This window comes from Acipenser ruthenus, chromosome 14 (genome assembly GCF_902713425.1).
Source record: "Acipenser ruthenus chromosome 14, fAciRut3.2 maternal haplotype, whole genome shotgun sequence".
Classification (NCBI taxonomy): Eukaryota; Metazoa; Chordata; class Actinopteri; order Acipenseriformes; family Acipenseridae; genus Acipenser; species Acipenser ruthenus.
The window spans coordinates 8,539,750-8,611,838 of NC_081202.1; the positions used below are offsets into that span (position 1 = coordinate 8,539,750).

The following is a 72,089-nucleotide window of genomic DNA, read 5'->3' on the forward strand; positions in this document are numbered from 1 at the left end:
AGAGACATGCGCTTACTTTGGCTGCATTTGTGTATGTATTTGTGTATAATTACTTGTAAGTATGTAATTTGTTTTGCATGGAAAATAGGTTTGTAATCTCAATGGGATCTCCTATTTAAAAATAAACAAATAAATGCTTAAATAAATCTTGCCACGGGACCTAAGTTTAACGTTTTATCGGAAGGAGGCACAGTAAATTTCAGTCAGTAGATGGCACTGTGGTACTGTATGCTTGCTGAAACAAGGCATAGTGGATCTGTTTCGTTTGCTGTCACTATTAGTGCTTCACACAATACAAGTTTGATAATAGAAGGGGTAAATAGTTTTCTAATTTTATAATTTCTTCACAAAGAACCCTGCTATAAACTATTTCTGTTTTACAACATTTTTAAGCTACAGCTAGATAAATTAGGTTGGCATGACATCTTCTCAAAAAATGTTCAATTGTGCACTGCTGGTTCATTTAGGGTGGAGCGAGATAGAAAACCCTTTTGGAAAACGCCTCTGAAATTAAAACATGTATAATTAATTGGTGCTGTTCAGTTTGAATGGTAGGGGTGAAATATGGGTACATTGTTCTAGTAACGCGAGTATTTTTAATTATGTTATGTATGAGATTGTATTTTAATGGGGTTAAAAGAACATGGTGCAGTTTTAAATTGCATTTTGATTTTAGCGAAGGTCTTTTCGTTCCCTTCTCTTATGTAAACGAGCACGTTATGCAATGTAGCAGCTGCACAGCGAAACGCCGTCATGGAACTCATGGAGCTCCATTGAGTGTGTGGCATGTCCCAAAGGAAGCAGCTTGTTAACTGCAGGTGCTCCCTTTGGTAGTAGCTCACTAACTCGCTAAAATAACCCATGGGAATGCAAAGCTCCTGGGCCTCCTCGGGGCTCTGCCTTTACAGACTGCATGGAATTACTTTTCTTATACAAAAAGAGGGGTTACGTCTCACTGCCACACCTCCTGATCTGGGTGCAGCACTGAAATTGAAACAAACCCAAAACTCATTTTAAAAATGTATGCATACTGCAAGTAACACCCTATTTATGGAAACCGGTATGTGTTGCATATTTAACAGCTATAGTAATGGCCACCAGCTTTCTTATATGATGCTGATGTGATTGAATACATTGAGATTAAAGTTACTTGACAATATGCTTAGCAAGGACAGCCTGAAGACTGTGGTATCCCTGACCTTAGATCTCATGTGGAATCAATACTAGAATGTTCGAATTTCCACAGTAAGAAACATCACATAAAGGTGCTGTGTATTGCATTGTTATATTTCTAATGAAATTCCAGTATGAAGCTACAAGCACCCAAGATATAATCAATGGGTAAAACTAAAACCTTTTAATAAATTTGACCAAAGATTCATACATTTTTTAAAACCAGATTTCTTTCAAATTTAGAACAGCACAGCCATCCGATACTATACATAATTTAGCATTTTTAAAATGTTCAACTTATTGATGTTTTATTTGTCACAGGTTATTGCAAGTAATCAGTACATTCTTTTTTTTTCTTTTTTTAAATTCTACATTTTGAACTGTACCAATCAATGCCCTATTGCAGGAAATTGATTATATTTGGAATTTTCAATCCAAATGCCATCCAATAATAACGCATAATATATTCCTATAAATTTATCAAGATTATGGGATAGCCTCATTATCAAATGTGCTGACAAGCAATCATTAAATCAACATTAATATATTGATTTTATGTTTCTTAGCTAATCAGATACTACATGCAAAGTTAAGCCAGATAACTAAGCCAGTTGCAAAACAAGATTTAATGCGCTACTAGAACACATTCATAAACTGTAAATGTTCTACCATTCTATATTGTTGTAGGTATACCTGGGTGTTTCCAATGAAGACTGTTTTCATGAACATTAGGGAAATGTTGTTGTTGTCCAGATCAAACTGCTGGAGTGAACAGTGCCCAGTGGCATTTCATCTGGGAATATTTACAATCTCCAATGTTCCACAGAGCTCCATCTGAAGATGTACCAATAGACTCTCATATTGTGTACATGATATTTTATCTTACTGACTACAGCTTTTAAAAGAGCCCCATGTTATCAGCAGAGCACGCCACTATTTCCTGTGAAATAGCAACACTTTATCAATACAGTTCCTTTTTTAGAACTACACAGGGGTTTTGGCAAAAAGACTTTTTGGTCTGTCTGCCTATGAAATTAAAGGAAACCAAGCAGCCCACTGTATCCATTTGTAAAGTCAAGATACAGTAAGAGCGCCCTCTAGGGAATTTTCCCTGGCAGCTACCAAAGTCTGTGCTGCATTACACTGCACTTTGATAGGGCAATTAGCAGTCGTGAAATAATCTATTTTAAAAGTGTTAAATGTTACTGCAAATTATATTCACATGAAGTCATGATGAGCATTATTATAATCAAACCCTAACTTTCAAGTCAAAACTTTTCTGATGATATGATTTGGCTTTTCTGCAAGTTATCTATAAAGAAAGCTGCAGATTTATGTATTTATTTATGTATTTATTGTGAATTTTATCTGTAATAAATATGACACGTCTTTAGTACAGCGATTGAATCATGAATATGTTTACTCTTTGCACTGTGAGAAGCAATCATTTTAAGCAAATTAGGGTGCATGAATCATATGGTCTCTTTGGCACTGAGGGGCGAGTGGGTTCAAACTATAGAAGCAGCTCCCACCATGTGAGGTAAAGATCTGGCTGCTGAACCAAAAACAGACTTAACTGCCAGCATGAGTCATAGGGTGAAGGTTTCTCTGATTCAGTGGATTTTTTTAAAAAGTATATATTGCTTTAAACTTATTTTAAAGTTACAGGCCTCTATATTGTGCCATGAACACCAATAGGGTAACATACAGTACACTTTATTAGTACCAGTCTATTGGATTGGATTTGGCATAGAGATGCAAATTAGGTTGATCATGTGATCCGATTAGCACTATAAAGATGTAGTTTATTTAAGCAGTGTTGCAGTCATTTTCATACAACGATGCTCTACTTAGTTGTTAGTACATTAGTAGCAATGACTACATTCAAGATAATAATGCACCCATCCACTGTGCCAGAATTGTGCGCAAACAGTTTGAAGAGCAAGGCAGAGTTCTTCCATGACCAACACATTGGTCTCAATCCATTCAAGCACGTCTGGGATGAACTTTCAACAACACATCTCTTGAAACACCTTTCAGTAGCTTTTGGAGCCGGGTGGCGGCTGGTATTGGGGATAACGGTGGCCCACCTTATATTAAGTGCAGGGGTCCCAGTAAAGTAGCCAGACAATGTAAAATAATTGCTGCAAATTCATTTACAGTCCATTTCATTTCATGTTTATGAATGGCGTCTGAATATTTTCAAATGATTATCTAATTACCATATTCCATCGAATTTAAGCTTTTTAAACCAATTTTTTCTTCTCAAAAATGGCCTGTGTCTTAATTTCAAGTACAGTATAGTGATGCGTGTATTAAAATCACTAACAAAAGATGTGACTGTCCGAACAATGATACAGCACCGTGACTGAGTGGCAGTTGAAGGGTTCCGTAGTAGTTATCCTGTGGAGCAGATGCTCTCCTCAATGTAAACAAGCCAAGCTTTACGCTCACCGCCTGCCTGTGTAGCTATGGCCGTAGTACAGTAGCCTCAAACTGGCTCCCCGGACATGCCCCCCAGCCAATCAGGACCTCCCAATCAGCTCCGGGCAAGCCTTCCTGTTTACCACTGCAGCAGCGCAGCTGAACCAGCAACATGGGCCTCCCTGTCACAAAGCGTCATTAGCTAGTCCCTACGGAAATCCTCTCTTACAGCACTTACTACTGGATGCCATTTTTTAAAATATACATAAAACATAACAATTTTTAAAAAATAAGTTAAATACAGTTATGGCCAAAACATCACTATATTTAATCACATTAGTAATACTAACATTTGCCTAGCACTGGGATTCAAATTAGCATTGGTACATTTTACAAATGCACTGTTTTACAAATGTGTACTAGACTTGGATCATTTTTGTACAAATGTAACAGGGTATTTTTAGAAACATGTGTTGTTCACCAAAATGTTGTAATTTTAAAACGTATCCACATCAAGACAGCACATAGAAATAGTTTGGAAGCTGTGACAAGCGCTTGGAAACAGGCTGATAAACTAGCATTTTTGTTTCTTTGACCAAGACTACAATGTGAAAGTGCTACCATCACATTCCACAAAAATGTTAAGACATCCCAATTAATAGGATAATATATAATATAGTTCGCCGCCCCCTTCCTTTTTGAGCATTCATGTTACTATACCATGTAGAAAAAAGTGTATTTCCATATATAATTAGAATGACACCTTTCAGGGCCTGCAACATAGGGAGTACAAGCAAGGTCCTAATTGTTTTTCTCTGACGTTTCACATAGGAGCAACAGAACAAAGCTTCGCTTTTAACTTGCGACTAAACTTTGAAATCCTTTTGTAAAATAATAATAATAATAATAATAATAATAATAATAATAATAATAATAATAATAATAATAATAATAATAATAATCTTACCTTATTCCATTCTTCAGTAGCCATTGTTTGTCTATCCATGGTCGTTGTCACGGTCTTCTGCCATTTTAACAGAAGCTATGCCGATGAGTTATTGGAAATATTGGACTTGCATTTTACATGATTTGTGCCCTGTCTTTTGCCATTATATTCTGTGCTAATTTAGATTTGTTTCCAGAGCTCACCAATGGCCTTAGGAATCTCTCCATGGCTGAACTAAAGCTCAAACTGAAACATTCCTCACTATATTAGCGTGTATGCGCTCTAGTGACATGTACAGTGATAGTAGGGAGCAAATGTTTGCGTTTTCGTTTTTTGCCAAAAAAATTTAAATTGTGCAGGAGAGAGCAAATTCCGTGATTTTTTCTGTGATTGTGGAATCGCAGAATCCTGGAATCCTGGAATCCTGGAGGGACTAATATAGCTTCCTGAGGAATTCGAAGAGAAGCTTATACAATTTCAGTGTTTCATTATTAGACTTGGTTTTAATCAGACCCCTGTATTTTTCTACTTGCCAAGCAATACCACAGTTCACAAAAAGGGAGAAAAACATGTGCGTGTAATCACAACTGGAAATGAGAAGTAGCGCATAACCGCAGGGCTGTGTTCGAAGGTTTGAAGGTTCAAAGGTTCGTTCGCTAGCCAGGAATTCAAAGGTAGTTTTAAACCTTGGGAAGATTGTCAGGTGGCATTCACGCACTGCATGTTTTTTATTTATTTTTTTATTTGTTTTTTTTTTCTGTTAGCAGAAACCGTTTGACAATGTGTGACTACTATAAAGCACACATTAAATGTCAGTCACATGTAAAGTTCAATCTTTTGATTTGTATAATGCATATTACTTAAACAAAAGTTGTTGTATTAAAATCCACTACCAAATCATTATATGTAACAACTCTATATGGCGCCGTTGCCATGTATTGGAGCAGGGTATTATGCCAAAGCACTAGGGAGGTACCTATAGCAGTTGTAGTGCTTCAGTAAAATATGTACTGAATACCTAGTGTAAAAGATAAGTGCTATGGTAGAATATGTTTGAAACATACAAAATATATGCTAACACTAATAATTTTAATTTCGAAAACTGAGCACCGTCCGCCCCTCCCCACTCCAGCTCGTGTTATTCAGAGGCAATCCTTTATGTCGTCATTCGCCATCTCGACAGCAAAGCGTTGTATAGCGTAAGCTGTATTAAAAGAAATGTCTCGAAACCCCTCTGCTGTTTCGGATTTATTTTGTTAAATGCCCAGATGACCAAAAAAAAAGTTGAACTCAAACTGTGCAAGTGACTGTTGATGTATCATGGAGGGGCTGAGCAGTTTTATAAAGGGGACAGTTTTTAGCCACCTATTGTACTATGGGATGTTTAAAAGTAATTCTGTAAATGGTAATTGCCCGTTGTTACTGTCTTTAATTTTTTTGTACTCAGTCCAAAGTTTTTATTATTTTCTTACGGCACTGCACTGGTGTTCTGTGAAATCCATGCTCGGCAAGAACTCTGACTATTTTTTCATATACTCGGATATTTCTTAGCTGTTTTTGTATGTCGACATCACTCCATGCTGCTACTAAAACGTTCATTTCTTCGTGACCCCACACGCCATCTGACATTCTATCTTCCGACAATGCTGATGTGTGTCTCTATAAATATATATTTTTTACGGGCCTGGCCAGCTGCGGCCTCCAGTGGAAACAAGGCATTTGTGCGCTATTTTCTATTCATAATGCGACTGAATGCATATTGAAGCAAAGGTATTTGTTTACATTTTTGTTGTTGTTATTTACTAGATTTTGTACATGTTGAGTTTCCATATACAATATCATATTAATTTATGTGGCTATATTCGTGTTTGAGGTTTATATTCGTATTCATGATGATGGAATGTCATCAGCCAATCAGGCTGTGGATATGGTTCTGTTTTAATTATATACAGTAACAGCAGCTTTACTCGTAAACTTCTCTCTTGCCACTGTATTTTTATTGTGTTTAGTGCTGTTACTATGGGAGACAGACAATCACCCCAAGGGGAATACACCAATGTGATTTATATGGGCAGTGATATTAAGATCTGCCACTTTATCATTTTAAAATTAACTCTGTGTTTAACACTTGGTATTTAAAAAATCATAGATAAAGGAGGTCTGACCTTCCTTTTTCTGAAAATTGCACATTACCTACAAAACTCATCAAATTTTAGCTAAATAACCTGATCTGTTTTTGTACCATTCCTTGATTTATATGGTACTCTTAAACCTACAGTGCCAGAAAAAGGTGATCTGACTGACAGAGGTTAAGAGAGAATCTACAAAGCCTGCCAGATCTCAGTGGGAATCTGACAGGAGAGACGAATGTGTTCCTGAATACATCAGTGATTGCCCTAAGGCTGGATGAGTACTAAAGGCATAGTCTGACACACCAGTATGCATGGAGAGCATAATATAATATTTAATGAAGGTTAAATGCAAACATTTAAAAGTAAAGGCTCACCAGGAAAGGTCACATTGTTGTATTTATTTATTGTTTTGAGACACAGAAAAGCCTTTAGTGTTTTGTAAATGTTCTAATTTGCACATGTGAACTGGTGGAGTGTCCGGTCTTATTTAACTCGTAAACATCAAATTGTCCAAGCATTGCACTATAAACATGCATCTACTTCCAGCATGCCTGGCCTGTTAGTTTTTATTTGCATTTTAAGGAAACCTGTGCTCTACGGATGACTTCACGACCAAATAAAACAGAAACATGGTAATTACAAATATGACCATAATTAAATCATGCTAAAATCCTTGAACTCTGAATATTTCCATGTACCACTGCAAAATTACATTAAATATAATATGGTAAACACTAAAAGTCAGCACCTTAAAACTGTTTAAAAAGTATAAGATTTTGTCCTAATATTTAGGATCTTCATTTTAATGAAAGCGTTTGTTTTACTGATTGTATTACAGCAGAACAATGACATATCATACAGCACTTTGGCTAATCTATCTTTCATAAACTCTGATTAATCAATTCAGAATATATGTCAAGGTTATAAATATAATCCCCCTCATTGCCATAGAGACCATGATTCACCCTACTTAATTTCTATAAAAGAAAATGTGTGCAAAAGTTCAACTAAAAGTGGTGGTATTAGTCTCATGACTGAATCACTGTGCTAAATACATATGAGACTATTATGCATGATGCATTCATTAAAGATAATAATTAGCATTAAAAACTGAAAAGTAGATCACATCATCAAAAAAAACACAGAAGACATTTTTTGGCATATAATGCTTATATACTTAGATTTAATCCATATTTTTTATCAAATGGATTGCCTAGGTATCTGGACCAGCAGATATCAAATACAGTTAAATACAAAAAAAAAAAAAAAAAGTAAAACCTATTTGTATTCAATCACTGGAAACATAAGCCAAAAAAATGTCGTTATGATGCGAAATTTGTTCAGGTTTTGTTATCCCTCAGTCTTGATTACAGTATGTAGAAAAAGACACAAACAAGACATCTGCTGTAGTGACCCATTATAAAATCTCCAGCAATGGACTTATTAGAGCAGAGGCTATTATGACATTTACAGTATATAGGTCTTGAAATTATTTCTCAATATATAGTTTGTTTTTATTGCCGTAAGAACCTCAGAAGGTACCCAAGTGTTGTTGCTTAGAAACATATGCATATTTTTCTTCAGGGATGAGACTTTGGTCTTGTATGAAAGGTATAAAGGAGAATTACACAGTAAGCATACGTGTGTGCAAGTGATTCCCACATCACACTTAATTCAACAGCTAAAGGCACTCCTGACTGCGTTCACTTCAGCTTTTAATTAAGGCTAAAGTATCTCTTAAATTAGCACATATCCATTTAATTTGACAAACACAATTAAATGCTCTTTATACACTGTTAAATGGTTGACACTTTGAAGTCAGTAAAGCACATTCTGCCTGATTATACCCATTATTAGTAGAAGGGAAAATGCATATTCATAAAACTGTTCACACCCCTCTGTACCCGTGCCGGAGCAAGCAGGTAGAGCAGATGAACCAATATCAAACCAATCGCAATTATGCTGAAAAAAGACATTGCAGGCATATGTGCAAGCGAGCTAGGTAACGTAATGCGCTGTGTTTTAAACCCTACACCCTGTTCTGTAACACTTTAAGGTCACCCATGGATTCAGTGTTAAGGCTACCATTTGCAGTCCTAAAGGTATCACACAGCCTCTAACTACCAAACACCAAAGGAAAACTTGAAATCCTCATATTTCAGAGGTATTCATTCTTGTCAGGTTGGCTAAAAAAAGGGAGACTTTGCAACATTTCATCATTTATTCTGTATCATTGCACACTATGCAAATTGTCTTCTCATTATTGTGCGTAATTATATACAGCTATATTTATACCACACACAGGGCAGATTTGGTAGAATTTACTAAAACAAGTAAATCTTAAATGTGATGGATCTATTCTTTAGAACAGACTTGGTTATAGATTTCTACCCCTGACTTCATTGAAGGAATTTGAGGCAAGAGTCCTTAAGGAGTAACCCCTTATCCCATCCAGAACCATTTCAAATACCTTGCTTGCAAACATGGAGACCCTATCAGGGCTTGGAACCCTGCACCCTGCACAAGCCCTGCATCCAGTCCTGAGTTTAGAACTCCACTTGTTTAGATGTATTATTGAAATGACCAGGTGCCTGTTAAACAAACAGGCCCCTTCCCTGAACTGATTGCACTTCTCACAACATGTATAAATCACACCTACATCTGCAGATTTACTAATAGGTCTTGTTCATGCAGCTATAAGGTAGGATCACTTTGTTTCACATCAAACTCTTGACTCCTGATCATTTAAACAATACACTTAATTGAAGGTAGTTCTGAAACTCACTGGGTGCAGGGCCAGCATGAATTTCAAGCCCTGCCCTATTAATGGTATTATTGCATTTTTTTTCTTGTTGTTTTTGCCTTGGAATCCATCTACTGCTTGACGTGAATTCAGAAAGTGAGTTTGTTGTATCAGTGCAACTGTATTTCACTCTTTCAACAATATTCATTTTTTTCTAAGAGACACGGATACAAAAAAATTCATTTTCATTGGAGCCATAGGCTTCAGGGAATAATAAGTCATTTAAATGTGTTCACTTTTTGTATATAATATTTAAAAAAAATACAAAATCTCAGCAAAAAGGAAATAGTTCCATTTATATTCTGCTCTATTTTGTTCTTAAACTGTTTGGGAAACAGTACAGTTGTCACAGGATGAATACACAGCGGAGCATTTAACTTCCCGATGCTATAAAACAGGTGAACAGTTTGAGATGAGTCGTGAATCTGCATAGATAGAGGTTTGACTCCTTGGAGAGATATTATTGTGTGGGTGTGTGTATTAAACTCTAAAGTTTTCATCCAAAATAACATTTTACAGCATAGGCAAGGCATACACACTGTATTATTGTAGACTTTGATATTGATGGGATACAGCCTTATGAAATGTCTCTGTATGAGATGGAAATTGTATCGCTGTATTGTTAAATTATTCTTATTTCTTATAACAAAACAATACAGTATAGGTAATTAATGAATTGCATTGTATATTACTAAGTGTATTGCAGTACACCTGAAATATATACTTGCTTATTTAATTACACTGTACCACTCTGCCTCTTGATGTAAGTCTTTTAATAACAAAAAAGCCATGCTCATAAATACACTTCCCTCAAGCACCAATACAGCAGGGTAGTGTTTAGCATATATATTTTAAAACAGAGATTTTTTAAAAAAAGAATTTAAACCTGTTCATAATGGTGGCAGGCTTGCACAATACTCTTTCATTCTCTACAAATTATGTCTTAGTTATTGTTTTAAGTTACGTTGTACAATAGTGACCTACATTTTGCAAAAAATTCCTTAGTAACCACTTCAACTCCAGATGTAAAAATGAAACCCCTTCCCAGGTACCAGATTTTGAAAATAATAATAATAATGTTTTCAAACCTGTAATTGCTATAAAATGTTAACATATGACGAATAAAACACAAATAAATGACCTAAACTGTGTTTTTCATTAACCCTTTATGCTCATGTGTACTACATACCCATGTTCAATATAGAGATAAAAAACACGTACGACATGGTACTGTAAGTGCATACGTTATGGTGTTGAAGTGGTTAATTTATATTTAACATGCCTTTTGTCATTTCACCCATTCACTTAGGCATTAATGAATGCTAACAAGTGAAACAAAAAAATTGCCACAGATAGTTAGCACAATAAGAATAATTTCCATTATGTTGGCTAATGACCCCAAGTTCATGACCCATTAAAATATAGCCTGAAACTTTGCCAAAGGATATTTCCATCAACAGTGTTATGCTGGGAAAAAAAAAAAAGAAACCTGCAAGGTACAGCTAAAACATTATAAACATGAAGCACACAGCAAACCAGATCCTTTCTGATGCCATACCTTGAGATGTAATGTGGGACCCCAAGCAACTGATATTTGACCATAAACATTTGCACAAGATAACCTGACAGGCCTTATACACCGTCTGGCCACTTTATTTGGACCTACACCTAATATCGGATTAGCCACTGTTTGCCCTGATCACAGTCTTGGCATGATATGGTATAAACTCCACAAGCTGCAGATATTGATCCGTACAGTCATTAATATTTCAGGCAATTGGTGCAAAATGGTTAATGGAGGATCGTGATGATGAATGCATTTTTCAAGTTAATACCGTACATGCTCAATTGGATTGTGATCGAGGGATTGTGGTGGCCATAGAAGATGCCTGAAGTCTCCTTAAACCAGTCAAGCACAATAGTTAGGTACACTATCGTCTTAAATGTAGCCAATGCCACAAGGGCCCAAGTGCTGTTAGGTGGACTTGATCTGCAACAATGCTTAAGTAAACTACAACATTAGTTCTGCCTTCCAGTTCATAGAGAGGGGGACCTGGCACGATGCCAATTCCAGTCAGGTAGACAGGTCCTAATAAAGTGGGCAGATCGTCTATGATATGTGACACGTACAGTACACTAATGTGTGTCTTGACACTTAACCTTTTCAGCTCCTTTGGCGAGAGGTTCGCTGTCTCACCTAACGTACCAATGATGAGATGTCTTCACATAAATAAAGATCATACAGCAGCATAAGCACCATCAAGAATAAAAAAGGTGTGTGGAGTGTGTGTGTGTGTGTGGGGGGGGGGGGGGGTTGCGACAGGGCATACTACAGTACTATATATATGTGTATATTTGATTTTGTTATGATTCATGTCTCACACAAGAATATTGCCTGGCTTGGCTTATTTTAACAGGTTTTATATGAGCTATTTATTATTCAGTGCAATAAGGTCCTTTGCCCAACAAAAGATCTCTGGAAATTGAAATTGAAATTGTATTATATTGTTTGCCTTCCGTTTCCTCTTTTTTCAGGTACAGAAATGTCATGGATAGAAAGATACATTTCTGGCAGTTAAAGTATAAGGTTTGTTTTTTTATTTCACAAAAGAAGGAAAAAGGTCATTGGTTAAACGAATCTTGTGCTTAAAAATGTAATGTATGTATTTCAAATTTGACAAAGATGGGCTTCATTAAAGTTGTAACAGTTCAAACATAATTCAATATGTACGCGGTTTATTATACATTATACATAGTACTGATAATATGTACTTGTAGTGTTTCTGTTTAATTATTTCACACTACAGTAATCTGTTTTGTGTGATTACCAGGTGTGGAAACTAATCAGCAGGTAGGTGTGTTCCAGCGGGGCGTCAGGTATAAAAAGGTTCCATTTATTCACCTCAAGGCTGCTGCAAAACCAAAGCCAACTGGGCTAAAGAAATTTGCAGATGTGTGTCTGTGTGTGTGTGTGTGTGTCTGTCTGTGCGAGAGTGAGAACCAGAACCAGTGTTGGTTACCGAAGAGTAAGCAAGTCAATACAGCCGCCAGCTGGGCGAGTAGGCGGAGTTCGTTTATTATTGAACAGAGAAGATTAGTTCACAGCTTGTAGATCCCACCAAAGTTTTCATACACTGTGTTGTATGTACTCCATGCGCTACCATTGCTGGTAGTGTCACGTGAGCTGTTCATTGTTTTGATATGTAAATAAATCCTGTTTGCCTGCGGGGCATATCAACTTCAACCTCAGTTTCAATCTGCACAGACCCACACGGCAATGGAAGCTCCCTAATAAAAGAATAATTGTGTGAATATAGTCATCGTTACAGCTGTGTATAATGATATTTAAAACAGGATTCATTTATCTGACTTTGTATTTGGACGATGGACTATTGTAATTTAAAGGCTTCCATACAGCTATGCAGGAATATATTGTGTCCTGTGGCTATAGATTTATTTAGCATTAATAGGGAGGTATGGCATGAATGACCTTTACCACCCACTTAGAAATATTAAAGGATCAGATTGCCAATTAAAAAATGTAACACGAAATGACTGGGTCCAACATATGATACCAAAAGGGCAAATTGCATAATGACAAATTGCAGAATTAATTTGTGATGTGTTTTAAAACTAACAAATGCCATGGAATCCATGTATTTAAAAAAAATAATAATAACAAATAGGGCTGAAGTGAATTAGATTAATTCACCTGAACCCTGAGATGCAATTATAACCTAATGTGATTCACTTCAGCCTATTTGTTATTTTTTGTATAAATAATATATAGACTCCATGACATTTGTTAAAATGAATAGGTTTTTAAATTTTAAAGCACAGTAAAACATCACAAATGAATCGCTGTCAGTCAGTATCTATTTTAACTCTTGCCGTGGTATGTTTCCAACAGGTTTATATCGAAGGCAGTTTGCTTTGTTGTGCTTTTGTTTTCTTGGTCTCCGATGAATAATTCACTGGCTTTTAGTGTGGGAATTTCAAAACAGGCCAACATGTTCAGTGCTTGGATTATTTTTAATAAAAATGACATTCAGCAGTTTAAAAGACAGAGAATTCCAAGGAAAAAAAAATGTCTGGGAATGTGACAAAAAGGCAATGTGTCATTGAATTATGACTTTTTGACGTAACCACTTATTTATGACTTTTTTTTGTATACGAGGAGATGCAATTATTGTACTTATACATATAGTGGGTGCATTAAGTAACTGAAGGCCACTCAGCGCAGTCCAGTGAAAGCACCCACTTGACGGCATGCTGCGTTCCGCTCCGTCTGAGCAGCTCAGAGCACTGCAGAGCACATTTCATTGGTGATCCCAGTCAGCAGGAAGATTTATGGTACGAGCTGCTCAGTTACTTAACGCATCCATTATTTACTAAGTTCTTGTTTGCTAAATATTTTGGTATCCCAAAATAGATAATCTTCAAATATGTACAAATTATGAGAAAGCCATGTGGTCCCTTTATTATGTTTTACCACTTATTTTCACTATGATTTTTCTATGTTTTGCTACACTTTACTTTTACATTGGTAATCCACAGACATCAAACTTTTAGAAGGGATACCCCAAAACGTATCAATTTTCTCCCCTGTATTTTTCGGCATGTTAAGCAATATCAGTGTTGTGGTTGCTGGGTTACATGTTGCCTGATGCCGTGGAGTGTTGTGTCCTGCTTGCTGTTGCCAGGATGTGTGATGCCGTAAGTGAGTGGTGGTGTGTGTACGACAGAGACGCTATCTTAAGTATTATACAGTGTGCAGCACGATAAACAAGCTCTGTGGTTAATCTACAACAACGTTGATTCGTGTCAGTTTTGTATCTTTGTAGATTCGTATTTATTTGATGTTTTATTTTTTCCTAAAATTAAGGGTGGTAAATTCTGCGTCTTAAATTCGAGGAATACAGTAAACTATATACTACTAGATATTAGTAGGAAGGTACAGAGAAAGCACAAATTTGGTAGTTACTGGAGAGTTGACTGGTCATTGCCACAGCACTATTTCTCAAAGTGGATGTGTGAACATTCCTTCTACAAGATTCCAGTTATTTTAACAGAAAAACAAAACAAAACACAAGATAAATAAAAGAGAAAATAATTGTGTGTGGGTATTTTTTCTCCTTTATATGGCACGGTTTGCATTTTCTAAATGTGATTTACAAAACATATCACATTTAAAACAAAGTAACCATATATTCAACATTAGGCTACAGATTTTTATTTTTTAATTATTCTCCCCACAGGATAAATAAAGCTGGTCCCCTAATACTGCATATTACATCAAAAGAAAAAGTTTGCATCTACATTACAATAGAAAGGGGAAAAGAAAATATGGTGTTAGTTGAACACAGGTGACAATGTAACAGTTTTAAAAGAATATTTTTTGTTTTTTTGTTTTTTTAACAATTATTTTTATTCATTTTCCAATTTTCTCCCAATTTTGGAACATCCAATTATTATTCAACCTGGCTTACCGCTGCAACCCCTGAACTAACTCGGGAAAGACGAAGACGAGCACTTGCGTCCTCTGAAATGAGTGCTGTCACTCATTTGAGTGCTGGCCGCCTTGCAGCCATATCCCGAACTTACAGTGTCGGAGGACCACGTAGTTCCGAATTGCGTACAGGCCGGCCTGCAGGCGCCCGGCCAGCCACAGGGGTCGCAGGCGCGTGGTGAGCCAAGGACTCCCCAGCCGACCTAACCCCTACTCCCCACTTGCAGCGCTTGGCCAGTTGTGTGCCGCCACCTTGGAACTCCCATCTATGGTCGGCAGTGGCATAGCTTGGATTCGAACTGGCGATCTCCAAGCTATAGGTTACCTTTACCGGATGCGCCACTCGAGAAGCCCCCCCCTTACAAGAATATAGTTTTTTGTGAACAATTATTTCAATTCATTTTCCTTTCTTTTCCCCACCCTTAGGAAGAGGGAAATGGGGGAGACAATACAGATCAAAAAAATATCACAAGCGCTTGTTGTGATGGTGGTCCACTATAAAAGGCGCTATATAAAATAAAAATTGATTGATTGATTGATTGAGAAATACAACATAATATCAAGATAAAAACAAGATACAATATTAAAACTAAAATATCAGTATCAAAGAAAGAATATACCTTAATTAATTGAATGAAAGTTATCCTAGGGGGAAATGCCATAATATGCACTTGATCTTACTGCTTCTTTATCGGCAGCAGTATCTCATGCCATCTCATGCCATCGTATTAGCAGTAGCTAAGTTAGTCCATAGATACATCTGGGCTAAGGGATGTGAATCGACCTCTTCAGAAGTAGTGAATGACATGATTAATATTCAAAACAGCTGAACACACCAAGAAACTGTCCACTCCCTGGGAGCGAAGCTTCGCTCTCACTTCACCAAAGGCCCTCCTCTTCACGGTGGTGACAGCAGAGTAATCCACATAAAAAGAGAGCTTTTGCCCCTGTACGATGACTGAGTGGATTTTCGAGCAGCCTGGAGAAGTCGTTGTCGATCATTGTAACGAAGGCGCTGAAATATCACAGTGCGTGGGCCAACTGTGTATACGCGATGCGCTCTATTGAACTCCAGAAAAGGGTGGACATCAGAGGACTTCAGGATCAAATACCAATGCTGAATTTTCTGCTGAAGAAAGTGGATGAGGTCATCACCATCAGCCCCTTCAGGAAGCCTTACCAGTCTGACGTTACAGCGACGACTTCTGTCCTCAAGGACCACCATCTTATCCTGCATAGCATCAGTACAAGCGTTGCACTGATTGATTTTGTCTTTCTGTTGTCGAAGATCAGCTCTGGTGATATCCTGCCTGGCAGTTATTTGTTTCATGGAGGAAGCAATATCAAAAACCTCCTGTTTAAGAGCGTTGAGGATAGTGGCTGTTTCAGTTACATTTCGATTCACAGGCTGCAAAGCCGCATCAATTGCTTCCTGAACTGATCCATGGAAAGTGCGTGCAACCTCTGCCAAGCGTACGTCCCAATCATCGGTGCCCAGTGACCTTTTCATACACCATCCAAATATAGTAAGTAAACAATGTTTTAAAAAAATAATATAAAGAGCATAAGTTGTTCAATTATAAATGAAATAGTGAAGTAGCGACAGGAACTCTATCAGCAAGCAGCCATCCCAGCGGTAAGGTCACGTGACCCTCAAATGAATATAGTTAACAGTTTATTCCAATTAAACATAACTTACAATGATAAAAATACATATTAATATTAGCAATGATTGCTTCATGAACCTTTGCAAATAATTTGCAAGTGGAGTTGGAGATGACAGAATGATACCAATCCCATAACTTAACCATAGAAAATAAGATATTTGTACAGTAGATGGAAGCCCAGTGTTGTATTGCATTTATCAAAGTTTTTGTATATTGTTAGACACTGTTTTCTTAAAAAAAAAAAAAAAATCAATTTTATGAAGGGAATACTGTAATTGATTCTATTTACAATACTGCAAATGAGAACTGGAGTGAGCATCAACATTCATTCTGCTGCGTTGGATTGGCACAGCTGTATAGCCCTGTACTGAGAGTAGAGACCGCTATACTTTATAAACACATGCACCACTATCTAATTCAGTTCCATCATTTAAACATATCACCCAATGATATTTACGAAATAATACACCACATTGCATACATTTAGATTAAATGATATATTACTGTATATCAGTAATACAAAATACTAGGAAAAATATAAATCATAGACAATGAATTTAGTTTATATATCATTAAAAGGGGGATTTGATTCAAGATCTCCTGTTAACTAGAGTATAATAAAAAGAGTTGCATTTCAGAATTTAAGGTAATGCATCATTGGTGAAAGTTAATATTAAACAACTACTCTCAAGAAGGAACATTTCCTATGAATCTGCATATTAACTACATTGTCAACATGATTTTCTTTTTGTCACAAAGTAATACACTTTTTTTTTTTTTTTACACTGTATATGATTTTGGTCTTGGAGTTCCCAGGGGGCAGCGGACAACTGGCCGAGCGCCACCCGGAGTTGGGAGGGTTTAGGTCGGCCAGGGTGTCCTTGGCTCACTGCGCACCAGTGACCCCTGTAGACTGGCCAGGCGCCTTCAGGCCTGCCTGCAAGCGGCCTAGAGCTGCGTGGTCCTCCGACGCTGTAGCTCTGAGTCATCTGCATGGCGGGGCTGCAGAGTGAAAAGAAGCGGGCGGCTGACGGCACACGTTTCGGAGGATGCGTGTGTTCATCTTCATCTCTCCCGAGTCAGCGCAGGGGTTGCAGCGGTGAGCCACGCTTACAAATTGGGCATTTCAAATTGGGGAGAAAATGGAGTAAAATACAATTGCCAATTCCAAATAAAAAATAAATAAAAATAAAGTTACTAGAACTGCAAATAGGCTTTTTTATGACCAAACATATAACATTGGTGATATAGTACTCAGGTCTCCTTGATTTTATAAAAATGAGGTATTTGGTGGAAGATTGCACTAAATGTTAATTTGACACCAGTTTTAAGGGGATGAATGAATCCCTTTATTAACCCAGTGACCATGGTAACAGCTCCTCAGTGTTATTCAATAGGTTTATAATGTTAAATGGTTTATGCAGTGAAACAGGGATGGTTATAATTTTTCCATCGGAAGTACCAAGACCAGGACCAGGATACAATATGTGACATTCATTCAGTTTCAGTCAGTTTTGCCGTCCATGGCCGGCAGTGGAATAGCCTGGACTCTAACAGGTGACCTCCAGGCTGTAACTCCACACGGAGTGCCTTTACCGGATGCACCACTTGGGAGTCCCTGCAGTCCTAGTAACTTAACATGAATAATTCCCCTTTCTGAAAAAATAACCGTTTCTACTTATTTGTGAAATACCAATACAGTGCCAGGGACAGGGTAGCAACCATACAGATCTAAGTGTATGGCCAATATTATACACATCATACAGTAGCTGTTTATTATATGGCTTCATATAAATTAATTTGACTTGATCATTGTAGTTTTACGTAATATTAAATGAATAACAGGCAGAGCTGTTACTTTGGCAGCAACATTTAATAATGTGGAGCCAGTATGCCTCAATACTGCTCAAACCTGAACATATTAATTTAAGTTGTGTTTTTCAAATGTATAGCTGTAATTTTAAAAAGGGCCCATTTTAAATATTAGTTTCTCTTTCAGTTGAATCCTCTGATGTCTTTTCAGCATTGACTGACAGATTTTCAGGGGTGTTGTCTAAAGCTGCTTCCGCCTCTTTCTGACTAGAGCTGTTGATTGCTGCACTTTTCTTCTCTTCCTCTCGTTTGCGCTCCTTGTCAAGCAGTCTGTAGTTGATGGCATTCCCAATAAATAACCAAATACTTGCAATTATAACAATGACACCACAGCAAAAATACATGTACTTGTAGTCTTTAGTCACATCCACCATCCAACCTGGAAAGAAAAGGTAAAACAGAAGAAATATCAGAATAACAGCAGAAATCAAGCACAGTCCTTTTTGTAAAAATTGAGAAATTTTCAGGAATACAAGGTTTAGTTTTAAAGATATTTCCAAAGTGTTTCCCAATTTTCTGAAAGGAAAAATGCAACATAAATATTACACCGTGTAACAAATATTTTATTTTTTTTTGGTTCCTGGGTAGTAAGTGTTATTTCCTAATTGCTTATGCCTCAAAAGTATAGAAAATGGCTATTATTCCCCACAAACTTTGCTTTTGTGACCAGGACAGCGACATTTTGAAATGTACCTATTTTCCAGAACATTCCAGATAGATTCAGTGCTGAGTAAACTTGGAGTAACTTCTAGAACTTTCCAGTAATATAAATAGTAGTATAAATACAGGGGCCTTAAGCCCACCAGTTCAGTTTAGTTCCAGCTGCCCAAGTGGATACATATCTGGATACTACCCCAACCAAAAAGACCTCAACGACTTGATTAGAGATCTTGGTCTCACCAAGTCCAATGCCGAGCTTTTGACGTCTAGGCTCAAGCAGTGGAACTTGTTGGATGAAAGTGTGCAAGTCGCAGATCAGAGGAAGCGTCACCAACCTTTTTCCAGCTTCTTCACACGTCAAGATGGGGCTCTGCTTCTACCACAATGTGACCAGTCTGTTCGAGGCAATCGGAATCGCCTGTAACCAGAATGAGTGGCGCCTCTTCATTGACAGCTCATCCAGGAGCCTCAAAGCCGTGCTGCTCCATAATGGTAACAAGTACCCGTCTCTTCCCCTGGCTCACTCGGTGCACCTCAAAGAGGATTACAAGAGCATCAAGACCTTGCTGGACGCCTTGAAGTATGATGAGTACGACTGGGAGGTCATAGGAGATTTCAAAATGGTGGCATTCCTGATGGGTCTCCAAGGCGGTTTTACCAAGTTTCCCTGCTATATTTGCCTTTTGGACAGTAGGGACACCAAGACGCACTACCACAGGCGGGACTGGCCACAGCGGACTAAGTTCTCTGTGGGGAGGAACAACGTCAAGTGGGAGCCACTGGTGGACCCCCGGAAGGTGCTGATGCCACCACTGCACATCAAATTGGGCCTTATGAAACAATTTGTCAGAGCTCTAGATAAGGAGTCGGCAGCCTTCAAGTACCTTCAAGACTTCTTCCCTAAGCTGTCTGAAGCAAAGGTCAAAGCAGGTGTCTTCGTCGGACCACAGATAAAGAAGATCCTGGAGTGCAATGAATTCCCCAAGAAGCTCACTAGTAAGGAGAAAGCGGCTTGGAACAGCTTTGTCGCAGTGGTTCGGGGCTTCCTGGGCAATCACAAGGCCGAAAACTTTGTGGAGCTGGTTGAGACTCTGGTGAAGAACTACGGCACAATGGGCTGTAGGATGTCCCTCAAAGTCAGGCGCAAGGCGAGCGCTTCCACCAGGATATACTGGACTTTGAATGCCGCTACCAAGGACAGTATAACGAAAACATGATGGGAGACTACATTTGGGGGCTGATTCGTGAAAGTGATTTACAGTATAATCGTAAATCTCGAAAAACTACTCACTTCTAAATCTTTTGTAGTCATTTTTGTATTACTTTAGTATAAATACATGTTGATTTGGATTCATATGTTGTTTTTTTCTGACTTTATGTGAACGAAAAGACACAAATTCGCCTGTTTTCTCATTGGAAATAGGTAAATTTCAAAATATCACTGTCCTGGTCACAAAAGCAAAGTTTGTGGGGAATAATAGCCATTTTCTATACTTTTGAGGCATAAGCAATTAGGAAATAACACTTACTACCCAGGAACAAAAATTGTGTTACAGTGTTATTATTGTTATTTATTTAGCAGACGCCTTTATCCAAGGCGATTTACAGAGACTAGGGTGTGTGAACTATGCATCAGCTGCAGAGTCACTTACAATTACATCTCACCCGAAAGACGGAGCACAAGGAGGTTAAGTGACTTTCTCAGGGTCACACAATGAGGCAGTCGCTGAGGTGGGATTTGAACTGGGGACCTCCTGGTTACAAGCCCTTTTCTTTAACCACTGGACCACACAGCCTATACTTAAAAGGGTGCACAGGTGATGCCAAATTGCACATAGAGTAAAAAATCAACTAAATAATATTGTATATATGCATGGTTGTATGTATAATACAATCGCATCAATATAACTGACCACTAGATGGCATACTGAGAAACATGATACAACTAACAAGCAGTAAGACTTTAACAAAACATTGTGCATTCAATACAAAAATTGATTGATAAACTACATTGTAAATATTACCATATTTCACTAATGCCAGTTTCATCTAATAGGGTGATTCTCTATAATGTATTTGTCAAGATCATATATAGCTACAGTATATAACAGACCTTAATAGTTAACTATGTATAGCAGCAGTGTGGCGTAGTGGTTAGGGCTCTGGACTCTTGACTGGAGGGTCGTAGGTTCAAGGACACTACTGCTGTACCCTTGAGCAAGGTACTTTACCTAAATTGCTCCAGTAAAAACCCAACTGTATAAATGGGTAATTGTATGTTAAAATAATGTGTAACAATTGTAAGTCACCCTGGATAAGGGCGTCTGCTAAGAAATAAATAATAATAACTATTTTACTGTCTAGCATTTATGACGTATAAACCACTGCTTAAAAATGTATCAATAATACATAATGCGTGAATTAATTAAATTAACAATTACAGTTGGTAAATAAAATCAGATTTTATGATTTTAAATGTTCAAAAATTCGGTCATGCTATTTAAAAATTTAACGAGGCATTCTTAAGAAAACTAGTATTCTCCTGATAAATCATTCACCCACTGGGGAAAAAGCAACAAATAATGAGACAAAAGTACAATTAAAAGTTTTTTCATACCTCCTAACGGTGGTCCAATGAGCACTGGGCAGCACTCTATGATTGTAACCAGACCTACAGCGCTGGAGAACCTCTGAGCACCAACAATGTCCATCAGCGTTTCAAAGAGGACGGAGCTGACCATTCCAAAAGCAAAGCCAAAGAAGACTGCATAGATTACCAGGCCTGTATAAGTCTCTGCCAATGGGCATAGCACATGGCAGATACCATTGTACAATACTGCAAAGCTGAAAAAGTATTGGATCTTTGGCCTTATCCATTTAGAGTTTGCCAACAGCCCCATGGAAGGCCTGGCGAACATGTCTACAAAAGCAAGGATGGAAAGCAGAAAGGCTGCTGAGTATTCGTCAATGCCCTTGTGTTTGGCGTAGGGAGCCAGAAACACAATGGGAGCAAAGAAGCCTAAAAACATGATGACGTTTCCTGACAAATAAATGAGAAATCCCCTGTGTTTGAAAAGAGACAGGTCCAAGTACGTATTAAAGGTCTCCCACGCCGTTAATTTCTTTGAATCGTGCTTTTTATGCAGGAGAGGGTCTCCAGCTTCAGACTCCACATCTTTTTTGGTTTGAGGGGCAGGTTTTGGTCTTAAGGGCCTCATCAAAGACCCAGCCACACAGCAGTTCAATAGAATACCACCAAGAATGAGGAAACTTCCTCTCCAGCCAAAGCGGTTGAACAGGTACTGGTTGAGGGGGGCCAGAGTGCTCAGGAACACCGGGCTTCCAGCCATAGCCAGCCCATTGGCAATCGGACGCTTCTTGAAGAAATACTTTCCAATCATAGTGAGGGATGGCTGCAGATTGAATGCCAAACCGAAACCTGAAAAGAGAGTTAGAAGTCTTTCAAATTAATTTAAATGGCCTATAAAACAGATGCAGAACTGATGGAAGGACACGATAAAAAGCGCAGCATAACAATCTGGCTTTAAAATAAACAAAAAATTAAAAACATAAAGATACCTGTACAAATAACCTATAGCTTGACAGACACCACTAAGCAGCATTGCAATAGAAAAGTTGCACAGTATACATAACATTAAGTTCAAATTGGCACAAGACAAATACTTTTCTATTACCTACCTCCTATGACTCCGACACAAAAGTAAAGCTGCGCAACACTGTTGCAGAAGGATGCTGAAATCATTCCTATGGAACACAGGAAGCCCCCCATGATCATTATGGGTCGACTGCCATATTTGTTTACTAGGATGCTGCTTATGGGACCTGTAAGCAAATAAAAAAAAAAAATTAAAATGACATGGTATGGGGAAAAGCAGGGTTTGTTCAACTTGTGTTGAATATCTTCTTTTGGCACAACAGTGTTGGCCCAACTTGTGTTGAATATCATTTGGCATAAGAGTGTCTTTTTTTTACCGGCTCTCATTTTGGAACCTACCTTAAATTAATTTAAACAACAGATTTGAATATAAAGAAAGTAGTTAAAAAACAGAAGGCTTTCCCCTCTTCCATTGCTTATTCTCAGTACAGATCATGAAACTTGTGGACAGGACCAGATTATTACTTTTCATTATATTGCTATTTCTTACCACATATCTATGTTTGGAGGAATCCACTCTGGGTTTAAACTTCATTTCTCTATTATACCACACTGGCTTTAATACAAACATATTTATTAAAGTAGTATGAAATATGCAAAGTTATAGTCAGTGATAGACTGTCCATTTAAAAAATAGAATTGTTCAGTTCTATTATGTACACAGCCAGGATGCAATTTAACCAGTGTCATTTCCCTGCTTAAGAAATACCACTATTCAACTGGGACGTGCTTTTGGGCTGTAGTTCAGTATTTGGAGGTTTCTTGAAACAACTATAAGCATCACTGTGGTAGCAGAAATTAGTACTGTATTTAAAAGCTGCTCAGGTAAGACCTGGCCCCCCGAGAGGGCGAGGAGGTTGGGGATATTTCCCTGGGGCCAGCTGCCACGAAGGGGCCCTGCAGAAGGCAAATTTGTATTTATTGTTTAATAATTTCTGGTCAATCAATACCAAACATTTCAACATAAAAATAAAAAAGCTAACTGCACCAGCAGTGCGTATATTATTTGGAAATGATTTGGGTTGAATTGAACCTTGGACAACGGATGGTTGTTTGTGCATAATTAAAGCATTCATGAATAGGGTTAAATGCATCTGATGCTCATAGGTCTTTCACCATTGTCTTTTTTGCTTTTAAAAACGTCAAATATAGACATCTCAGCAAAGAAAATAAAACTAATGTCGACTGTGACTACTGCTACAGAACATTGAAATATGTATACATAATCCAGTCGTCATTTCATTTCAAAACAATAGGCTAGTACAGGCTGCAGCATTATAAAACACACTGCAAGACAATATGTAATTGTAAAAAAATAAATACAGTACTGTGCAAAAGTTTTAGGCAGGTGTGAAAAAATGCTGTAAAGTAGGAATGCTTTCAAAAATAGACATGTTAATAGTTTATATTTATCAATTAACAAAATGCAAAGTGAGTGAACAGAAGAAAAATCTACATCAAATCAATATTTGGTGTGACCACCCTTTGCCTTCAAAACAGCATCAATTCTTCTAGGTACACTTGCACACAGTTTTTGAAGGAACTCGGCAGGTAGGTTGGCCCAAACATCCTGGAGAACTAACCACAGTTCTTCTGTGGATTTAGGCAGCCTCAGTTGCTTCTCTCTCTTCATGTAATCCCAGACAGACTCGGTGATGTTGAGATCAGGGCTCTGTGGGGGCCATACCATCACTTCCAGGACTCCTTGTTCTTCTTTACGCTGAAGATAGTTCTTAATGACTTTCGCTGTATGTTTGGGGTCGTTGTCATGCTGCAGAATAAATTTGGGGTCAATCAGATGCCTCCCTGATGGTATTGCATGATGGACAAGTATCTGCCTGTACTTCTCAGCATTGAGGAGACCATTAATTCTGACCAAATCCCCAACTCCATTTGCAGAAATGCAGTGCCAAACTTGCAAGGAACCTCCACCATGCTTCACTGTTGCCTGCAGACACTCATTCGTGTACCGCTCTCCAGCCCTTTGGCGAACAAACTGCCTTCTGCTACAGCCAAATATTTCAAAATTTTGACTCATCAGTCCAGAGCACCTGCTGCCATTTTTCTGCACCCCCAGTTCCTGTGTTTTCGTGCATAGTTGAGTCGCTTGGCCTTGTTTCCATGTCGGAGGTATGGCTTTTTGGCCGCAAGTCTTCCATGAAGGCCACTTCTGACCAGACTTCTCCGGACAGTAGATGGGTGTACCAGGGTCCCACTGTTTTCTGCCAATTCTGAGCTGATGGCACTGCTGGACATCTTCCGATTGTGAAGGGAAGTAGGCATGATGTGTCTTTCATCTGCTGCAGTAAGTTTCCTTGGCCGACCACTGCGTCTACGGTCCTCAACGTTGCCCGTTTCTTTGTGCTTCTTCAAAAGAGCTTGGACAGCACACCTGGAAACCCCTGTCTGCCTTGAAATTTCTGCCTGGGAGAGACCTTGCTGATGCAGTATAAATACCTTGTGTCTTGTTGCTGTGCTCAGTCTTGCCATGGTGTATGACTTTTGACAGTAAACTGTCTTCAGCAACCTCACCTTGTTAGCTGAGTTTGGCTGTTCCTCACCCACTTTTATTCCTCCTACACAGCTGTTTCTGTTTCAGTTAATGATTGTGTTTCAACCTACATATTGAATTGATGATCATTAGCACCTGTTTGGTATAATTGTTTAATCATACACCTGACTATATGCCTACAAAATCCCTGACTTTGTGCAAGTGTACCTAGAAGAATTGATGCTGTTTTGAAGGCAAAGGGTGGTCACACCAAATATGGATTTGATGTAGATTTTTCTTCTGTACACTCACTTTGCATTTAGTTAATTGATAAATATAATCTATTAACATGTCTATTTTTGAAAGCATTCTTACTTTACAGCATTTTTTCACACCTGCCTAAAACTTTTGCACAGTACTGTATATATATTGCAATCTGTCGTGATTTAACTGTATGATTCTATCTGTTGTCTATCATTGAAGCTGCCATTGCATTTGATCATCAAGGGATCACAATGCATTCACGTCATAATGGGGAGAACATACCAATCCTTCCCCAGGGCCCATGAAGGCTCTCAACAGCCCAGGATAAGACACAGTAAATTGCGTTTAATTATGTGCAGTATTACATTTTGTCTAACCCAGCAGATACCTCAACTGCATACAGAAAACACCCAGTTCAAACCGATGATACCTCAGTTGGATTCAAACATCTCATGTAATTAATAAAAGACAGAGCAGGAGAATTTGAGGATTGAGAATTGTGTATGGATCGATAAGAAAGACATCAACCCGACAAGCATATTTCAAAGTGCAGTTTGACATTAAAACACATATATCTGTGTGGCCTTGTATTGCAATTTCTAAATCAGTTTACAATTATAAATTGTGTAGACTCAACTTCTGCCTTATCAGAACTGACTGGAGTGAAGCATGAAAACACATTTGTACCTTGAAAATTACTTTCAAGACACATACATATTTTAGTTCACGGTGACTTGGCTAATACAATCAGTAGAAAACCATGTTGTGCTACTGCTGTGGAAAAAAACATTCAGAACTCAAGAAGTGTTGTGCATGCCTGTAGAAACGCTCCATTCTGCTGTTACTGAAGTCCCAATCAAGATAAATAGTGGCTACAAAAGTAATTCAAGCAGTAAAACCCATAAGGGTGTGTTGTCTACAGTGCCCTCTTCAACCACTGGTAGTAGTGCTAAAAATCTTGGTGTTTCCATCTTCCAAGTTTCATTATGAACAGGTTATCATAAACTAGACTTTGAGAAGCTCAATAATTTTATTACAATTCGTTCATGATCCCATTTGAGCTACATGACCAGTATCTATGTTGAATAACAACCGGCTCCTAAGATATAGCCTTCATTAGCCCCTTTATTACCACAAGCTATGTACGTACAAGTTTTATATCTCAAGCCAAGAGAACAAATGGACGGATGAATGCTATTCCCATTGCCAAAGGTTTGCATCGTCTGTCTTTGATAAATTCAGAAATACAAACATAACCTAATCCCTAACAATCAATGTAAATCTCCTTTAATTCACATGTCAACTAATTTAACATTAAATTATTTAAATTATGATCCCAATTATATTAAATGCAATGCTAATGTTTTTCTTTAGCCTTTTAAGAAAAGGAACAGGTGACACTATCTGAATGAATAATTAAGACTACTTTTCCTTTGCTAATGTGTGAGGAAAGACATTGACCTCCTTGACAGAAGTTGATTTTAAAGTTATTTTTTCGATGTAATGTATAGAGGCATAATTCAAACTTTCATTTCTTTGTATCTTGGCTCCAAGACTAAATTATGCCTTTGAGATTCCTGTCAGGGCACCCCAAAGCTGTTAAGATCAATGGAAAATCGTCTTGAGCACCAACTGAATAAAAACAAAAACTCAGCTGTGGGAATATTTTCATTTCTTTTTATCTCAACTTTCACTGTGTTAGATCCTTTAATCATTTTCAGTAGTTTTCTTCACTACCGCTGATATGTTTAACCTCATGGCCAAGGCTGTAAATAATGTTGGTCTTTGTCTCGTATAACAAGACATCCAGATTCAGAAGAATGTTTTTTTTTGCTGTACAAAGTCATTTCAATTTTGCTGTAACAGATTGGGGCAAAATAACAGACAATGTCCATGTGTTTACTACATGTATGATAGGTGGATACACAGTATTCTGTAAAGTGTTTATTATTATTATTATTATGAAGAGTTTCATAATAATTTTACTCTCATTTTTCTCCTCAATTTAGAATGTACCTGCACTCCCCCACCACAGCAATTATCCACAATATCTGAGGAGAACTGAAGGTCAGTGGGCATCTCCTCTAATCACGTGACCAAGTCAATTGCCTCTTTACACCAAGGAGCTCTCCTGGTGCCTGGACAGCACGCTCAGCTGTAGTACAGTAATCAGGGTGCAAACCTGTGTTCACTTAAAAAAAAAAAAAAAAAAATGTATGCAATTTCTTTAAGAATTATGTGAGACTCAATTCAGGCTCCGAATTCCTACATAACAGGAAGCCTTTGAAAAGGGTCAACAACACAATTAGGTTCTCCAGTTTTCCATTTTAAAAATATCGACATAGAAATAAAAGTTTAAAAGATTACGTGTTCTTTTCAAAAGAATATTTAGTTATTGGTACCTTCCATTTGCTATAATCCATTATTTTGTTAATACATAGAACCGAAAATGGTCTCATTTGGTCTCACAAATATTACTTGCAGTATTACTTTTTTTGTTTGTTTTGTTAACTGCTTAATACGACCTGAATTGGAAACAATACTCCACGACTTTTATTTTATTAAACTTTCTTATTTGACAGTGGTTTGCAGTCATTAATGCAAGTGTACCAACATGACAGCAAAGTTGGTCCATCCTGCTTTGCACAAAGAACAATGCTGCCAAGAAATGATAGACAGTTATCACTTAATACATGATAAAAGTGCTAATATTTGTTGATCTTTCTCCAGTATTTAATAGTTTGGAAGCAATTCCACAGGCTATGAAGGATTATCATTTGATGACATTGCAGGCACTATGTGCTTTATCAGATGTTTGGAATGCTTTGTATACCCTTGGTTTTAAAACAAACAGATAAAGTATTTAATTTCAGCCACTTTGCAGTTGTTTCCCATCGGATTTCTATTCACGTAACACAAGAAAGCACCTGCACTCACAAACACACTTCATGTCAAGCAAAGCCAGAATCAAGACGTGCCAAGGATGTGAATTCTAATTGCAAAGGACCACTTCAATCTGTCACCACATCAGTAAATCAAGGGGGAAAAGGGACAGTTCATTCTTGCCTCTATTTTGTAATTAAGACATATAGAGCTTCAGGAGTTGGACAAAATATTAGAAACACCTATTTCCCTACTGCAATATCAGTTTCTATGTATAGACAGCAAATCTGACCTCAGTTGGCAGTTGCTTCTTGATTTATCAAAGAGGAACAAAAATTAATGATTCTATTGGGTAATTGTGGAGAAATGGCTTTGCTGCAGATTTTCAAATTGAGCTCCCCTGAAATTACTGTAGAGGCAGCAATGATTGAAGAATGGTCATGCATTCCTCCACAACAATTCAAAAGTTTTCCAGGCTTCTGTACCTCTGTGCCATGTCGAATCACTGCTGTCCTGGCTGCAACTGACATATTTTGGCAGGTTCTGTATATCTAAGGGATATGAAGACGTAAGGCAGATGATACTTAACATGATAAAGAAAGAGAAGGAAATATAAAGAGAAGGAAATAACCAGCCACCAAAGCTCAAATATATTTACCCTGCAGTTTGTATCCATCAAAATTTTGCTATTTTGCATCACCAGTTGGTTTTACAAAACATGTACAGTACCTCCACAGTGAAAGGCCAATTATAAGTTTGTGAACATTGTGCCCCATTAGTAATCTGCCATTGTCTAAAAATACTGCTAATGCGTGTGTATTTAAGTTTATGTTAAATATAAAACTCAGAGGAGATGCCTTTTTGAAATGTCTCGATTTAAATATCTTTGTTTACGTAAAAAAAGAAGTCTATATTTTGTATTTTGTCATTATTATCGTTTTGTAAATAGACTTGATTTTAAATGACAAGCAGCATGCTTAGCGACAATGTATTTGTGGTGCAGTATGTCAATGAAAAAAATTAAATTCATGAAAATTTGGCCACATGAGTGATATAAACATTTTTCCTAGAATTAGATTTTATATTTTATTGGAAGTGTGTCTCTGAAACTGATTTGTTAAGATAATTACTGTAAGAATGTTAATATTCATGTTTCCACAGATACAATTCAAAATCGTACTGTGTTTCAGACAAGAGGGCAGAAGGGCACAGCACAGAACATGTCAGGTGACCAGTGTGTGTGTGTGACTATGTGCTGTCAGCAAAACAAAGAATTTGATCCAAAGTGGCAGATCACTGATGGCTCGAGCAGTTGCCATGTTTGATGTCTGGTCCAGCGGTTAAAGAAAAGGGCTTGTAACCAGGTGACGAACCACTCAGAATGATTGCAAACATCACAGAAATGGGGATAGTAAAAAAAAAAAAGAAAACCAAAGCTTCTTACTTAATCTAATTCTGTGTACTGTATTACTCACCAATTGTATTCCCTCAAATAATAAAAAAGTGATCTCCCCAATAGTTATGCCATGTACAGCCTTATAATTTTGTCTGGTAATGTTTTGTTCAGCTATTTTCTGATTTGAGTACAACATGCAGTCTACAAACAGCTCCTTAATCTGACCCTGCCGTTGAAGGGTTCCTGTTGTATGCTGGTTGTTTCAAGGGCATGCTAAATGAGGTTATTAACATTCAGCACAAGATGTGCCCTTATGGAAAATGAAGTCTTGTGACAAATAGGACAAGCCCTGATCCAGCATGCTTACTCATTGCCAAGTCAATCTGTGTTAGTCAGGTGTGCCAATATCAATTTGATTTGTAACAAGGTTACTTTAGCCATTTGAAAACACTACAAAACAGCTTATCTATTACTTGCTTATACAGCAACAACAACCATAATAACGGAAGAGAGATGTAGCTGTAGCCCCTATTTTCCGTTAAATTAAATGGAAGAAATTGATAGAATATTCATAGAGGTGTTACTTTGCTAACTTTATATCATGGATAAATGGCTACTATTTCATGTCTTTAAAAATGTCACTCAAAACAAAGGCAAAATAACCGAGTAATAACTGTTAGGGATACAGTTAAACCTGTTTAGTATTGTTCCAGTCAATGTCACCCTCCTCTATTTATCACCATATTAAAATGTCCCAGACAGAATATAATAGGAGTCAATGGGGACAATAATATCAGTGTGGTTATTATGACTGACCGGTAAATATCACTCACAGTGAACAGTCGAAAAGTGATGTCCATCCCTTCAATATGACTTTGAGAAATAAAAGCATAAGAGTAAAAGGTTTCCATGTAAGTAAGCTGCTGTACAGTATTGAAATGTTCAGAATATAAAGCACAGTCGCACAATATAGCACAGAACACTGCAATGTGTATCTTTACAGTCAGTGTATTTATTACAGTATTACAGTATTGACTGTATATTTGTATGAATAAATGTAGTAAATCTTCTCCAAACTTTTATCATAGATCTACAGGCTTTCTTATTGCATTACGATAAAACATTTGAGATTTTATACAAATGTAAGCCTTTCAATTATGATGACCCTCTGTATGAGTGTGCACTGTTTATTTTTATTTTTTTATTGTTTCATGGGATCGCTCTCAACGCATGTATAGTTGTGTGAATAAATATTCTTACTCTGGGTGTGTTTTGCCCCTGGTACTGTGCATGATGCAATCACTGTACAACCCAGATGGTTAAAGATAGAATTAAGTGGGACGAGCTGTCCTTATTTCACAACTGCTGTCCTAAATCCTGCATCTTAGAGAATTAGTAAGTTATAATTCGGACAGCAGAAACTGGGTTCAACCACTAAACAAGACAAAGCTCCCCGAGCCTGTAGCCATTGCCAGGAGAATGCAGACTGTGACAGCAGCAGGTAACAGAGACAGCTCCATACATGATTTGCATTGCAGAAACCAGATTATTAGCAATAAGAGCAATCCTGGTTTTAATCAGAGGTCTGTTTCCTTGGGAAGCTGTATGATCTCAGTGTTTCACAATGCATTACCGGTGCTTTTAACACCATGTTAATGAATGTGAGTGCTGTCGCGCCCCTCTTCATATGTGAGTAATGGTGTGAGTAGCAAATGTGATCACAGTTCTAGCCTGGATAAAACACAACTGATCTTAAAGAAAGATTACATTTCGATTACATATGGTGAATCATTCTGAAGCCCCAATTTTTTGAACGCATACAATATCCATCCCCGAAAAATAATTACTTTTTACTGCAAAGTTACTACCATTATGCTACCACTGTACTACAAGAAGCCAAATAATTACTGCAGTGAAACCTGGTTAATCGAATCGCTACTTAATTGAACCCAAAAATCAAAACAATACACACACCTTACGTAAACAGTTGTAGCAACACATGGGAACATGTAACACAATAAAATAAAAAAGGTCCTTATGTACCCTTTAAGATGCTTTCACTGAGGTCCCAAGTAAGGCTGAGTAATGCCTCGTATCGTTTTCCAACTATTGATAGTCAAGCCTGTGCATCATTTTTGTGTAAAGGGTTTAAGCAATGGAAAACTTTTATTTTTTTATTAAATTTGGAATCGGCCATTATTTTTTGCATTAAGCACAGAGCTTCTCTGCTCCCCTCAGGTCTGACTCACTGAATCTGCATGCGATTGAGCTCACCTTCTCCCAGGTAACGCTTTAAAAACGAGGTGTTCCAGACAGGTCCAATAACTGTCCATTGACGGCAGCTAATTTATCAACTGCTGCCAATTGACACATAACGTTGTGTAGACATTGAGAAAGACTTATGGTCGAAACGTTTGCCATTTCATTTATTACGTTTCTTTTAGTATTTCTAAATGTAGCACTATAGAGTGTTTAAAAGTTGTGGATGACATAGCATAGACCATCTACTGAATTGGTGTAAAATGTACTTGACATAAGTATAAGAAAAAAAAAAAGCCTCCGAATTTCAGAAATGCCTGCTTACCAACCGAATTCTTGGCTGAGAGTCAACAGGGACGTGCGCGGTGCTACATGGGATACAATGACCTCAGCAGCTTTTTTTTTATTTTTTTAAAGAGGATGCAGGGAGCAGTGGAACCATTTTTACACGTTGCATTGCATAAAACTACTTTGTAATATAAACAAAATTATTGGATATGGATGAAAAGGGGAGTTGTTATTGTTTTGCGTTTTATTAAAATGTCCTACGTATATAATGCAGAATTTTGCGTAAATGCGACCTCTGGAGATGACACCCTACAAAACTTAAAACAAAATCTGCATTTATTCATTTGAACTACCCGAGTAAAAATGAAGAAAAACAACCAAGATTGTTCCAAAAGGTCAGAAGTATTAATCATCCCGACAACGTCAGTCCCTAGTGAGCAGGTATTCAGTAATGCTGGGCAGATTGTAAGCAAGTGCCAGTCATCGCTTAAATTAAAACAAAATGTGGACACTATCATGTTCCTTAACACAATTCAAATATAAGCCATGGACAACACTCTTGTTACTAAACTGCTGTGGACAGTGATATTTTTTTTTAAATATATATTTTTTTCTCTTGATTGGTTGTTACTCCACTTGTTATGGACTTAAACAACTTTTTTTTTTGGGGGGGGGGGGGGGGGGGATTTTGTTTTGACCCCCAACTGGTACAAATCAACACGAATAAGGTAAAAAAAAATTTTTTTAATATATTTAATTACTACTGCATAAACTGATGTAATCAATGCAATATGCATAGTTTTTAAAGCGTTACTTGCAATGTTACACAGTAATACACAACTCCACATGTATTACTGCGTTGTTTTTTTTTTTACCCATTCATAACGTCGATGAATCGATGCATCTGCTTTTCTGGAGAACGATATATCAATAGTGAAAAATTAGGCATCGCCCCAGCCTTAGTCCCAAGTTCATTAAGCAGTATGGTTAATTAATATACAACTTGTCCAACCATCTAACATTAAGATCTAAATAATGTATCATTTGTTTAGTAGTACATCAGTGGCCATTCTGTATTATCCCATTAATTGTACTGTACAGTCCTGTATGTACTGTAATTGGATATTGATTGCTAACACTATGGAGTACTACTTATATACTACATTTCTGAGTGGGAGTACTAGTACAAGCATGTAGTAACTGCTGTGAACAGTGATTTGATAGCACTTTACTTGTTGGTGATTTTCAGGCAAAAACAAACCGTTTTAAAAACAAACCATTACAACCTCCAGCCGCCTTCTAGCACAGCTAATCTCCAATTGTGACCTTGGTTTACATAAGTAAAGATAAATAGAGTGTAACGCCTCTCTTTTACACAGCAGTGCTGCCTTATGGTTCTACCTCAAATAGGTGTTCCAGACAGGTCCAATAACTGTCCATTGACGGCAGCTAATTTATCAACTGCTGCCAATTGACACATAACATTTGTAGACATTGAGAAAGACTTATGGTCGAAACGTTTGTCATTTAATTTATTATGTTTCTTTTAGTATTTCTAAATGTAGCACTATAGAGTGTTTAAAAGTTGTGGATGACATAGCATAGACCAAATGTACTTGACATAAGTATGAGAAAAAAAAAAGGCCTCTGAATTTCAGTAATGTATGCTTACCAACCATTGGTTGATCCTCTACTGCTCAGATGCTTGTGAATAAAATGCCAGAACAACATTGAAAATACATTTCAGCAGAGACAGTACCCTCAAGAATGCATACACTGTGAATACTAAACAGTATTCATTTGAGTATGTTAAAATACTATAGGCTACATTATACTGTAGGTCTTCCTGATCAGAATTTAACCAGAATAATATGATTGCAGGACTTGTGTGTTATACCAAACTAAACTAAGACTATGTAAATAGGAGGGGACATTATACATACATATGGTAATTTCCATATTAGCACAAGCTTCTGTAATGTGACAAAGAACAATTATTGTCATTATGTTATAGTTAAATACTTACAGAAATGTTTTTTTTTTTATATATATGTTTACAGCTTTGTAGATAAAATATAGGCCTATTTTTGCAAATATCCTCCTTGTGTAAATATTAATAGTCTCTCACAGGACTGATCACTGTAGTGGAATATATAAAAGCAGCAACTCAATGACAATGGGCAAGTCAACAGACTTGGTAGACTTTGATAAAGGGCTGATAGTAGCTGCTCAGTTTGCTGAGACTTCCATACCTAACGCAAGATTTCCATCCCCAACCAGTCTGGATGAAGGCGAGACTCTGTTGCAAGAATACATTGACCCAGAAGGTAAACGATGTGGCAGCCGCAGATTGGAGAGGCGGTTGCCCTCGTTTACAATGGGGTCATGTGTGACTGCATAAAAGGGGACGGAAAATTGTAATCTGTTCCTTTTGTTGTGGTTTTGAAACTGAACCAAAAGGACCGGTATTTCTGTGTTTAAAAAGAATGTGAGTGTTTTATTTGTTTTTGTCAGTCTGTCTATATCGTCTTGTTTGTCTTGTGTAGTATTAGACTAGATGCTTAACACGATCCGGAGCTGTCGCCCACGGCCAGCACAGAACCCGGACAACAATGCACTGACTGTTCACTAAAATAACATTGTAAATTCACTACCAGCACTACAGCACTCAATGGGAGAGGTGACCGTGTTTGTGTTTGGGTATTTGCATTGGGATTATTGTTCTTGGGGGATAATTGTTTATTGTAAACGGGACTGCAACACATCATCATTTACTCTGCAATACACATCGTTGTGTATTGCCAGCCATCATAGTTTGGCTCTGTGTGGTCATCAGACCCCTGGATTAAAATAAACAAAACCTTTTCACCCGTACTTTGTTTGTCTGTTTCTTGTTGGATTACTGCACTGCACCTGCACTTGCACGCACCACTTACCACTTTGCCACACACATGCTTACTCAGTTAAAATGAATCTTGCTGGCCACTGTTCCATGTGGTTGACACCTTACCGATTACAAACAGGATACAAAAAAGAGAACATTCAAAACCGCAGATGGTACAAAAAAAAAAAGTGTATCAAAAACTGCAATGCATGCTATTTGAGCAGTGTGGCAGTGTGACCCCGCCTTGTGCGTAGTGTTTGTTTATATGTTGCGTATAGTGTGTTAAATGTTGGTATATAGTCATTGGTGCACAAGATATAAATGAGTCTGTGTAACACAAGTGATTTCAAATGTAGACTTGTATTTAGGCACGAGGATTGCACATCACTTCATGTGCAGATAAAATGTGTATATTGTGTGTCACAGGACTGCACTTAATTAATTCATGTGCAGTTGTACCGAGATTCCAATTGAATGATTTATTAGCAATCGAGTCTCGGTACCACTGCATAAAACCAGCATGTTTTCACCCACTCGGGGTTGGGTGTACAGTGAGGAGGTACAGAGCGGGAGAAAGGAGGGAATTAAAAAGGGCAATCTATACAACAATTGCTATTCACGCTGGTGTAGACCAGTGTGGTACTTGTTCGTTTACTGTTTTGGTTGGCCCTTATGCCAGTTTGTTTTGTGTTTGTGTTTTGTTTAAACCTTTGATTTCATTATTATTTAATAAAGAAACCGAGTGCATTCGCGTCTCGGTTTTCACCTTGGGCCATACTTGTAGTATCTAATACTGTAGATTTTACAACTGATAGTTTCAAGCTGGCTAATTAAACAACAGACCGAAGGAGCACTCAGCACAGCTGCAATTTCAAGAGGAAGAAGCTATATATGTCGTTAGGCTACTGATTATCGGTACACCCCTACTGTTCAGTCTGTGTTGTACTTTTTAGATGAGATGCAGGAATAACTGTCAAAATCTGATTATTTGGATTTTTAGAGTGATGTCACCAAGGGTCAATAGACACTGCTATAAAAAAAAATGCAGTATATATACAGTATATAATCCCCACCACCCATCATAAAATCCACAAAAAATGTGAACCAGACTATTAAAAGTCACACTATCGAGATTTATAAAGTGTAAGCTTTGCTTTGATTGATAACATAATTATTCCTCTTGATCGTTAAAAAATAGGTGGCCAGTGTAATTCCAGTTGTTTTTAGTTTGGCTCCCAGATGGGATTAAACATTGATCTTATATCAGCAACAGTGCTGAAGAAACTGTTTGAACATTTGTATTTTATAATACAAATTCCCAGCACAGACCACATGCACTGCTGTTTTGTTTCTTGAGTTATACCTGTATTTGAGTGAATGCCAATATATTACACTGGGATCTATTTGAATGAGTTAAACATAACACTGCTATACCTAATTCCACTGTAAAATCACCCGAGAGGGAACACCAGCCAAGTTGGAAATTGTTCGAGCTCTTGAAAAGAACCTGAATCAGACACAAGTTGCTAAGCAATTTGGTGTTTTCCCGTTCTGGTGAGTTGCTTCACCGTTTTGTTAAATAATGTGCATGTCTTGTATATTGCTGCTGCATTTTGCAACGTGTGTAGGGGTGCTGTGTTATTTTAATTTGACAGTTTGTTTATTAACATTAAGTTAACCATGAGTAATGCCCATTATGTTTGCCTTTTCCATTGTGATAGCCAGAAACACACCCACCAGCTAATTTCATAGTACATAGCGCTTTTTTACCATGTTGCTATTTACTGATTCATATTATGTCTGGTGGCTAACTCCATCTTCGGCTATAAGAACACATCGTTATATATATATGTGTGTGTGTGTGTGTGTGTGTGTGTGTGTGTAAAGACCACCTATAAATCAGCAAGCTAAATAAAAAAAGACACAAAAATGTGTGTGTAGATAATCAAAAGGGACTAACAACAGTTGGTACTCCTGATATGATGGGTAGCTAATCAACATCCCAATGCTGTGTAACCAAATTGAAACAGTTATATTACAGTATATTCAAATATGAAAGCCCAAGCAAGGCGCCAAAAATTAAACAAACTGAAAACTAACAAACCAGTGACTTAAATTTCAGTTTTCGCTGTGGCTGACGAACCCAGTTTAACTTTAAATACTATTGTATACAGTATGTGTGCTGTATTTCCCGCATAAAACTGTGGTTCTAAATTGTACTAATATACAAAAAAAGGATAATAATAAACTGAAAAGTTATAAATGATAAAGAATGTTCTTGTAAGCGTGTTACAGTCTTACCGCCTGCATACATGACGGCTAACATGATAGAAGATATCCATGCTATCTGGCTGTACGAAGTGTGGAAGATCTCTTGTATCTCTTTGAAGAACACTGTGATGGCTTTCGGGAATGCATAGGAGAATCCAATAGAGATGAAAGCTCCAAAAACCACAGCCCAACCCCATTCCCCATCAGGTGGAGTGATAGTTGCGGGACCTCCTGCAGGTGGTGGCATCTTCGGCCCTTCTTAATAGTCTCTTAGCTGGAACAAAAACAAAACAAGACAAATCATAAGTATAATCTTAAATGCAGAACATCATCATTAAGTATGTAGATATACAGTATGTGCAGTCTACATGTGTACAGTACATGTGTATTTGTATATTAAAAAGCTTAACCTGTGGAAGGGCACAGCTGCTCAGTCAGGCTGGTAAGTGCTTGTAGTTTGTTTCCAGCTCAGTGTGGGGCAGTTTCAGTTAGTCGCTTGAGTCATAACCAATGAGCCTGACACATACAGTGCACAGAAGCACACAGGGGAGGAGTAATCCAATGAAAACAAAGCCTAGACCTGCCCAACAGCAGGTAATCAGTGCCTGGAGAATACACTGTAGTAAATGTTCTTCTGTCTGCTGGTGTATTAAAATCTCTTGTCAGCATGGCTAAGCCAAAATAATACTAAAATAGGCCTCATCACAATGAGCTATGTCCTTTACCAATCTGTCTAGTGAACTAAAATATGCAACATACTCAACAGGAAATACATTTAACAGGTACTGTAGAACAGTATAGGGATAGGTGCCAAAACTGGTGATACTGTCTAGCAGGGTGGTCGTACCTCTCCTTTAAAATTCAAATTAGCCAATTAATTTTAAAATCTGGAAAGGTATATTTAAATAGTTCTACCACTGATAGCGTGCAGCTTTCTTAAACTGGATTTAAGTTGAAGGTTATGTTGAATAGCCTGCCTTTTTAAATACATTTAAAAATACCACCACCCATAAGAGAGCAGCATCCAAGCATTATTTACAAAACATGCTTTGACTGCACATATATGTATTTACATATTTTACAAGTACACAGCACTCCAATTTTTATGTTAGCATTCTTGTGAAACTTTTGCCCTATGAATCAGGTTTAAGAGATTGTAATTCAACTATATACACGGTGCTGAGGTCAGTAGCCCACAGCAATAATATAGGAGACCTCTGGCACGAATTCCCAGCTATGCTAATTTAATACATTTTGGGCACAAATGTGATTTTTTTTTGTTGTTGTTCTTGGTAGGTACCCATGATAGATGCTACTTAAGGCTAGTGCATCATGAATTCCATCTTATCTTACTGCTAAGGGACAGAATAGTCTAAGCTTAAAGCAATCAGCTATCCAATAACCAAACATAAAAATAACCAAAGTATAAGTTTAAAAGGGCTTGTTATTTAATGATTTATTTTTGCAAAAGGCTATGTTTTTAATTTTATTTTTTACTTTTAGTAGCGTCAACTAAACTATAAAGCACTATTGTTTTATCTGCAAATGGCAATAATTTGAAATGCTGAACAAATTGTGTCACATAAAAAAATAAATACAGTTGAAGCCCCTTACTTCAAAACCCCTTTGATCCGAATTGCCTTTTTAACCGCACTGCAAGTATGACCCTGACAAATTCAAAACAGCTGACAAACAAAAAAGGACAGTACTTACTCTAGCTGAAACATTATTGAACGGTTGAAAAAGGCTGAACGCGCTGTTCAACTTACTTATGGTGTGGGAAAGCCAACAATTACTGACACAAACTGCAAAACAAAAAATTGTTGAGTACCATGGAATCAAGCCACACTACAGCACTGTGAAAAACTACGCGATTCTGTCAAGACAATGCGAGAGAAAAAGCTTGTACATGTGGTTCAAGCAAGAAAGGGAAAAGGGCACTCTGATTTCAGGAGCAGCACTTCAAGAGAAAGCATTGTTATTCCATAGTCGACTACATTCAGAGGACACATTTTAAAGCTAGTGATGGATGGCTGTACAGATTTTTAAGAAAAAGACACGGCATCGGGCAGCTTTGCTTTGCAGGGGAAAAACTCAGCGTGGATACAACAGAGTTACAATCGTTTCGTCAGAAAATGCTTCAGTGTAACACTGAAGAAACGCATGAGAAGAATGCTAATGTTTAAATAAACCTTTAGAGTACAATATATGTACATGTATTGCTGTTTTTTTTGTAAACTTGCGTTCATCCGAATGTTCATTCACAAACTGTTTTGAGCTGTTTGGGTGACCAGACTTCTACTGTAACTGAATGAAACAACCTGTAGTGTATGCTTCTTGTTTATTTTTCTCTAATTGGTCAAAGAAGCTTGTCATGGCTACTTTCACCAGATCTGTTATTAATAAATGATTGCTTGGGATGGCCTTTAGTTATAGTAGAAAGTTGTGCGAGGTTCCGTCACAAACGGGATAAAGTCACGTGAACATATGGTAGGCAGGGGTGTAGAGGCCGCCTCGGTAAAAATCAGCCAGGTACATTTTTGAAAGAAAAAAAAAAGTACCAAAATAGATCTAAAGATGTTTTGAAAAATAATGTGCCCACTTACATTAAGAGTGGCATATAAATCGACATGTTTTCATATTATTATTATTATTATTTATTTTCCATTTCTTCATAACATTATTGTGATCTTAGGCTGTATATAAATTTGACAGCCGGGGAATTTAAACTTTGCGCCAAACAGACATGTTCGCTTCTCATTGGTCAGTTTCCCTAGTTAGGCCGCATGTAGCTCCAGAATTGGATCCAACATCTGTTTATGATCTGACTCTAGTGAATTATTATTTAGTGGACGGTTCGGTACTGTACATACTCAAAGATTAAACCAATCTGTAACGGATTTCTTTCAGAAGTAGCCAACTATGGGTAAGAATGTTTAGTGACTATATTTCTTCTATTAATATTGTCCTGTGCAATGTGATGTTTAGCTGCAATACGTTTTCATAAATCAGTGGGGGGGGGGGGGGGGTTTGCGCAATGGCAACATCTCCCCCCCCCCCCCCCCGATAAAACGATTCATAGCTGTTCGTTTTTAGTACTTTTCATGTATTGTATTTGATGCCATGGCTTAGAAGAATTGGAGATAATTGTATTTATAAATTCACTGTTTGGCAACAGCATTTTTTATTTTTTATTTTAAATTTTCCTAATGTTTTCGTTAGAGAAAGAAATCCAAGGAAGTACTGTTTTAATACCAGTGATTTAAAAACAAAAATAAAATTAAAAAAACAGCTTCGCCATCTTTAAACAGCTTTGTTCAGTGGTAACAATGCACTGGATACTGAAGTAAACTACAGCTACGTTACAGCACGAATGTGACAGCGTGGCGCCTCGTTCAACCTTGACCCCTGTACACCAGAAGCAGTTTAAAGTATATTTACCTACATTTAAAGCAACATTGTCTGTGTTGATGATTGTATATGATAAGTGTATTGGTTTGGTTATCAAACAAACAAAAAAAGTCTTGCATGTTTTTTGCCCCGCCCCAAGTGTAAAACTAAAAATTCTCTAACAGCATACAGACAATCCATGTTTTCCTCAGCAAAATTCCTCAGGATTCCTAGGGGCCCTGTTCATGAGGAGAAAGAGTTTAACTGAGTGCATCCTTTCGATATGTTTGATTGCTCTCGCAGCAGTATGGGTGTAAATAGATGAATGGCCTTGCCCTGCTATATGTCCACAGAGACATGTCCTGGGAGAAAGTGTAACAGCGTTTCGATAGATCAGGCCATAGGAGGATTGGCAAACTCTATTTAAAGTAAAGCCTTCTAAATCTTTTTAATCGTGGCATCATACAGTCTCAACAGTCCGATCAGTCTTAGCACTAGTATCAGCAATCTTACCAGTCCCAGCAGTAGCAACACCAGTCCCAGCAGTGTCAGCACCCGTGTCTTACCAGTTCCAGCAGCAGCAGCACCAGTCTTACCAGTTTCAGTTGTATCATCAGTGTCACCAGTCTCAGCATTAACATCAGTAGCAGTGAACTAAACACATGACTCAATGAAGGCATAAACCCATCTACTCATTCATATTTATAAGTTTTATTCTTCTTGTCCTTTTAATATCACATATTTCTAACAGTGTGAATAGAGTCGTTTTAGGTTGGTGTTGTTTTTGCTGGGAAATTTGTTTAAAAAAATATGTGTCATGAAATTTCAAACATCATCCAAGGTGGGTCACTGGGTAAAAAGAGTTAGCGACTTATATTGCTTAGCAGTTTGCATTAATAGTCTCCAGGATTCATGAACAGGATATGCAGGGGGTTTTTTTTGTTTTTTTTTTTAAGACAAAAATTAGATTTTTGCCTCAGTAAAAATCTATTTGAAGCTATGCCCGTTAGGGCTTTTGAACTTGTTGCCATGCAAAAAAAATGTTTTTAGTCAACTTGCACGGCTTTTTAGCGCGAGAAGGCGATTTACCCACAGTTCTTAGCCATACAATCTTATGGCCACACACTTGCTATAGCATGAGGAATGTGTATGATATGTGCATGTTACATTAACAGTCTCATGACAATTGAGAGAGAATTTGGAGTTTCTAAACTGCAAGTAAACCAAGTCAATCACACCAGGGTGTTTTGTACAGTAAACCCCAGGAAATGTAAATGATCAAAGATTAAGCAGGTATTTTCTGCATTTTAATGGGTTATAAGCATTTTGCTGCCAGTAAAGTCAATGACACTCCCAACAGTTTTACAGTGTGTTAATTTGCTTGCCTAGGTGCAATAGCAGATAGAAGACCATGAGGGTGGAGAGGAAGAAAGTAACAGTAGTTTATACTGGTGCACAATAACTCAGAATAAATGGCTAGTGTGATTATTATTACAAGGTATAATATATACGGTACATTTATAAAAGTAAATTTGACCACAGTAGCATATGGAGCCACCAAAATATTTAGCTTGAGAACCCCTGGTTAGAACAAGCTCTGTGAACAGAGCAAATAGCTTACCAAGCAACTATTAACAGAATCTTTCCCTCAGGTGAAATCTTCACTTCTAAAATTGGATGAATCCAACCCTTTTATTAATTCCAGTGCAACAAAAGTAATAGAAAATGAATTCTCTTTGGGCCAGATGAAATAGATTCTCTCAGCCCACCTATTATAGAGATAAATAATATTTGATCTTTATTGACATACATTAAATGAGACAATTCTACTTAAAACAAAATCAAATTGGTAATAGTTAGGCTTCTGACCAACAATGTTGTGTGGTAAATACTTAAGCAATAAGCCTCAACAGGGTGTACATTATTGTGAATAAATGCACGTCTCTGAGCTTGGTGTGACACAAGCCCAAAGTCTGAAGCGTTAAAAAATAAGCCCTTGTACTTTTGCTGTAGAGGCTACAAATTAGCTTGAATAATGTATTACTGCTGAATGAATTGTTCATTTATTTGTGTAGATATGCACATTTAATTACTGAGGGTAAGAAGGTAATGAGGCAAACCTGACTTGTGCATTGTTTGGAAATGCCTACATGGTTACAATCTCCTTTGCAGGGCACTGCTGTACCACATGGTAGATGATCACAGAACTTTCAGATAGAATGTCTAGCTTTAATAAGCAAAATGGAAGGTGTCACAGACGGTTCTGGCACGTCCCTTTTGTGCTATGTCATTAGATCCTTTTGCATGGAAAGCCTTGGTTGCAAGGGTGTGCGGTTCTTTGATGGACCCAGATTCAGTTAAAATGTGTTTGCCCACTGACGATGGGAATGAAAATGCAGAGATGGGAGCCCAGCTAACAAGATTGAAGTTTTTGCAGGTATCAGGCTTTTAAAGACTGTCACCCACACCTGTGAGCAGAAACTGACTCACTGAGAACAGAAACTGACCCAAGACTGTCACAGCTACAGGAAGCAGGCTGATCTTTGGGAAACAAATTGAACATTTGTGAAACTGCAACAAATATTGTAATGACTGTAATGTGTGTTAAAAAATATCTTTAGCAGATGTGCACAGGCCTGTCGCGGTGTTCACAGAACCAGTCCGAGCTGAGCCTGGCGCAGAGTTCCAATCCTGTTGGGAACGTGCTGAGTTATTAGACATGGATTGGATGATTTCACCAGTGACAATGGCACACTAAAAGCACCTAAGGTTGAGCTGGAGAGATATTTGGAGGAAACACATACAGATTCAAAAAGGCAGGAGCCTATGTCAATTCCTTCAGACATCCCACCTATCAATGCACCAGAATACCAAATGGAGGACTGTGCAGCTAAGTGGAAAGAAGTAGAGCAAGCAGTGAAAAAAGCAAGGGCGTCATCATCTCCAGGGCCTAATGGAGTTCCGTACAAAGTGTACAAGAGTGCTTCAGGAGTTCTACGAATCCTGTGGAAATTGATGAAAGTGGTATGGGAAAAACAGGTTGTACCAAGAGCATGGCGCCAAACAGCTGGAGTCTTTATACCAAAAGAAAAAGATTCTACAAGTATCAGTCAGTTTCGCCCCATTTTCCTATTAAACGTAGAAGGCATGATTTTCTTCAGCATTATTGCTCAGAGATTGTCAACTTACCTATTAAAGAACTACTTCATTGACACTTCAGTACAAAAAGTGGGCATTCCAGGTTTCCCAGGATGCTTAGAACACATCAGTGTGATCTGGCAAGGCTGTGTGGCCCAGTGGTTAAAGAAACAGGCTTGTAACCAGCAGGTCCCCGGTTCAAATCCCAGCTGAGCCATTGACTCATTGTGTGACCCTGAGCAAGTCACTTAACCTCCTTGTGTCTTTCGTGTGAGATGTTGTAAGTGACTCTGCAGCTGATCCATAGTTCACACACCCTAGTCTCGTATCTTGTAAAGCACTTTGTGATGGTGGTACACTATGAAAGGCGCTATATAAAGATTATTATTATTCCTGGATTTGGCCAATGCATATGCCACATGAACTTTTTTGGGCAGCATTTGATTTTTTCAGTGTACCGATGACAATAACAAATTTAGTGAAAGCCTATTTTGGAGATTTGCAATTTAGTTTTTCAACTTCAGAATTCAGCACTACATTGCAATGCCTAGAAGTTGGAATAATGGCAGGATGCACCATTTCTCCACTGGCTTTTACCATGGCAATAGAAGTAATTCTTAGGGCATCAAAATGGGTAGTGGGAGGACAGTGCTTGGCTTCTGCAATGCGACTACCACCAATTCGAGCATACATGGATGACATGACAACCATGACTACAATAGCAGCCTGCACTAATCGGTTATTGGGCAAATTAACCAATAACATTGAATGGGCACGAATGCAATTCAAGCACACTAAATCAAGGAGCATCTCTATAATTAAAGGTAAAGTAGTAGATAAAAGGTTCTACATTAACGGTGCGGCAATACCAACAGTGGCTGAGAAGCCATTGAAAAGTCTTGGGAGATGGTACGATGGGGATCTAAAGAACACAGTTTGTGTGGGAGAAGTTAGACAACAAGCAGTGGTAGGGTTGAAGAGCATAGGACCGCAGTGCTTTACCCGGCAAACTAAAACTCTGGTGCTTTCAGTTTGGTCTACTGCCGAGGCTGCTGTGGCCACTGACTGTATACAAGGTTTCTTTGACAACAGTAGAGAAGCTGGAAGCTTTAAACAGTTCATACGTCAAGAAATGGTTGGGAGGACTTTTATGGTAAAGGAATACTGCAGGTACCAGTCTCCGCTCTAACTGAGGAGTTTAAGTGCGCCAAGGTCTGACTGGAAATGACAGTAGTAGAGTCACGCGACAAATGAGTAAGGGAGGCAGCACCTGTGTTGGAAACTGGAAGAAAGTGGGCGGCAAAGGCTGCCCTTCGAATCAGTGATATCATGGGGCAAGTTCAGCATGGAAGGGGGGTCTTGGTCTCAGGTCAGCTCCTCCTACATTTCACAAGGCAGCCCCAGCTCAACAGAGGAAACTGGGTAGTCAATGAGGTGCAAAAGCAGGAGGAGAGGATGATGTGCGTAAAGGCCGTTTCCCAGGCCAAGCAGGGAGAATGGATGAGATGGGAGAGTGTGGAACAACGCAAGATCGGCTGGCAAGACCTATGGACAATGGAACAGAACAGGATCAGTTTCCTCATAAGGTCAACATATGATGTTCTCCCGTCACCACAGAACCTAAACCTCTGGGTAGAAGAGGATCCCTCATGTCCTTTGTGTTCATCACCTGCAACATTAAAGCACATTTTGACAGGATGTAAGGTGGCTCTTAGCCAAGGACGGTTTACTTGGCACCATGACCAGGTGCTGCGATGTTTGGCCTTAGCATTGGAAGACAAGCGTAACATTACCAATAAGTTGCCACCTGTTCCATCAAAACATTCCACACTAAAGAGAAAATTCCTCCACCCAGGAGACAAACCGCCAAGAAAAGGTGTTAAAACCAAGCCTCGCCCAGGACAACTGGAATCTGCTAGAGACTGGAAAATGTTGGCAGATGTTGGTCAACGGCTTATTTTTCCACCTGAGATTGCCACAACTAACCTTCAACCAGATATTGTCTTGTGGTCTGGATCAGCACGCCTTGTTCACATTTTCTTTGTTTTGATTCGGTACCAATATAATAAATTATTGGATGGGACAAATAACATGACAATGAAACTGCTGCATATATTGCCTTTATTAAAGCATGCCAGATGCCCTTGGGTAACCAAGTTTTGGGGCTGTTTCTAATCGTTTTCCACATCTCTATAATTCGGAAAAGCTTTGCCTTACACTTCCTACCAATTCAGTGGATGCAGAATGTGCAGTCTCAATGTATGGGCAACTGTTTGGGGATGTTGCATGCTTTCCTTTAACAAATGACAGCATGTACCACTATTTTTAGGCTTTTACAGTGCTCTGAAATATTGTCTACTTAGGTTTATTAATGTTTAAACAGGTCTGCGAAATGTCCACGGAATCCTAATTTTATTCCATAACCTACCTGTGAAAAATACGTAAATTTACCGCGATTTAAATAGACCCCTATTTATAACAGGTATGTTTAGATTACAGTACATTGTCAGACAAGACTATAGAGCAGTGTTCCTTATTATATGTTACGCAGGCCAAAAGTGTCCCTCGGAGACCCCATGAATGGCACCCCAGCTGCCTCCGTATCACTTGTACTCCTCGTTTTGTACATCTTTATTATTTATATATATTTTTTTTTTAATTCCCTTTTCACCAGCTCCACTGTTACTTTAATCAGTTAACTCGCCTACTTTTTATTTATTCAGCCAATCAAAATCTAAATCATAAGCCTACTTTTCTTATTGGTTGTTGCTCAACAGAGCCACGCCAGTTCTTGTATTACAGTACAGCAGTGGTAGTCAGATCTACTGTAGTTTGAAATAAGACAGCTATTGCTGTAAAAAAATTGAGCATTTTTTAATTTGTAAAAAACGAGCAATAGATGAAATTGAAGAAGCATAGCTTTCGACTGACGCCACCGAGACTGCTCCCAGTCAAAGTACAACAAGTGAGTCCCCAGAGCTTTCTGAAGATGGTTCGTGCCAGGCCACAAGTCCTCTTCAAATTCAACCGACACAAGTAAGGCCTAAACATGTGATCACTAAAAAAACAAATGCTCTTAAAAAGACTACAGAAAATGGAATTCTCTGGGAAGATTAGTTTTTCTTTACGGAGTTAGCAAATAAAGCCATCTGTCTGATTTGCCAGCAAGCTGTGTCAGTCATGAAACGGAGCAATCTGGAAAGGCATTTTACAACAGTGCACAACGATGATTCAGTACATTTTCCGATGCAATCTATATAGAAAAGAACAAGTAAAGAAACTGAAAGCTTCCCTGAATTACCAGGAGCAGTTGTTAACTCAACCAATTGAGCAAGAATCTGTTGTTACTGAAGCGTCTTTTCGAATTATATGGATTTTACTTAAACATAAGAAGGCTTTGATGTCGCGGAAAATTGTAAAGGCGTGCTTCGTTGAATCTGCGGTTGAGAATCTCATATTGGTCAGCTTCAAAATCTCATATTGGTCAGGCACCAGACAAGTCCAGGCAGAGATTTCTCCATTGCTGGGCCTGTGATTTCAGGGTTCATTAACTTTGTAACAACTGTTGCTTAGTTAATTCAACCGACACAAGTAAGGCCTAAACGTGTGAAAAAAAACAACAGACTTTCTGCTCACACAATAAGTCTTTGTGAAAACATTTTTTCTATTTGAGAAATGTATCCTATTTTAGTCTTGTTTTTTTCTTATGTGGCATTTGGTGTGTGACGTTTATCAAAGAAAGGAATACGAAATAGCCAAGAGGTTACTAACATTCTGGAAGACATTTTCCAAAACAAAAAATAAATAAATAATACACCTGTAACTGACATACATGCTTCTGAGCAATACATTATTGACAAATCACATGTTGCTGGCAATCTCAATAAAATCCAATTATACTTTGGATGTTCTATGAGCAAAGTCTTTACCACTTAAACTTTAGTTTTCAATAAAAAAAGTACCTTGCTTTGTTTTTTTGAATGTGAAAATATTTTCCAGTTAGGATTGTTTGTTGTTTACAATCTTAAACATACTGCATTTACTGTTGGGGGGGGGGGGGTGACAACAGAGTGCTCCATGCATCCAATCTCAAACCTGTTACAGGTGACTGCCCCTGCCTGTTATTAAATCAAATAAATAAATAAATAAATAAATAAATAAATAAATAAATAAAACATTTCTGTAGATATCATAGTGTTTGCACCAGGTGATGCAATTGAGGAGATAAGATAACAAGAACATTGTAAGAAGAATGGGCTGGAAAGGCACTATCAGCATTCAGCAGTCGAATACATCAATACATCATCCATAGCAGCCTCTAGTCAATCTCTTTCACCAGATCTGATTACACTACTCCAACTACCCATAAATATTATATGCTTCCAAGCTGTCTGCACAGCCAATTAACGTTATTACTTGTGTTATTCACAACTGGAGACCATTTCTTTAAAAATCCTTCTTGTGTTTAAGTATGAAGTGGAAATGATCTCTTGATGGACAAACACCAGTCCTTCCAGAAGTGCCAGGTATTGATGGCAGGTTCCTATATTACACCACAACTATAAATAACTTCTCCTAAATTATTATGTTACTTCAAATTATAATAAGGTAAAAAAAATAAGGTTTTATTTTCTCAGCGAGCCAATGCAATATGAACCATTAAGAAAAATAAACATGGATGTTTTAGTTTGACAGAAGATCTCATCACATTTAATATCTGAAACTGCTGCTGGTTTTATCTCCAGTCAGCAATTTGGACATTAATCAAAGGTCAAAGATATTCTGGTATGTTGAAATAAAGATTGCCAATGGCCCTTTGTTACAGTACATATTTCTGGTTACTATTTTAAGGCTTGACATTTGAATATGGGTGGCTTTCTCCTTCAGAGAACAATTACTGCCAGCCCATTTTGTTATGTTACTAATGGAGAATAACAGGACTGATTTTAAAAATCACTCTCAAATCAGTCCACGTGGCAGATGGAAACGCTGCATAAATAACACCAAGACTTTTATCACTGCCATTTAATCATACCACCACCTTCCCCCTTTAGGGGGAGCTGCTACATACAGGATCAATCAAATGCAGTTGCGTGGAGGCAGTTTGAGTGGGCATATTTTTAAAAGACCGTTTGACATGTGCTAATTGAAGCAATCAGTTTATGTCATTTGAAGTTCTCAAACTACTGCTAGTAGTATTTGCGGTACCATGTCATGTTAGAAACTTTAAATATAGGTTAACACTGTGAAGGGTGTTTCTTAATATTATGTCATCACATTCAGTTTGGATGAGAGTGGTTCTGGCTGCTCAAGCTGTGCAAAATGATTTCTGTTTTAATAAGAATATCTTTGATTACACTTATTTGGCCAAAGGGGCTACATCATATCAGTTTTCCGGCACGCATTTGGCATGCATTTTAAATTATGCACGCTACGTTTTTGAAGACATTCATTTTTTTTTGCATGCATTTATAAAGATGCCCGCTTTAAAAACAATGCACATGACATTTTCGAATACACTCCTTTTTCTTGGCTTGCATTAAAACAAATGCACACTATGAATTAGCTACAACCTTACATTTTAACTGTAATGTTACTTTGAACTACTATACAAAAACTTGGTCTTACAATAAAAACAAAAAACAATAATTATTCTTATTTGTTTTATTGACCACAAACTATACTGTTAAGCAAATCAACACACAAACATAACATAATGTTTTTAATTCCAATGCTGCAGATGGAATATACTTAAGAAAAGACCTGCACGCATTCTGCATGCATTGGCTCTGGTGCTCCCGTGGGTTAGGGAAGCAAAACCGGCAGGGACTGTTTCTCCTCATCGTGCTACAGCAAACCCTGCTGGCCAGGTGCCCAGTGGCTTCAAAGGCCGACACCTGAATGGCTGGCCTTTGCCCTTCAGAGGTCGGTAACTCACGTTTCTGGGTGAAAAAGGAAGCTGGCTTGGTCGTGGGATCGGAGGACGCCCACTAAACTGCTGGATCTCCTGAGCTGTGTGGGATGGGTCTGGCATTACTTCAATCACATGATGATTTGGCTTTCTGGATTCCCGGACGTATGAATACCAGATGAAATTAGACACAGTGCAATCCGACACGATAATTGAGTCTACACTATAAATGACTATAATTAGGGAGTGTATAGAGCACATGCCTGGGCCTGGTGGGGAGTAGGTGTGTACTCCTTGCATCCAATCACAATCCTGCTCCAGGTGACTGCCCCTGCCTATTATTAAATCTATTGAAGCAGACTTAATGTACTGTACCTGAATGTTGAACGACTTTCCCTTAATCAGATAACGAGCCTGTGCTGTACCTTTTCTCTTTAATGATAGAAGTAGGACAGGTAACTACTATATCCCTTAAGGAATATGAATTCAAGGATGCATCAACACATCTGCAAAATGATCACCCTGACAGTTTTTTTTCCCCATTTACAGTGGGGTGCTGCTGTTGATGCTGTCCTCCTAAACAGCTTTGATGAAGGTCACTAAGCCAAGGTCACACACAGTCAGTCAGTGAATGAGCTGGCTTTGGAACCCATGGTTCCTTGGCTCTCTTCCTTTTATACAGTACTAGATTCTTGGCTATGGTACGACACCGCATTGTGCCTCATAACCCCACAGCCGTTGAGATATTAAGTACATCACAACACCCTGGAGTTCCATAATGTGATTATAAAACAGCATTTATCATCGTACTAACATACTAATTAGGCACTTATATTCTTCATCATGATTGTCTGCTGTTTATAAAAAAAAAAAATGCATAACAGGCACTGTATGTGTGTGTGTGTGAGGTACTATGTTTGCTAGTTTACAAATAATAATAACTATTCATCCCATGTGTATTATTTATTTTACTTTTACTGGAGAATATTGGCTTGATTATTAAGAACAGTCACTAAAAATGTGATTGCTGTAATGTTACTGAAAGAGGACAGTGCTTTTGTGAGAATATGAACAGCAGTGCTAGATTGTATTGAATGGTTGTACTTCCGCTGCTTTGCTCAGCTTCGACATCGTCCGAGGATGGAAATAAAAAAGCATGTGAGTATTCTCTATGTATTTTTGTAGTTGAATGAAAATCATCAAACCCTATTTGATTCAGCAAAAAAAATAAAACATATGTATGTTAAATATTTATAAGTATAGTCTAATCTATAAAGTGTTGCTGATCACAGCTTCAAATGTTACTTTAACAACTCTTTAAAAACCTAGTCACATTTACCTTTGGCATCATTTCCGACTTCATTAACTGATTACACAGCGGATTACAGTAGGAACACTGCTATAAAGAGTTCTTAAAAAGGGCTTATTTTAAAACATGACCAATGTGTTTTTAAATAAAAATATTTAATGACTGTTTTGTCATGGGTTTGCTTCTATGAGCTTCAGTGTGCCTGCCACTGAAACTACTCTATGGGAATGTAAACAAACATGACAGCCAACACGGTAGACTGTGGGAGCAGGTAGGAAACAGTTACCTGGATATTTGGTATGTGGACATTTGATTTGGCAGTTGACAAATACAGCTCAACAGCAGTCATCTGGCAAACCCGTTTTTAGTGAAACATGTAACCTTTTTATTTATGTGTAGCACGTATCTGCAGCTCGTATTGTATATGCAGAATGTACCAAACCTTGCTTAAGCAATGTTGATTCTTTGATTATAATATAAAATGAGAAATATATATATACAGTTAATCTGGGCCGGATCGCGTCCGGTACCTTTTTGTCTGACAGACGGGGATTATACAGCCTGCAATCAATGAACCGTGTGGTATGAAATGAATGACAAAAGTACACTGCAACAAAAAAACTTGTGCTCTTTATGACAACAGTGTCGTTGCTTCTGTTCATTAGATTACTCAGCCCTTCCACTGGTATTGTTGAAACCAGAAGATTATGTTAAATATGAAAAAACATATTTTCTAAAATGGCCCCATCAGCTGCTGTCAGGTCTTTGTAAATGCAAGACAAGTGGTGAATCAGACTTTCTTTTGCCAGGCTATCAATAATAAGTTGCTTAAAAATGAATGGCGCTGTACATTTGGCTAAGCTCTCTAGTAAATGTCCTGCCCTAGAAATGCTCCCTCACCTAATAAATCCAGCAACAGTGTGCTATGTTTCCACACTCTCTTTCCAAGACCTTTTAATAGTGGAGACTGTTGTCTAGGCTGTGTTCCTTTTATAGCTATCACAGTATATCCAAAAGACCTTGTCTATCTCTAGCATTGAGCATAAATAAGAACAAGATAGCAGTAATGTCCTTAGGATTCCCACATTCAAATAACGTTCACAAGATTTCAGTAGGTTGAAATACCCTTGAATCAAATATGTGTACTTCAAAGCAAAGCAGCAGTAAGAATGGATACTGTGTGTATTAAAATTATCCTTAACATATCTATATACCGCTGTCATCATCAAAAGAAGGGGATTTTGACAATACCAATATCTCTAAGTTTGTGCAATAGGTAAAATGGCAGGTTTAGTGTTATGTATTTACTAGTGGCTGTATTTAAATCCACCACTGTTTATATGAGTTGAATAAAACCCTGCACCTCTTACATTTACCAGCACATGAGTTCACAAGCCTAGGTTATCACTACTTTAAGGTGCCATTAATGAGCTGCAGGGAATTTCATAGTCAAGGAATGGATTACAGGGGCGCAGAAACATGGGCACATTTGTTGTACAATAACTCTTAAGAGAAAAGTATCAATTTTGCATGTTGTTGGAACATTTTATTTAGATATAAATGAATTTTTGGTCTTTGAATACAACTCACAGAATGGGTTAAACATTAAGTCAGATTCTGATTAAATTCCTAGTTAGACAGTAAGTTGATAAAGATCTTTCTGATCACTTTGTCCGTGCTAGGACAAGGCTGACCTCCAAGACATTTTGAAATAGGTGTTGGCCTCTCCTTTGATGTCCAGTTCTAACAAGAAAGGCATTTGCCATTTAGGGAGGATCGTTGTTTTTGTGTTAGAGGTACCAACACATTGTTAAACATATTTACAGACTAGATATATAACAGGTTTTCTTAGGAGGGTTATAAAAACTAGCTACTTCAAAGAGAAACTGGATTGAACCAGATGCTTGCAAGCTAGGGTTAGGACAATGGACAGTTAACCAAGTGTAAGAGATTTGTGTCTTTGTTTGATTGGTTTAAAGAAAAATCATGATGTCACTGAAAGATTGCATTTAAATTGAGAATACTGAAATGTTCTTTGTATTGCTCTGATCTGTGCTTGGAGAGAGGATACCTGCAAACTGTCACCATGTAACCTTTAAGATGTCTGGTTGTAACTTTGCAACTCAGAACTTTTATCTTCAATAAACTACACTTATCTGGACTCGAAAAGAAGAAGTCCACGACTTCTCTTTCCTTTCTTATTTTATTGCTTATCACATGTGACAACGCAATTATTATTATTATTATTATTATTATTATTTTGCTTTAATACATTGTATGTTCAACTGTAAAATATCTTGATATACCTATTTTTAAAATGGGCAAAAAATACCACCCTTTCCATAACTGAACAGCATTCAAACCACCTTCTCTTCCTCCATAGTCAGAAACATCTGACTGATTCTATAGATCTTGTGTTGCCAGTGACACACTCCGTGAGTTTTAGGAAGGATCTGAAAGCGTACAATCTAATTTTAACCTTAAGTTGTACATAAAGGCTTTATGTACAAGTGGCATTGTCAAGCCTGCATACTGACGTTTACTAAGAGGTTGTGCCTCTGTCTGTAACAAGCAGCTGTGCTTGTGTCTGAACAGCAGAGTACATTGTTTCATGAGCATAGCAACACTCCAAGGTGAACTCTTTAGGTTTTCTCCAAACATTTAAATGTTGTTTTTTCTTATAAAGATAGTGTGAAAACACTAAATTTGGTTGATGGCTTTTATCTGGGGGGAAACATTCACCTCCTCAGTGTTGTTTAGAACTACAGTGCCAGTGAGAGTAAGTTCTGGTAAGGGTTGGTTTTGTCTTTTTTATTTTTTATTTATTTATTGTTTTTACAAACGTAATACGTCTAATGTTATGCTATGGCATCATTTTGTAGTTTGGTTATTAATTACAGTTTTACTTCATGCGATGTTTATTCAAATTAAAACTGCATTCTCAATATAATATTTTCATTTATCCCTGAAAACCGTTGTTTACAATTTATGAATTACGTGGCCCAGCTTCTGCTAGCGAAAGCAGCGGTCCCTTCCAGTGTGCCGCGGCTGCAGAGATGCAGTTCACTTTTTGCTGTCACATTTTAAAGAAAACTTTACATGACTCTGCATAGCCACTTAGATTTGCAGTACCTTCAGTGAATACAAATTTATCGTCATTTTTCCAAACAGTACATTGGAGGCAGCCTACTCTTTCCTGCAACTGAACCTTCGACAGTGACAACTCCAGTTGATCATTTTACATACTTTAATATGTATAATATCTCTTTCATACATGTATGTGGATTTATTATTAATTGACTTACTGCCCACATCACAACCAAGATATGTAGAATGTCTCTTTCATACATGTATAGGGCTGATCAATCTACATACCACGACGCAACCAAAACAGGTAACAAATAAATTAATAAATAAATAATTCTGAAACAGCAGCACATGACAACATAGTAATATTAAATATTATTACTTTCGCTCAAGACAGGCGGCTACAGTTGGGACTGATTTAAAATAAAATAATATTGACAGTAAGTTAATAAGACACTTTTTAATTTCATAGCATACTCATGCATAGGCACATGACTATCCTCCCTAAATGCCAACAAAGGGTTTTCTCTCCCTTTATATTCATGAGGCTATTCCCCAATTAACACTCAATTACCTAAGGAGGGAACTGCCACATTACATCTGTGAACACACTGTTTTACTATGCTTTGCCATGTATTTACATGGTTTTTGCATGCCTGAGAATTAAATTTTGTTATGCCTGCTATACTACATGTTGCTATGCATTTCCTATTGTATACCACTGTATGCTTTGAAAGGCGATGCCTCATTAGCACTTTTCCACAGAAAAAAATATTGAGTCTTGAATGAAAGTTGTTGCAAATAAGAGTTAAGAATGTGCTTAAAGTCTTGGATTTACCCCTTTAACCAAGCACTGATTGGTTAAATTACAAAAACATTCTAAATAATGTCTACGCTGGAAAATTGATCTTCAAGAGTCATTATTGTCTGCTTTTGCAGAATAGATGAAGGACCACAGCCATTAAAAGTTGAGTGCCAGTTGTCCTTGGGAGTAGCATGATGTAAATTTGTCATGTTACTGTACACGTAATGGCTGGCAGTGAGACTTTTGAAATCATATCTCTCCTTATCCATTAATGACAACAGACTTCTTGACTCTTGGCTGGCAGTAGCCTTTGGTTGACCTCCAAAGTACACCATTAACAAATTATAAACAAGGCTGTGGACAGTGTCCAACATGTTTCTTCTTTCAACTTTGAGCTATTGCGAGGTTCATTACCACTATCTATTGAGCTGACCACAGCTTCAAAAATATGCTAAAAAAGTAAGAATAAATACCACAGGGACCAAAGGAAACACGACACACAGGAAAAACGTTACAGTCATCCCGATATGCTAACAACGGAACGTTAACTAAAAACAGTCGAGAATGTTTAATATGAGTGTTCAAAAATAATTGCTTAAATAACCCTTGTTTAATCCCAAGTGCGATACAGACAGATGCATGGAACTGATATTCTCAGTATTACACTAAATATGTTAACGCCAAGTTTCTTGACAATTTGATTAGTGGTTTTCCATCCTGGTAAGAAGTTTAGTTTTTGGACAAGAAGGAAGCCTTTTCAATAAGTGATCCTTAACATCCATTATTGTGAAGCAGTTTTCATCCAAATATGCAGATAATTTGCTGATTCATCTTATGAAGTTACCTTAACACCCAGTTTCTTTGTTGCAATACTCAATACCTAAGGTATTACTTACCTACTTCCTGACAGTCACAAGGCACTATTCCAGTGACCTTAGCTGACATTACACAAACAACATTAAAATCCACAGTATCAAACTGTTGATGTTGCTATGGAATTTCAAGTTAAAACTTTGAGCTGTGTGGTTTGTACAGTGTAAAAGCATTTCTGCACAGAAATGAATGAAATGTAGCACTCTGATTGATTTAGATTGGTTAATGAAGACAAGATTTATAAACCAAAATAACATGGACAATTACATTTGACCCTATACTGGTAGTACCGGTACTGGTTTTGGAGCCTGTCATTGTACAGTGCGATTCCCTTGACAAAATGAATGTGGAAGGCCTGCATGGCATGGTATGATTTGGTCTGCGGGTCATGATGGAACACCCTTGGATCGAACTTGAGACTAAGGCATGGAGGATGGGTGAGGTATTTGGTTTAAATTCAAAGTCATATTCGTGATGAAGGCATGGCAAAATGTGTTTTTTTCTTACAATTACCATCTTTTTGTTGCATAATGGCACCCACTGTTATTGTGGACATTGGGTGATTATAAATGTATGATGGTCGTGATGTCAAGGCAGTAAGAGCTGCATTCAAAATAACCAAACAGAAGTTTTCATTTAAGAGAGGGAGAGTATCCCTGTATGTGTTGTGGCCCCTTTGAAACCAACTCACAGCCCCTAAATGTCCCCAGCGCCAGCTGGAACCACTTGTATAGAAGGCTGACATTGAATAGAAAAAGATCGCTTAAACTAGAATTAACCTTGAATCGTGCGATGCTTGTTGCATTCGGTAGCTGTTTGAGGTCATGTGATGCCAAACCGCTGAAGACATTCCTGTAAATAAACATCATTTGACACAGTTTAAATCTACTGCCTTGTTTCTTTTGTCTAAACCCATTGAGGATTGTACAGTGCTTTCAGTAGCTTTAGTCAAAAGCATGTAGGTCTTAATCATTACAGAATAACTGGATGTCTGGTTATGCTCATACATTTGGATTCCTCATGTAGGTTTCTAGGTTTCATTCTTTGGTATATTCTCATATTACTTGCTTTAATGGGAACTTTCTCACACTTCAACCAATAATACATTTTAAAGTTAAACATGTAGGGAGCCACTTGACTTAGAAATGATGCTGGAGTGTTTGAAGCTATGATCTCTGGAAACAGGCTATAAATCTGATGGTGAATAATTTGAAATAATTTAGAGAAAAAAGTTATATGGCTTGCAGAAGAACACACGGAACACCAAACTGTTTGTCACATGCAAAGATCAACAATGTAGCTCTGAATCATGGTACAAGGCAAATCCTGCTCCGTATGCGCTTTGGATAGTCTATTGAACCTTTGGAACCATGCAGATTGTAAAATCAGCAGTCTGATTTGATCCGGGTAACTTAAGCCCCTTTCACGCTGGCACCTACCCGGGTCACAATCCCACGTAGTGTGAAACCAGGTACCTGGGTTGTACCTGGGTTAACCATGTTACAATTATTCTCCATTGAAAAAAAGAGCTTATTCAAAAATATATGGCTATAAAATATATAAAATGTAATAAAGAAATCAGGAAAAACACATAGAAAGGGAGAGCTTGTTTCAGAGTTGCACTTCTTATCGAGTTATTACTGTATGTTTGATACTATTTATTATTATTGTACTGAAAGACCCCAGAGTCTCTAATAGAAAACACTACACATGTGTGTTGAGCTCTTTCAGGGTTTTTTTCTTTTTTTCTTTTTACATTAGCATCTATCTAACTGAATTTCAAAAAATAAAAAGTATATTATGTGGAGAAAGTTTAAAACAAACAAAAAAATAGAGGGAAGAATTTCCTAAAGTATTCATTATACCAAGCCCCATCCTACAATAAGATGAACAATTCTAACGCACGTGTTACATCAGGAATACGTACAGATTTTGTATGGAAACTCCTTTGCAATTATGTGACAAATGTATTCATTTAAGCAAAGTCGCCGATACTGATGCTGATGCTACAGTACATTTGAACACCAATAGCTGCAGGACAGAAACCATCCTATCTCGTTCTCTGTCGAACCAGCACCTTGGAAATGAAGCCGCCCCTGTGACGACATACACGTATTTGCATAATGAAATCCTCCCTTCAGTCTGTAAACGCGTGCTGCTTTTTATTCCCAGAAGCAACACTTCCCAATTGTTAAGGGATGTGCCTAGAGGCTGCTTTATAGTACAAGATAAAACACATCCGTCATCTGCACAAAAAACATACCACCTGACTAGTATCCTCAGTATTGAACAATGAAGTAGAGCATGGCTGGTTGTGTAAACCGGATGCAACCGGTAAATTCCCATTTAATTAAATACATACATAATGTTCTGTTCTACAGAATACACTACAGCATTGTTGGAAAAGTGTCAATCAATTGTGTGAGTCAATTAGGACGAACATATACACTGTATTTGTATGTAATTTATTAATAATGTCTACTATTTAATTAAGCACTAACGAAAACACAGGTGTACGGAGTAATGTCGACATTGTATTATGTTTATGCCTAGGACTGTCTTTTATATTTTTATATATTTTATTAGTAATAATACATTTAGAACTGATGCATGCCAACACACAAAGCTTTGAACATACTACAGCAGCCCAAGCAAGCACTATTGTGCGTTCGTAGTTCATCCAGTAATTGGCAGATAAATAATACATGATGTAACGAAAAGAAAAAAAATCATCACACGATACCTTAATACAAGCAGTGTATCCTTGTGGTCCTTAGTCGCTGACCTTGCCTGTGTGTGATGGAAGGTAGTGAGCCAGTGCTCAATTTGAATGTGTAGCTTACAACAAGGAAGCTGTGTGACGTCAGTTGGGTTTAGGGCGGTCTCAGAGTACAGTAGTAAACCCGTGCTGGCAGAAGACTGAGTGGCGTCTTTTTGTACACCAAGAGAAACTGTTGGAGCGATGACAGTATTTGTGTCTAATATAATTGCGGGTAACGTTTTCAATACCCAACTGAATACTGGTGGATTATGTATTATTGATCGTTTGTGTCTTTCTGACAGATGCTTTATGGGTTTAACGAGTAATAGTTAAGTAAAAGTGTCGACTCCTTTTGTGAACAAGCAGCAGTCGCTCACGGTTTACCTATTGTATTTGCCATTGCATTTTTAGTAAGGGCAGAACAATATAAATGTATGTACTATTTGTTAGTCTTCAATTACCTATGCATTGTTTATTGCTGTTTTGCATATGTAAGGTGCAAAATGAATATGTACTGTTCCTTTAAATTTGTTATAAATAATGGGATTTAATCATTTCAATTTTTTTTATCTTTATGGTATTGTTATGAAATAAAAAGTATATGCTTGTTATAAACTATGCTGCACAAAATCCAAGTTTTTATATATGCTGTAGTTCATAATTTCATAATTTTCAGGTCCACAGCAATTACTTTCCATGTGTTTTCTTTTTTTCCCCCCTGAAAATCATAAAGTAATTTTTAATTGGCGCACAATTAGTTTTAACATTTTGTTCAGGGAATTGCAAGAAACCATGTGTCTTCCTGTCATTATCATTGGTCAATGTCATTTTTAACGCACGTCAAAAAGGACAAAATGGAACTGGTTTTGATTCCAAAATTGACGCATCACCACTGCATGTGTACAATTACAGACTCTGTATGCAAGGTGCAATAGGGAATATGCGTGCTCGTTAAATTAATTGACACATCACAATTACGCATGTTAAAAATGCATGACGGAACGGATCCAGTGGGCAAAGCCCTTACACATACAGCAACGGCATTTTTTTATTTTAACTTTCAACTGAAGAAAATGTTTTCCTTTTTTAATCAATTAGATAGACCTGTAGGCTACCCAATCTGGTGTAATGGGGTCGGGTACTTTTGATAAAGCAGGGTTGACCTGGGTCAGAGTCCTGCACGGGTCAGATTTTTACGACTCGTTTCCGACCTGGACCCGCTACTACAGGACCCGACCCAAACCCACAACCCACTACAGCACTGTCTTACCCGCGATCTGACTGCTTTAATAAGACCTGCAACCCGACCTGAACCCGCAAGTGTTTGTCCTTTACCTACTGCTTGCATCGACTGCCTCTCTCACACTCACACATTCACATACACAGATATCTCTACCATTCTCCACAGATTGAGTTTATACATTAGGATATACAGCGTGGTATCTTTCTGTAGTGGTCTGGATATATTTTAACATTGTAACATATTAACTATTTCTTTACTATAAAATACCTGTCTATTCCTTTCATGCCTTCAGTTGAACGGGAGTTACACCTGTGCTTTTGCAGAGGTGTACCAGTTTTGTGGCTGTCGTACACAAAAACATGACAAGTTTTACAAGCAACTAATCCAGTCACATGTTCATTATTTTCATTCGCTATGATTCCAAAAGAATTCCACACTTCTGATTTACCTCTCAAACTATTATCCACCACATGATATAAACCCTGCGCTATCTTTTGTTTCACCTCGTCCACAGACATTTTTAACATCACCAAGATGTCCTAAAACTTTTGGATCTTGGGCCGTATCAAACAAGCGGCAATACAAACTGAGAAAATTGCTTAGTCAGCTGACTCCTCTCTGATCGCCTTCTGCTTTAGTGCAGGAAATACCAGTACATGTATCTTCTAATATGTTTTTGGTAAAGTCTGCTAAAAGGACAGAAAACGTTTTTGGTAATTTAGTTTCAGATCAGAGCCTGACCCGAAAATGACATTTGTTGACCCACGCCCAAACCGCAAACCGCGAAAAGTTCACATTCTGCGGGTACCCGACCCGATGCAGGACTCTAACCTGGGTGACAGATGCAAGTAAACAATGCACGTACAATACCCTGGAAGCAACTTGTTACAGACGCTTACATCCAAGCTTATCTGGATTGACCTGTCGGCCCAAATGTTGATTAGAGCAAATGTGTCTTCATCTCTGTTGCAGTCTGGCTCATGGTGTGTCTTAAGCAACAAAAATATGGCAAAACAAAATAAATAAAAAACTTTCCTTGAGGATGTGAAACCTTCACGTAGGTGTGGCTATTCGTTATTTTGTTCGCTGTCATGCATTTTGTGATGCTCAATCCGGGTCAAAGCATGCCAACCCACATCCAGAGGTGGGTCGCTGGGACCCGGGTTAACCCAGGTACGACCCAGGTACGCGGTTTCACACTACGCGGGATTCTGACCTGGGTCTGGACCTGGGTAGGCGTGCCAGTGTGAAAGGGGCTTAAGTTACCTGGATCAAATTAGACAGCTGGTTTTACAGTTGTCAAAACAGTAAACATAGATATGTATTCTTCTAGAGACCAACTGACATCAGATAGAAACATAAATCACATTCTTAATATTCTTAGTTTTTTTCTTAGTATCATAAATAAGTTCAATGGTGATTATTTTGAATCCAGCGGTAGTCTAGGGTTAATATTAGAATTCATCATTTGAGTTCTAGTACACCATCAATAAAAAAACTTTGTTTTGTCTTCACAAGATCATTTATCTCAGGATGTCAATATTACCATTCCGTTATCTCGTGATCACAAGATCATTTATCTCAGGATGGTCAATATTACCATTCCGTTATCTCGTGATCACAAGATCATTTATCTCAGGATGTCAATATTACCATTCCGTTATCTCGTGATCACAAGATCATTTATCTCAGGATGTCAATATTACCATTCCGTTATCTCGTGATCACAAGATCATTTATCTCAGGATGTCAATATTACCATTCCGTTATCTCGTGATCACAAGATCATTTATCTCAGGATGTCAATATTACCATTCCGTTATCTCGTGATCACAAGATCATTTATCTCAGGATGGTCAATATTACCAGTCCGTTATCTCGTGATCATAAGATAATTTATCTCAGGATGTCAATATTACCATTCCGTTATCTCGTGATCACAAGATCATTTATCTCAGGATGTCAATATTACCATTCCGTTATCTCGTGATCACAAGATCATTTATCTCAGGATGTCAATATTACCATTCCGTTATCTCGTGATCACAAGATCATTTATCTCAGGATGTCAATATTACCATTCCGTTATCTCGTGATCACAAGATCATTTATCTCAGGATGTCAATATTACCATTCCGTTATCTCGTGATCACAAGATCATTTATCTCAGGATGTCAATATTACCATTCCGTTATCTCGTGATCACAAGATCATTTATCTCAGGATGGTCAATATTACCAGTCCGTTATCTCGTGATCATAAGATAATTTATCTCAGGATGTCAATATTACCATTCCGTTATCTCGTGATCACAAGATCATTTATCTCAGGATGTCAATATTACCATTCCGTTATCTCATGATCACAAGATCATTTATCTCAGGATGGTCAATATTACCAGTCCGTTATCTCGTGATCACAAGATAATTTATCTCAGGATGTCAATATTACCATTCCGTTATCTCGTGATCACAAGATCATTTATCTCAGGATGTCAATATTACCATTCCGTTATCTCGTGATCACAAGATCATTTATCTCAGGATGGTCAATATTACCATTCCGTTATCTCGTGATCACAAGATCATTTATCTCAGGATGTCAATATTACCATTCCGTTATCTCGTGATCACAAGATCATTTATCTCAGGATGTCAATATTACCATTCCGTTATCTCGTGATCACAAGATCATTTATCTCAGGATGTCAATATTACCATTCCGTTATCTCGTGATCACAAGATCATTTATCTCAGGCTCTCGAAAATGGAATTCATTACTTCCGTTTTCCTGACAATTTATCTATAACGGAATGGTTTTCTTGAGTTCACAAGGTAATTTGTCTTGTGATCTTGACAATACATAACAAAGTTTTTTTTTTCATTTGCAGTGAATGTGTAGAACAATCTTATTAAACAGGAAATATATTTTTTAGTATTTTACTCAGTAAGCTAATAGGATGGTTTGAGGTTTTCATAATATCATTTTGATTTTTTTTTTTTTAGCAAACAAGTGAAAAGCAGACCGAGAAAAAAAATAGAACAGTGTGTGACAGAGACTGAACTACTATCTAGGGAGAAAGTAACAAACAATAACAGTTAAAACATGATTTAAGATACTTGTGTTTATTGTGATAATATTTAGTCGATAATTGTTAATTGAAAATATATATGATTGAATTAGGATACAAACAGCTTACTTCCACCAAAGTTGCACTTGTAATACCAGTATATATTTAAATAATAAGTGTAAAATTATATTTTTATTCATAACAATTTACAGGAAGGATTCTATGATAATTACAGTAAGCAAACTGTTTTTTTGAAATCTTAGATTATTACACCATTCAATAGTCCAAAATCAAATCCAATTATTTTTCCCCATTTTTTTTTTTTTTGTTGTGCAATGCATCAAGTCACATGAAACGTCTGATCTGTACATGATGAAACCTGCAAGCAATTTGATCCAGTTAATCCCTAATGCCTAGAAAAAGAAAAAGCCATTGTAACCAGTATGGCTGGTTAATTCTGATCACCATGCTGTTATGATCCATATATAATTTCACTACAAGTTCTTTAGCATATGTAAAGCAGAGCTGAATTTGCAACTAGCACATTTAATTTTATGTGCAACAGGCTGGCTGTACTTTACCATCCATAGGATCATTTTCTGTGTCACTTGTCTTTGGTTGCTGAGAGGAGAACTGATAATAATTCTTAGGTAATAATTGGTTTACAAGCTGTCATTGAAATGTTGGGGAAATATGATAATGTACTGCAGGTGCAGTTGGAAACTCTACTTTTTAATGCAGCCCTGAAGACAGAAAATATGTTTTTGTTCTTATTACTGAACAATATGGAGAAAATCTATTAATAAATAGGGTATTAAATAATGTAGTTAGCTTGTCTTTATATTGAGCTACTGTTAAAATATCTGTACAGAAAAATGTTACAATTACCCACTATTGTGTTTAGAAATTAATCCTGAAGCCAGATTACTCCACTGAAGGTATTACGCCTCCAGAATTTATTTTTAAAACATTATACTGGGCAAAGACAAGGAGGGACAATGAAGAGATAAAAGTACGACTTTATTTATGAAGCACAGCTTCTGTTAAAAGATCACATACATGATTAAAATACAGAACACACAGTAGCAGGCAAGTAATACAAGTAGATTACAATTGACATCAATGAAATAATCCAAGATGAGGTTTCAATACAGATAAACTACAATTAACAGCAAAGGGATAATTAGAAACTGAATTTAGTGCAGGTACAATTAGCATCAATGAAGTAGTTAAAGACTGAATTTCATACAGATAACTGTACAGTTAAAGGCAGCTCATAGAATCAAGACAATAGTGATAAAACGAGTAACTACTACACTAAACAATTAAACATGATGATACTACAACCCAGTAATTAGTACACTCCAAACCAAGTGAATATCACACAAAAATAATAATCTAAGATAAAGAAACATGCACATTTTCCTTCCTGAAAGCAGCTTGTAAGGCTCCGGGAATACAAACACACACAACTCAAAACAGAGCAACATAGCTTAGCTCCCATAGGGAGTGCCAAATACCACATTAGCTCAAACTTTTCACACAGCATATATGGGTTGGTTACAACCACAGACTGCGATACAGCCATATATACTGCTTTAACTGCACGAAACAGTTTAGACCAAAAGAAAGCTCAAAACAATAATACTACATTCACAGGAGAATACTCGCAAACAAATGTGTGGAGCCGACATTCCCGCAGCCTATCTGCTGTGTCTCAGTTTGCACTGCCTTTTAAATGGTAACGAGGTGAAACGATTTATCCAATTCGCTTTAGTTAATCAATTACACCTGTCACCAGGGGTGCAACCAGGATTTTCCTTAGGGGGGTGGGGCTTAGGTTACCTGCCAAGTTGCAGAGGTCTAGAAACTACACCACACACTCGCATATATCGCACGTGGGGGCGGGGGCTGAGATATTATAAACAGGGCAGCAATACATCCAGAAACACATAGAAATAGGAGGCTAATAATACAGTACATCATAGTGTAAACTTAATATAAGCTTTTCAATTATGCAGTCTTGCTAGATGAGAACAGGCAATCACAAAGTTAAAAGCTAATGATCGAGTACAGTTGACTCGATCATTAGCTTTTAACTTTTCTTCTAAGACACTTTGAATTTTTTTTATGCAGTAATGATGTACTCAGCAGTAACCACAGTGTTGAGCTCGAAAGAAAATTCAACCGCCAAATCAAATATTTAAATTTCTAATAGGGCTAATTATATTATTAGTGTTATTTTATTTTTTGTCATATTTAATTTCAACTAGAAGCAAACCGTGTATTTTTCTAAATTGGAAAATGTTGGTCTCACCTACATACATAGTTTTAATTGGTTGCATTTTGTCAGCTAGCCTTTGTACGTGTGGTTTTCATTGGTCGCATATGGTCAGCTGTGTAAATGTTTTCATTGGCTGGAAGGGAAGCGGTGTTTGCCGCAGTCAGTGACTGTATTATGAATTTCAGTAAGTCAGTAATACTACAAAACATAAACACAATTGTAATCGTGTCTATGGCTAAGGGGGGGCGGGGCTCGAGCCCCCTGAGCCCCCCCCCCCCCCCCCCCCGGTTGCGCCCCCGCCTGCCACATTCTCTCAGTGATTAAACTCACTTAACATGTAGCACCCGCTACATTCATATATATTGTAAAGAAAGTTTAAAGAAAGTTACCAGTACTTTTTACAGTCTGTTACACTTACACTTTCCTAAGAGTTGTAATTAGTTTGTAGATATACTAAATTGGAATACTGTATATTGAGACAAGTTGACTGTATTGAAAAATACATGCTAACTACACCTAAATTGTATGTTATATTTCACCAAGGGCTCCTGTTATAGACATTTAGCTGTCACTATATTAACTAAGGTTGTCACTTGCCAGCATTTTTCCAGATACACTTCCATGATATTAATAATGGAGGTAGTTGTGGATTTAAAGATTAAAGATGTTGCCAAGGACACATTCTGTGATGTGAGAATTGTCCAGCGTGCTCTCTCAGCAACTCCCCCATAGTTTTCTTTGCCGCAGGCATTAGGATTTCACTAGTCTAAAGATGTGAATCCAGAAATGCAGAGTTTGGCTAGCTCATTTAGATACCGTCAAAGAAGACACTCTCAGGTCAACTTTAAGCAGCTTTTATGGATCAAACCCATTTCTAAATGGCTGTTATGTAAATCCCTTATCTTAGACATGCACCTTTTATGCATTTTCCATTTCAAATTCAGTAAGAGCTAGTAAATTTAGTAAGAGCTTTTTATTTCTGTTTTGTTTATGTTTCTTTTTGTTCTTGTTTGCTTTGATTTTGTTATGGAGTAACAATTTCAATTCTTAGATTTTGCATTTCTGAAAAAAAAAAAAAAAAAAACATCTTTTACTAATATCGTAATAATTAAAATTCCTACCAGTATACGAGAAAAGTAAAGAAAACCTGTTTGATTATGATTTGCTACATATATACAGTACATCAAACTGTGAAAAACGAATTAATAATTTAATTAAAGTAAAGTAGATTTTCACTAATCCAGACCCTGGTAGTCCGAACTGACCTTAAATCATAATAAAATGCATTGCAGCTATGGAAACCAAACTCAAAATCATAATAGTATGTTAAACATTTACAGCTTGCATTTTACATCCCAGCAGATTTCAATGTAAATTCTGACAGCATCCAAAACAAAGCAAAGATTAGCCCAGGCATTTTAATATGGTACATTCTACGATTAGCACCCCATACTAATCCCTAATCTGAACAGGGTCCAGTCACAAGTGGCTTGGATGGTGGACTCTACTGTATTAAGACAAAGTGCACATCACAATGGAAAATATACTGTTAAGCAATCACTGTAAGCTTTTACCAAAAGCAGGATAGTTTTTTACATGTTAGCCATCCAACTTTAAAGCATATTAGGAAAGTGCAAGTACATTTTTTGGTAAACCCTCATTGATAGGATGTACATCTCTGTAATAAAACCATCATTACTGTATACAAATTGTGTTCGTGGCAGCTCAGTAATCTTGTATGCACAGATGGGATTTGCAAGATTCCCTGGTAATGTCACATGGATCTATTTACATCAAATTTGACCTATAGTCAGACAATGGCATCATACACATGGCCACCACCAACCAATAGAACAACACAGCAGAGGCTATCTGCTAGGCTGGTTGTTAAAGGCGGTGACTTCATTTGCTCTGTCTGTTCATGGTGTTCCTGCAGAGATGATCAATTCTATTTCCCTTCTGACAAACGTGTCCCTTTCTCCCTGGCCTGTGTTTTTTTCCCAGAGACAGAGACAAGACTCTGTATCTTGTTTGGCCTAGTTTGCAATGATTTGGTAGTTTCATATTGTAGAGTTCTTTATTATTATTTTGGCATACATTTTTAGGTAACACATTTAAATAATGGCCACAAATGTATATGCATTTCAGTAGAGTTTAATAGGATTGCATAGAGGTCTAAATAACAAATGTTATTTTGTAATGATTTTTCTAGTCCAGACGATATCATTTGTAAAATGGCCACAAATGCATAATGATTCCTAGATTTCAAGGAATTTACTGCCATCATTTTAAATTGTAATCTATTTTCAAAGTTTAAATGTAATAAGTTAGATATAAAATGTAACATAAATAGCTTTTTATTTATGTATTTGTAACATAATTTAAGAGATGCTTTTATCCAAAGCGATTTACAGAGACTAGGCAGTGAACTATGCATCAACAACTGCTGCTGCAGTCACTTACAATAGGACCTCTGTAATTAGATAATAGCATATCAAATGGTAGTAAAGAATAGTAAAAGCATAGTGAAAGCATTGTAGAGAATTACTACGCCGAATCAGAGATACACAATGAACCTCTTTTAAAGAAAAAAAAAGTTATGTCTAATTGTACAATGGTGATACAAATTGCCAGTAAAGACTTGTATCATCCTTCAGGCAGATTGGTAGGCTAATTAAAGTTGTTGCTCTTCCAGTTTTGATATTTATTTATTTATTATTTACTTCTTAGCAAACGCCCTTATCCAGGGCGACTTACAATTGTTACAAGATATTACATTATTTTTTACATACAATTACATTATTATTTTTTACACATTATTTTTTTACATACCTTACTTACGTACCTTGCTCAAGGGTACAGCAGTAGTGTGGTTATGATGTGTCAAGTAGCTGACAGCCATTGACAGACATACTGCATGTAGGGACTTCTTTCTATTATTATTATTTAATTTCTTAGCAGATGCCTTTATCCAGGGCAACTTACAATTGTTACAAGATATCACATTATACATTATTTCACATATCACATTATTTTTACATACAATTACCCATTTAAACAGTTGGGTTTTTACTGGAGCAATCTAGGTAAAGTACCTTGCTCAAGGGTACAACAGCAGTGTCCCTCACCGGGGATTGAACCCACGATCCTCTGGTCAGGAGTCCAGAGCCCTAACCACTACTCCACACTGCTGCCCCTTTCTACAAGCCCAGATCTAAAAACTCTTGAAGTCACAGCATTTAACTCTGCACTAAGGCATTTCACTCGAGGTGCAGGATTCAAAGAAACTGTGTATTCAGGTATGTAAATCAGGTATGGTAACTTGAGTGGGATGAAGACATTTGGGCAGCAACTTGCTGCCACCTCATAATCACCCTTTTCAGCTTAGTGCAGATGACTTCCATCAGTTGCTTAATGATATATGGCATAAACACTTCATTTAAATTGGAAAAAAGTGTAATACTAAAATACATTGTGAGCTTTTTAGAAAAAGGAAAGAACAGATTATCAGATGATCATTTTATGCATTCTGCTTTTTCAGAAAGCAAACAATGGTTTTAAGTTTTAGATTAGGGAAGGATACATTCTTATGCCCCCATTGAAACCCATTTGTCAATTGTCACTTCAACGAATACCTACAGATATTTTCAATGTGTGCTCATAAATTAGGTAATCTCTATTGTTAAACCAAATTGAAAATCCAGCTATGGGGTACTACATCTCATCATTAAGTAGGGAAATGTGAGCTTTAGATTACTTTAAATGACAGTTTTTTTTATTGCTCGTGTTAGCTTGGGAGAATGCAGGTTAGACTGAGCAGATCTAAATAGTTTATGTCTTCTTTAATTTTCCATGATTTCCATGAGAATGGATTTGTTGGCTGATTCTAAGGTACAATCAGGGACAGACTTATTCTGGTTAAATACTGAGCTAAAACCCTCTTCAGGGATTCCCACCTGGAACTGAACCCACAACTCTCCGGTCAAGAGTCCAGAGCCCTAACCACTACTCCACACTGCTGCCCCAGAAAAGTACCAATAGATTAGCACAACAAATATATTACCTCCTTAGCAACGGTTTGTGTTGCAGTCGTGGGGGCATATAGGGCGAGAAAGTTAAATAACCAAAAGATTTGTCTCTGGGTGTTTGTGGCTTAGTTTATAGCATGCTTGACTAAAGGTACATGTTAAATTCCTACTGGAAAATAACCTGAACATACTTCACCTCCTATCAAAGCCAGTATACATGCAAATAACTAGGTGCCAGTCCATTCAGGGCCTTGTAAATTAACAGCAAAATCTTAAAATCAATTCTATACTGCACAGGGAGCCAGTGTAAAGAGGCCAAAACAGGGGAAATATGTTCACCTTTCCTGTCAGAATTCTAGTGGCAGTATTCTGAACAAGCTGCAAGCGGGAGACCACACGTTTTGGGACAGAAAAAAAGTGCATTACAATAATCAATTCTAGATGAAACAAAGGCATGCCATAGTCTTCCAGCATCAGATACAGAAATAATTGGTCTAAGTTTGGCTATATTTCTCAAATGGTAAAAAGATACTTTAGTAACTTCCCTAATATGAGTCTTAAATGATAGGTTAGGATCAAAGATGACCCCCAAACTCTTAATTTCTAGTTTAAGTTTTGATTAGAGACTGCAAGGGTTGAGCTCATGTAGTCCCACATTTCCTTTTAGTTGGTTCTGTGAGTCCATTAGCATAACCTCTGTTTTATCTGAATTCAACACTAGAAAATTCTGTGACATCCAATGCTTGATGTCTGTAAGGCAAGTGGCTATCATAATATGATGATCTAGCCAATGCCAGAGCTTTCCTATATTTAAACAGATGGCCCTTCCATGCGATGTAACAAACGATTCCTGCCATCTCCTTTCTAGTTTACGACCCTCATATTTCATCTAATAAGTTGTGTCATTAAACCACGGTGTGCGTTTTTTAAAAGATACTCTCCGAGTTTTGATTGGAGCTACAGTATCTAAGATACCAGTCAAGGTGGTGTTGTAGTGTAACAGGGTGAAGTGTTACATGTGTGGGTAGTCACTGGAAAATACTGACAGACTCAGAGCACTGGTGTTGATGCGCCGCTCAGGCGCGCAGATTTAATGTTAACACTGAACTGACACTAGGGTAGCAGCGATGGTAGACCTAGTGTCACTTTTAATAAAGCAAGAAAAACAAAGAAACAAAAGCTAAAAATAAAAGTTTGCCACACAAAATGACGAGCGCTAGTCCCACTAAAAGGAACGTCCCGCTCCAGGAAACTACTACTCTACGGTAACCCTCTTTATACTGTTTTGGGATCCACCTCCCCTAAGCTGACCTACTTCTGTTGTGTTATTTCTGAAGTCCTGGCCTCCCAGCGACTCCGGGCCATTCTGACGGTCCTGGCTGGGCAATCGCCTTCACAGGCGACGTCTTGCAGTTAAAGGGCTCCGTAGTAGTCGTTCCCGCAGAGCGGACACTTCCCTCCTGGATGTAAACAAACTCTCACTCCGCGCCCGTCTGTACATTAATGGCCTTGCAGCAGCCCCGAGCTGTAGCGCAGCCGCTTTTTGAGCTCTGCGCAGCATCCCCAGGCACGCCCCCCAGCCAATCCAGACCTCCCGATCACTTTAGCTCAGGTCGAGCCTGCCACTCAACTGGTTGCTTAGCAATGCGTCTCCAACTGCGCGTCGCAGCTGATTTTCTACAGGCACACACTTGGGCAGGAACCAGTGACCCGGTTCCCTGTCACATGTAGGTATTAAATAGCTCATCTACTGATAAGGACTCAGAGAGTGGTAATGAGCTCAATACATCAGAAAGCTCAACAGCAGTTGAATTAATTACCTAGGATTTAAATGTATGGTCCACAGTCTTTGTAGATATTGGCAGATTCACCTCAAAAAGAATGGCAAGATGATCAGAAATAGTAAGATCTAGGGTTATGATGTTCTTAACAGCTAAACCATGAGAAATGGCCAGATCTAAAGTATGGCCATGATTATGCGTAGGACCTTTGATATGCAGGATATGATCTAAGGAATCCAGTAGCCTCAAGAATTCCAAGGAGTTAGAATCAGAGTCAGTGTCAACATGATGGTTAAAATCACCCAAATCACTGTAAATATAGATAGCAGATCCCCAAATGCAGTCAGAAATAGCAGGTTTGACTTAGGTGGTCGATAAATGATTGCATATGAACAGGTAATGGACTGTTTAAACTCAAGGTTAAAACTTCAGAAGATGAATCCATGTTTCAGTTAAAGAGAGAATATCATTTATGGATGTTTAACATTGGTGGTAACTCCATGGAATTATTATTATTATTTGTTTATTTAGCAGACGCCTTTATCCAAGGCGACTTACAGAGACTAGGGTGTGTGAACTATGCATCAGCTGCAGAGTCACTTACAATTACGTCTCACCCGAAAGACGGAGTACAAGGAGGTTAAGTGACTTGCTCAGGGTCACACAATGAGTCAGTGGTTGAGGTGGGATTTGAACCGGGGACCTCCTGGTTACAAGCCCTTTTCTTTAACCACTGGACCACACAGCCTCCTTATGCTCGGCAGAGCTCCTCCGATCGCTTTCCTGTCCCAGAATGGATGCTCCAAAGGCT

The 72,089-nt window shown here is 37.7% G+C and overlaps 1 protein-coding gene and 1 long non-coding RNA gene across 5 annotated transcripts; one reads left to right on the forward strand and one right to left on the reverse strand.

Moving 5' to 3' along the window:
• The first annotated feature begins 11,645 nt into the window (after positions 1–11,645).
• Positions 11,646–29,755, forward strand: LOC131697407 (uncharacterized). The gene is made up of 3 exons (XR_009307238.1): positions 11,646–11,752; positions 27,627–27,684; positions 29,662–29,755. It is a non-coding gene; the product is annotated as an uncharacterized LOC131697407 (long non-coding RNA).
• Positions 18,509–58,988, reverse strand: LOC117420050 (monocarboxylate transporter 2-like). Of its 4 annotated transcripts, none has more exons than XM_034033553.3 (5): positions 58,855–58,988; positions 37,629–37,872; positions 22,886–23,029; positions 21,804–22,625; positions 18,509–18,905 (listed from the first exon to the last, which is right to left on the reverse strand). In XM_034033553.3, the coding sequence occupies exons 2-5, from the start codon at positions 37,843–37,845 to the stop codon at positions 18,631–18,633; spliced, it is 1,458 nt and encodes a 485-aa protein (XP_033889444.1). In that variant the 5' UTR covers positions 37,846–37,872; positions 58,855–58,988; the 3' UTR covers positions 18,509–18,630. The 4 variants fall into 4 exon arrangements, with proteins under 4 accessions (XP_033889444.1, XP_033889445.1, XP_058841720.1 ...); XM_034033554.3 differs by lacking the exon at positions 58,855–58,988 and adding an exon at positions 38,009–38,094; XM_058985737.1 differs by lacking the exons at positions 37,629–37,872; positions 58,855–58,988 and adding an exon at positions 32,481–32,559.
• Between the last annotated feature and the right edge of the window lie 13,101 nt (positions 58,989–72,089).

Excerpts from the sequence above, each read along its gene's own strand:
- LOC117420050 (XM_034033553.3), bottom strand. The coding sequence starts at position 37,845 with ATGCCACCACCTGCAGGAGGTCCCGCAACTATCACTCCACCTGATGGG. Across the intron at positions 22,626-22,885 it reads TTGTGTCGGAGTCATAGGAG|GTTTCGGTTTGGCATTCAAT; the intron begins GTAGGTAATAGA and ends CTCTCTTTTCAG. Across the intron at positions 18,906-21,803 it reads CATTGGACCACCGTTAGGAG|GTTGGATGGTGGATGTGACT; the intron begins GTATGAAAAAAC and ends TTTTCTTTCCAG.